Source organism: Gopherus flavomarginatus, chromosome 2, assembly GCF_025201925.1.
Source record: "Gopherus flavomarginatus isolate rGopFla2 chromosome 2, rGopFla2.mat.asm, whole genome shotgun sequence".
Lineage (NCBI taxonomy): Eukaryota > Metazoa > Chordata > Testudines > Testudinidae > Gopherus > Gopherus flavomarginatus.
Window position 1 is genome coordinate 5,885,939 of NC_066618.1, and position 72,089 is coordinate 5,958,027.

Consider the following 72,089-nt stretch of genomic DNA (forward strand, 5'->3'; position numbering starts at 1 on the left):
GATAGGCCGTGAGTGGTAGAAAATAACTATCATAAAGGGAAACAGCATCCATTCCACCCAACCCATCAGGAAGAAAGTTCACAGGGTAAAATACACTTGTCATCCTTCACGGGCTATGAAATGTACTTTCTTTCAAACATTTTTAATGGAGCAAGAGGGCCAGGAAGAGCTCGGAGCTATGTGTGTGCTATTTTCTTCTTATTACCGGCGTCGTCTTTTTTTTTAAAAAAGAAGTATTTGCAGTAAAACTTTTGTTGCTCTTATTCTGTGACTGTTAGGGAGCAGACAGCACAGACAGTACCCAGAAAGAAACAGATCCAAACGCCAAGTCAACTGCTGTGGTTCTCCATACAAAAAGTGGGTTTAGATGAAACTGTACATGCCATAAAGAAGTGGAGACGAGGCATTGGGGTGCTGTAAAGGTAACAAATAATCATAAACCCATAACATTGTTATTCGTGACTTCTGTCCTCTTGTGTTTTTTGAGCAATCAAGGGAAAGCAAAGACTGTATGAAATCATTCTATCCAGACACAGTCCATAAAAGATTTGACATTTTTGGGACGGGAAGGAGCAATATGATGACTGCTAGGAGGTGAGTTTCAATTCTGCAAGTGTTGGGTTCAGAATTTGGCCCCATTGTTCATTGAAGTAATAAAAGAAAACCAAGGACCTTAAAGTTCAGATGGAGTCAATGGAAAATCATAGCATGTTTGTAATTTTCAGGTCGTCTGTATCCTGGAAGTGTTTGGTACCAATAATCCTGGCTTGTTTTTTTCAAAATGGCTTCCTGAGACATTCACGCTGGTGAGACTTTACTCTTTCACGACACTGAAGGACAGCTCAGGCATGAGAACTCTGAAGAACTTGTCCCGTTGTGTGAGAGTTATAATTCTTCAGAGATGGGTGGAAAATATGTGATGCCAACGTGAGAGCGTAAGGGTCTCCCCATATTTTATTAATGCTTTGGTCTAAAAAATAAATGTTGAGCCAGGTCTTTGGTTGGAGAAGTTGTCGCTGTGGCCAGAGGACACCAGCTGAGGATCCAACCCACTGTACTCTCTCTGGAAATGAAACATCTCTGAGGGTTCATCTACACTGCCATAAAATACCCATGGCACTGAGTCTCAGAGCCCGGGTCACCTGGCTGAGGTGGAGGGGCTATAAAATTGCAGTGTAGACATCCAGGTTCATGCTGGAGCCCGGGCTCTGAGACTCTCCCACTGCATGGGGTCTCAGAGCCCAGGCTCCAGTCCAAGCCAGAGTGTCTACATGCAATGGTATAGCTCTGCAGCCTGAGCCCCGCAAGCCCGAGGCAGCTGATCTGGGCCAGCCATGGCTGTGCCGTTGATCTTTCATTGCAGTGTAGATGTACCCAGAGAGACCAGAATGGAATCATGTCCTTTTCTTCCCAAAAGAAGCTTGGACAGATTAGAACCAGTCGGGAAACTGTTTTCCTGTCTCATGAAAATGTTTAGATTTCAAAAACATTTTTCCATCCTGAGTCAGGGCAAAAAGTCAAAATCAGGAAATTTTTTGTGAACTGGGTGGAAAAAAAAAAAGTCAGTTTGGGTCAAAGTTTTTTTTGTTTTGATCGTTTCAAATGTTTTTAATTTAAACCATTTTTCGTTTATTCTTTTATAAACTATAATTAGCATAAACTTCTAAACAAAAAGTTGTTTTAAACTGGCAACTGAAATATTTCATTTAGAAAATGCCAAAACAAAATATTGCCACAATTTTGAAACTTTTTTCAAACATTTAAGTTTTAGTTTGACCTCCTCACATTGCAGGCCACAGAACCTCGCCACCCCCACCTCCATAATAGACCCCTAACCTCTGGCTGACTTACTGAAGTCCTCAAATCATGGTTTAAAGACTTCAAATTACAGAGAATCCACCATTTACACTCGTTTAAACCTGCAAGTGACCTGTGCCCCATGCTGCAGAGAAAGCGAAAAAACCTCAAGGGGTCTGCCAATCTGACGTGGGGGACAATTCCTTCCCGACCCGAAATATGGTGATCAGTTAGACCCTGAGCATGTGGGCAAGACCAGCCAGCCAGAGACCTGGGAATTAATTCTCTGTAGTAACTTGGAGCCCTCCCCAACTGGTGTCCCATCTCCAGCTGTTGGGCATATCTGCTGCTAGCAGTCGCTACATCCTATTGTAGGCTGTCTCATCATACCATCCTCCTCCATAAACTTATCAGGCACAGTTTTGAAGCCAGTCAGGTATTTTGCCCCCACTGCTCACTGTTCTTTACAACCAGAACAGCTAGAAACTTTTTTTTGTATTTAAAGTGAAAGCTATGGCTTGCTCTATACTACAGAGTTAGGTCGACATAAAGCAGTTTATCTTGACCTAATTACATCAGTGTCTACATAACAGCCTTGTCCCGCCGATGTAAGTGCCCTACTATGCCGACATAACAATGCCACCTTCACGAGAGGCATAGGACTTATGTTGGTGTAGTTAGGGCGACGCAGTGTCTGTGTAGACACTTTTCAGAGTGGTAGCCATGTTAGTCTTGTGATAGACCCAGGCCAGTTGGGAACAGCAGAGTAGTAGAAGGCAGATATGCTGGCCACTGGATAAGCAGTTTTCTGTTCCCTGACTGACCAGAGCAGGGGCTGTTCCAGGCTAATGAGAACACCTGACTCCAATTAACTTGCAAAGAGTCAGGTGAGGCTGTTAAGCACCTGACTCTAAGGCCCTTCTGATGCTGTAAAAGGCTCATTCCAGTCAGGCCAAAGAGAGCCAGGGAGCAAGAGGAGAAGTGTGGCTGAAGGGCTGGGTAATGAAGAGCCCTGAAACCAGTGGAAAGGGAGTCCTAAGGTAAGGATGAGGAAGGTGTTAAGAGAGAGAAGCGGGAGAGCTGTGGGGAAGTGGCCCAGGGAAATGTAGTAACTCTGGCAGTGAAAGGTCGGCTGCCAACAGCTGCTGCCAGTAGGGTCCCTGGGCCAGAACCCAGAGTAGAGGGTGGGCCTGGGTCCCCCTCGCCCCCAACCTGCCACTACAGAAACACCTCCTGGGAGGGGAAGGCAGGCCCCTGTCAGGACTGGAGACTCAACTGTTCTTGAATAAACCCATAGGGACAACAGAGACTGTGGGAGTTCTCTCACCAACCTCCTTGCTGGCTTCTGATGAAAAGGGCTCAGTAGACTGTACCTGGCCCTAGAGAGAGAAGAGCTACGTGGAGGGTTGCAGTGAGTCTCTGAAGCTAGCATAAACTGCCTGGAATTGTGGGACCCACCGGGACAAGGTCGGAACTATGCCACAGTCTGTAGCAGCAAAAACAACGAGGACGACTCCTATACGCAAAAGAATAAATGGACACAAATCTGACATCAGGAATCATAACATTAAAAAAAACCAGTAGGAGAGCACTTCAATCTCCCTGGTCACTCAATAACAGACGTAAAAGTGGCAATTCTTCAACAACAAAAACAGAATCCAACATGAAGTTGCAGAACCGGAATACCATCAGATTAGGCCTGAATAAAGACTGGGAGTGTTTGGGTCATTACATAACTTAAACTTAATTTCCCTAATACTAATTTCTCCCTACTGTTACTCACACCTTCTGGTGAACTGTCTGTAATGGGCCACTCCAAGAGTTATTTTTCCTCCCTTGGCATCCTGCTGTTAATTGATTTCTCGTTAGACTGACCTCAGACTTGGTAAAGCAACCCCCATCCTTTCATGTATTTATACCTGCTCCTGTATTTTTCACTTCATGCATCTGATGAAGTGGGCTGTAGCCCATGAAAGCTTATGCCCAAATAAATTTATTAGTCTGTAAGGTGCCACAAGGGCTCCTCCTTGTTTTTGGGTAGACACTGTGTTCCTTATATTGGCTGTTGGCTGGCTTGTCAGTTTCACAGTTCTGCTGGAGCCATACAACTGACATACTGCTGCCCCCTGGGGTCCTGGCTCCCTGCTCCCCACCAGGAGCATGCCAGGCAACAGGACTCTGGGTGCTGATTTCCCCACGAGAGGCAAGAATTCCCTGGTGGTGTTATGCTTATAAGCAGCACACGGAATCTTTTTAAAGGGGATAAGGCAATAAGCCGTGTTTATTGAGTACAATTTAAGCACTGAAATCAGCATATGCTTCCATCCACCCGCCCCAAAAGGTTCTGCAGCTGGATCTTATAGTTACCAGTCCTTAGTACTGCTCGGTCAGATCTGAAACTGCACATGAGGGAGGGGAGCTGGGTCTCTGGCGAACGCGTTGGAAGCTCCGATGTTGATGCAGAACGAACCCAAAGTCCCATGGCAATACATCCTTCTCTTATAGTATTAAGTTCCCATACGAGTCTCTGGACCTTGCTGTGTTACACCGGAGCTGTTCAAGCTTGCTCCAGTCAGCATTATTTGGGTTGTTACTGGGAGTTATCCGCAGCTGTTTCTTATCTCGTCCCTCTGGTTCCACTCTTTATCTTGTCCTTGGGTGTCTGCCTTTGCTTTGGGGTCATCAAACTGCCATCCGGGTGAAAGCTGGCGCCTCTCGCCTCCTCCACTCCCTTCTTGACCATCTGGCCTAGCTGGCTGTCCTGTCTCAGTTAATTCCCCACACATCCTTCACTCACACCAAACAGTAAATAAGGCAATTACAGCCATAAAACGTCTATCCTTCTAAAAACAGTCATTAACAATCTGTAAAGAATAAACTCCGAACAATTTCTTTTGACTAATTCAAGGCTACAATTCCTTTTTACTAATTCAAAGCTAGCAAAAGAAATATAAAGCACAATGGAGTACAATTTTACTTGAGACAATTTCTTTTCATTAGGCTTTTGGCCTACAAAGGCTGCCCCCCCCCCCGCACTTTCAGCTGGGAGTAGGACTCCCGGGGGGGCGAGGGGGAGAGCTGCGAGGAGCTGAGAGCCTTGGTTCTCAGCTCCCCATGCTTCCCCTCTTGAGTTAGTGGAAACGCTCCTGGCGAGGACGCACCCCTCCAACAGAAGAGGGTAGTGTGGACATCAGCCACCTGACATAGTTCGACTTAAGACTGTAGTGTAGACATGCCCTGAGATTCTGGAGGACAAAATTGTAGCTTCCAATAGATGCTGGAACAGCATAACTATTACTGTTATTGGGTGTTTCTGAGCCCGGTCTACTGTCGCAAAATGGTGTCACTGTCAGCAAGATGGCTGCCCGTCTCCAGCATGTCAGCTCAGAATTGGAAGACTTGATTCTGCTCTCACTTAAATTACTTTTCAACTAACGTAAATCCACTGACGTCAATGGATTTGCTTCTGATTTGCACCAGCCTCAAGCAGGAGCAAAATCAGACCAGGTCATTCATCTTATAAAGGAAACACATTTCACGGTTTATTAATCGTGACCAATGTTGCTTATTTTTTGAATTTCTCTACTTCTGGCCTGAGGAAAGTGGATACCGATTTCCTTTATGTTATTCCAGGAGATAACAGAAATGGTTTTAAACTTCATTATGGTGTGTGAGGGAAGAAAATAAAATCAGATAATAAAATTAATATTGGTTATTCAGGTTACAGAATAAGGTGGTAAAAAGTTTGAAGGGTCCCAGGTAAAAGTGAATTTTCTTCTGCAGCTAGCATTAAAAAAAGCAGCAAGCAAATAGGAGCAGTAAATCAGTTTAATTAATGTTTAGGCAAAGTAAGTGTTAAGGGATGATTGTCTTGCAGTTAAGGCGCTGGACTGGGATGTAGGGAATATGGGTTGTAGGCTCGGCTCTGTTACATGCTGTTTATATGACCTTGGGCTAGTCAGTTACAGTGGGGTTTTCAAAGTAGTCTAACATAATTAGGTGCCCAAATTCTATTGTATTTCAGTGGGAGTGGGTGCCTAACTCCCTTAGCTCTTAAATATCCCAGCCCAAAACGCTCTGGAACAGGTGCAGAGAAGGGCTACTAGGATGATCAGGGGAATGGAGAGCCTCCTTTATGAAAGGAGACTAGAAGAACTTGGCTTGTTTAGCTTAGCAAAATGCAGGCTGAGAGGGGATCTCGTTGCTCTCTATAAATACACTGGGGAACGGGAAGAGCCATTGAAGTTAAAGGACAATGCTGGCATGAGGACACCTGGGGATAAACTGGCCAGGAATAAATTTGGGCTGGAAATGAGAAGGTGGTTTGTAATCAGAGGGGTGAAGTTCTGGAACAGCCTCCTATTTATAGATTCCAAGGCCAGAAAGGACCATTGTGATCATCTAGTCTGACCTGCTGTATAACATAGGCCAGAGAATGTCCCCAAAACAATTCCTAGAGCAGAGCTTTTAGAAAAAACATCCAATTTTGATTTAAAAATTGCCAGTGATGGAGAATCCACCATGACCCTTGGTAAATGGTTAATTACCCTCACTGTTAAAAATGTAGGCCTTATTTCCAGCTTCAACTTCCAGCCATTGGATTGTTTTACACCCGTCTCTGCTAGATTGAAGAGCCCATTATTAAATGTTTGTTCCCCGTAGAGATGCTTATAGACTAATCAAGTCACCCCTTAACCTTCTCTTTGTTAAGCTACTCCCAAAAAGGAGTAGTGAGGGCAAGAAACCTAACTGGTTTTCAGATGAGGCTTGATCAGTTTATGACTGAGATTATAGGATGGGGTTGCCTGTAATAGCACAGGACTGTATTCAATGACCCACGAGGCCCCTTCCAGTCCTATGTCCTATATTCCTCTGTGCTTTAGCTCCCTAGCTGTTAAATGAGGTTAATAACTCTGTGTTTTCTATTTATAATGCAAGCCCTTCAGGGCAGGGACTGTCTCTTACGGCATCTTTGTACAGAGCCTTGCTGGCACAAGCTGCCTTAAATGACTGTCAAGAACTCTCTCTAAGTTCGCCCACGTAGAGATGTTGGGCCACTAGCTAAAGACTAACCCCAGTAGAGCCACCATTGTTTTCTGGTCTTCTGATCACCAAAACAGCTTCACTCTGATGGTAACATTTAACACTTGTAGTGCATGAGCCCAGTCATTCAAAGATCTGAAAGTATTTAATAATGACTAATACATTTCCCCACTACTCCTACCATGTGAAATGTTATCCTGTGACAGAGTGTACCCCTGTGGCCACACCTACACACTATTGTAATAATTTTTGTACAAGGCATGTCTTATAAAGTCTCATTGAAAACTTATAATTTGTTGGTGAATAATGTCATGCCTGACTAACCTAATTGCCTTCTGTGAGGAGATAACTGGGTCTGTAGATGAGGGGAAAGCAGTGGATGTTATTCCTTGACTTTAGCAAAGCTTTTGATACGGTCTCCCATGGTATTCTGGCTGGCAAGTTAAAGAAGTATGGGCTGGATGATTGGACTACAAGATGGATAGAAAGCTGGCTAGTTCATTGGGCTCAACGGATAGTAATCAACGGCTCCATGTCTAGTTGGCAGCCAGTTTCAAGTGGAGTGCCCTAAGGGTCGGTCCTGGGGCTGGTTTTGTTCAATATCTTCATTAAATGATCTGGAGGATGGCGTGGATTGCACTCTCAGCAAGTTTGCAGATGACATTAAAGTGGGATGAGTGGTAGATACGCTGGAGGGTAGGGATAGGATACAGAGGGACCTAGACAAATTAGAGGACTGGGCCAAAAGAAACCTGATGAGGTTCTACGAGGACAAGTGGAGAGTCCTGCACTTAGGAAGGAAGAATCCCATGCACTGCTACAGACCGAATGGCTAGGAAACAGTTCTGCAGAAAAAGTCCTAGGGGTTACAGTGGACGAGAAGCTGGATATGAGTCAACAGTGTGCCCTTGTTGCCAAGAAGATTAACAGCATTTTGGGCTGTATAAGTAGGGGCATTGCCAGCAGATTGAGGGATGTAATCGTTCCCCTCTATTGGGCATTGGTGAGGCCTCATATGGAGTACTGTGTCCAGTTTTGGGCCCCACACTACAAGAAGGATGTGGAAAAATTGGAAAGAGTCTTGCGGAGGACAACAAAAATGATTAGGAGGCTGGAGCACATGACTTATGAGGAGAGACTGAGGGAACTGGGATTGTTTAGTCTGCAGAAGAGAAGGGGGGATTTGATAGCTGCTTTCAACTACCTGAAAGGGGGTTCCAAAGAGGATGGATCTAGACTGTTCTCAGTGGTAGCAGATGACAGAACAAGGAGCAATGGTCTCAAGTTGTGGTGGGGGAGGTTTAGGTTGCATATTAGGAAAAACTTTTTCACTAGGAGGGTGGTGAAGCACTGGAATGGGTTCCCTAGGGAGGTGATGGAATCTCCTTCCTTAGAGGTTTTTAAGGTCAGGCTTGACAAAGCCCTGGCTGGGATGATTTAGTTGGGAATTGGTCCTGCTTTGAGTAGGGGGTTGGACTAGATGACTTCCTGAAGTTCCTTCCAACCCTGATATTCTATGATTCTATGATTCTATGAATGTCCTGATAAGATATGTGAGGCAACGCTGTACGTGAAGTTATAAGATTTCCCTGTATGATGTCATTAACATGTTCCAAATCACAGTCATACCCAAGCAGAAGTTGGCAAACAGGTCTGTCCTAAATGAAGGAATGCATGCTTGGCTTAATTTGCTTCTAAGCAGTAAACAGTCATCAAGCAGAAAGGGAAATGAAAGAAACTGAAACGCATGAGTAAAAAGTAGCAGGGAACATCCTTCCCCATAGACTCTTTGTCTCCTGAATCTCAGCAGAAAAGTTTTTCAAGGAGGAAACTGACACTATGAAAAGGAGGGACAAAACCCCCTTGGCACTACCCTCCTCTCTCTACCCATTGATTCACTGCATCCGAAGGGACAAAATAAGCATTTGTTGGACTGGAGAAGAGGTCCAGATGCAAGAAGTTTGGTCACTAAGACTGCTGAAAGTATGTGATGAGTAAACTTTGCTTTGAATTTAACATAATTTGTTATAAAAGGCAGCTAGTGCCTATTTTATTTGTTTTTCTTGTAACCATTTCTGACTTTTTTGCCTCATTACTCGTAGTCATGTAAAATCTCTTTGTAGTTAACAAATTTGTTTTGTTGCTTTATCTATTCCACTGTGCTTAAATTGAAGTATCTGGCAAATTCCATTTGGGGTGTATTTCTAGTTAATGAAATAACAGACTTTATATAAACTTGTTTTGTCCAGGAGAGAGCTGGACATACATTGTTGCGGGGAATCTAAGACTGGGGCTGTGTTGGGGTCGCCCTGCAGTATAATCCAGGCTGGTGAGAGCCAGAGTGTAACCTGTGGCTGGCAGGCTGCAGTTACACACAGATGCTCAGGGTGTGGCTTGACTGCTGGAAGGCTGTTTGTGAGTGGCCCAGGTGGGAGCTACTTCAGCAAGGCATTGTAAAGCACCCAGGATTGCAGGGCAAGGGTGGCAAAGCAGCTCACTAGTCTAGATTGACCTAGGTATTTCACGTACCCCCAGTGAAATGCAGAGAAGTTAGCAACATGTCCCAGGCCACGCTGCAGCCAGCATCTGGAGTCGACAGACCTAGGCTCACAGGGCTCCCGCTACAATGCTGTGTGGTCAATGAGTTTAAGTCGTGCCTCAGGGTCTGAAGACCACCCCTTCCCTAGGCTTCAGAGCCTGAGCTCCAGTGGGAGCTGCAACATCCGCAAAACTACTTTTAGTGCAAGCCTGAGTCCAGGGACCCAGGCTTGGACACTCGCTTGTGTAGATGTACCTACAGGGAGCCAGTATCTGAGGTGCAAATAAAATCCAGGCGTCCTGTTGCCTTAGACTCTGCGTCACCTTCTAGGCTTCCTGTCTCAACATCTTTCAAACCAGACTCAGCAGTGCATTTAAACCCCCACACCCTGCATGCCATTCCCTCTCGGTTTCTCACTCACACACCAAATGCAAAATGAACCATAATTACCTTCCATAAATATCACAGCTCTGCTAATTTATGCCTCATGCCTCATTGTCCTAGGGAAATCTTTTCCTACTTGACTGTGGTCCAGACAAAACTCCACCAGGTCCTAAGCAATGATCTAAGGCATGGTTCCCCTGCTGTTTACAATTACCCGGAGCTCTAATGCAATCAGCATGTCGATGACCTCCTGCTGGCTTTTATTTATTTATTTCAGCATCCTCTCCCTCCTCGCCTTTTGTATTTCCTGGAAGAGCAAAGGATTTCAGAGCTAGTTACACTGCAATGAGCGCAGACCTTACCCGAGTATGCCCGCGAGAGATGCTATTACAAACAAACAAGCAGCCTGCTGTCATTGATGTGACACGGTTCTTTGCTGTCGTGTAACCCTTACAAGCCAGTGCTTAGCACGTGGATGCTTGATGCTGGCTGGCTTCTCGAGGGGGGCTGGGAGTTGGTGCGAGGATGGCAATGAGGCACAGGCACTGACTTTTGTTTTTGCCAGTGGGGGCTTCGGAAGAAGTGTATGTGTTTTGGAGGGGCTCTGCCAGTTTTAGGTGGAGTCTGTTTTCAGCACATTTATACACTTCTTCTATATTCTAGTTATTGAATGTGTGTATCATTGATATCTTATCAATCTGATTGTTATAAAGCAGTGTGACAGTCTACACCTCTAGGGTCAAGGCAGAATGGCCTAGTGGCCAGAGTCTATAGGGCCACCCTTCGGTGCGGGGCAGCGTGGCCTAGCGGCCAGAGTCTATAAAGTTGGAGCACTCACTAAGGGGTGTGGTGGCCCTGGTAGGGGGGTCCATGCCCACCCAACTCCACCAGGCCCCAACCCAGGGCCCTAACAGTGGCATAACAGCTTGCCACTGATGCAGCTGGGTGGTCCTACCTAAACATGCTGAGGTTTCAACCTCCCTGGGTCACTTCCTACCAGCGTCTGTGTTGAGGTCTCTCATGAGATGTTGGGGCCTCCGTGGTCAGCGGGGCCGGTTGCCTCCAATGGCTCCTCCAGTTGCTGGGGTGCAGGCGGATCCAGGGCAGCTCTGATTCCCGGGCCAGTCAGAGGCTGTGGCTGGCCCTCTGCAGAAACTTCCCAAACAGGTCCTTCCCCTGCGGCTTCCAGCCCAGAATGAGCTGGGCTCCCTCCCTTTATACTGCTAGAACATTTGCAGCATGCCCAGTCCTGCCGGGGAGGCAGGACTTCCACTGTCAATAATATTCAAGCAGTAATGAACTACATCATTATATGATAATGAATTAACATCATTGCACTCACCTATAAGCTGTCTTCACTAATGTTCCCGGTTAGAGACATTACATCTCACTGTAGCTTTCTGGATGTCAGCAACATTGTGCTCAGAATTGGATTTACTGTGACCAGTGGTGCCGTGGCTCTGGGCTCACACACTGAAGGGGCCCCGGTGCCTGGACCATGGCCCCTGGCCCCTCTGCTCCACCTGCTCTCTGCCCCGAGGCCCCGTCCTTGCTCATCCTCTTCCCCCAAGGCCCCGCCCACTGCTTCTCCTCTCCACCACATCCCCCTCCCTGTGTGAGCGGCAGGTGGGGCATCAGGGGAAAGAAGCTGAGCAGGGGTGTGGCCTCAGGGCAGAGCACAGGTGGAGCAGAGGTTGGGACCACAGGCCAGGCACCAGGGCCCAGGAAATACTAGTGCAGCCCGGTGGGTGCTGAGCACCCCCTCTTTGGTGCCTATGCAACAAGGGATAGTTTCTGGCAACAGAGAGATGGGACTCTTGCTTGGAGCAAGTCCTGACTCACCTTGATCCTGTCCCCTGTTGCCAGAATCCGTGAAGCCTAGGCCTCCACCAGACCCTCGTAATCTGCATCTCTGTTGCTGGTCTCTCAGCCCATCTATCAGGCCAAGAAATTGCAGAGGGAAGAGGCCTGCTTTGAAGAACATATCCAAGGGGAGAAAGAAAGGGTCTGATGTGGAGTTAGGGGAGGGCATCTGCCTGGGGGTTGGAGTTTCAGATGAGGGCTCTTTTCAGGGAGGGCTGGGGGAGCGGGGAGAAGGGACTTGTTCTATATTAGGGGAGGTAGAAGGATGATCCAGTGGTTTAGATATTAGCCAGAAAACTGGGTTCAATTCCCTGCTCTGCCACAGACTTCCTGTGTTACCTTGGGCAAGTCCATTTGGTCTCTCTGTGCCTCAGTTTCCCATCTGTACACTGGGGTGAATAGCACTTCCCTGCCTCACAGGGGTGTTGTGGGGATAAATATGTAAAAGCTGTTGTGTTGCTCAGATACTGTGGTAATGGCTCGATAATTCCCTTAGACAGGCAGAAGGTGTGACTCCTGCTGAGGCAGGGGTGAGGCTGGCAGAAAGATTGAAGTGTGTACCTGTAATAACCTTAGTCCCAGATTTGGACCTTAGCATCCAAAATATGGGGGTTAGCATGAAAACCTCCAAGCTTAGTTACCAGTTTGGACCTGGTACCTGCTGCCACCACCCAAAAAATTAGAGTGTTTTGGGGCACTCTGGTCCCTCTGAAAAACCTTCCCTGGGGACCCCAAGACCCAAATCCCTTGAGTCTCACAACAAAGGGAAATAATCCTTTTTCCCTTCCCCCCTCCAGGTGCTCCTGGAGAGATACACAGACACCAACTCTGTGAATCCAAACAGAGTGAATCTCCCTCTCTGTTCCCAATCCTGGAAACAAAAAGTACTTTTCTATTCCCCCAGAGGGAATGCAACATCAGGCTAGCAATCCAACACACAGATCTCCCCGATTCCTTCCTCCCACCAATTCCCTGGTGAGTACAGACTCAATTTCCCTGAAGTAAAGAAAAACTCCAACAGGTCTTAAAAGAAAGCTTTATATAAAAAGAAAGAAAAATAAGTACAAATGTTCTCTCTGTATTAAGATGATACAACACAGGGTCAATTGCTTAAAAGAATATTGAATAAACAGCCTTATTCCAAAAGAATACAAATCAAAGCACTCCAGCACTTATATTCATGCAAATACCAAAGAAAAGACACCATATAACTTACTATCTGATCTCTTTGTCCTTACACTTGGAAACAGAAGACTAGAAAGTAGAACTACTTCTCCAAAGCTCAGAGAAAGCAGGCAGGCAGAAAACAAAAGACCTTAGACACTCAATTCCCTCCACCCAAAGTTGAAAAAATCCGGTTTCCTGATTGGTCCTCTGGTCAGGTGCTTCAGGTGAAAGAGACATTAACCCTTAGCTATCTGTTTATGACACGCCCCCCAAATTGCAGACAGTGGGGAAGCTCACTGGCGGCGATTTCCTTCTAGAACTTGAAAATAAACAGATTAATACAACACATACACCTTTACATATACTCCTAAGTATATAACTAACAGACTTCTACATTTTAAGAACACTTTTTAACTACTGAATTCTGGGAAACTCTCACGGGAGAGTGCATCAGCAACTTTATTAGAAGCTCCTGTGATGTGTTGAATTTCAAAATCAAAATCTTGGAGAGCTAAACTCCAACGAAGAAGTTTCTTGTTGTTCCCCTTGGCAGTATGAAGCCACTTTAGTGCAGCATGGTCAGTTTGTAGTTGGAACCGCCGTCCCCAAACATATGGGCGTAGCTTTTCCAGGGCGTACACAATGGCATAGCATTCCTTTTCACTGACTGACCAGTGACTTTCCCTCTCAGACAGTTTCCTGCTGAGAAACACGACAGGATGGAAGTTGTGATCTGTTGCTTCCTGCATGAGCACCGCTCCTATACCACGCTCAGATGCATCTGTGGTTACTAGGAATGGCTTGTCAAAGTCCGGGGCCCTGAGCACAGGGTCAGACATGAGCGTTGCCTTAAGTTGGGTAAAGGCCTTTTGACACTTATCAGTCCACTTAACTGCATTTGGCTGGGTCTTTTTGGTCAGGTCGGTCAGTGGGGCAGCGATTTGGCTGTAGTGTGGTACAAATCGCCTGTAGTATCCGGCCAAGCCTAAGAAGGATTGGACCTGTTTCTTTGACCTTGGGACAGGCCACTTTTGGATAGCATCCACCTTGGCCTGTAGGGGGTTTATGGTTCCTCGACCCACCTGGTGCCCCAGGTAAGTCACTCTGTTTTGGCCTATTTGACACTTTTTGGCCTTAACAGTTAGTCCTGCCTGCCTGATGCGCTCAAAGACCTTTTCCAGGTGTAGTAGGTGTTCGGGCCAGGAGTCTGAAAAAATGGCCACATCATCGAGGTAGGCAACTGCAAATTCTCCCAGTCCAGCTAGTAGACCATCTACCAGCCTCTGGAAGGTGGCGGGTGCATTTCGAAGGCCGAAAGGAAGGACATTGAATTCATACACCCCCGCATGGGTGACGAATGCTGACCTCTCCTTGGCAGGTTCATCTAGCGGTACTTGCCAGTACCCCTTGGTTAAGTCTATTGTAGAGATGAACTGGGCACGTCCCAACTTTTCCAATAGCTCATCGGTACATGGCATTGGATAGTTGTCCGGACGAGTTACAGCATTTAGCTTACGGTAGTCCACGCAAAAGCGTATTTCCCCATCGGGTTTGGGTACCAGAACCACTGGAGATGCCCATGCACTGGTAGATGAGCGGATTATACCCATCTGTAGCATGTTCTGGATCTCCCGTTCTATAGCAGCTTGGGCATGAGGAGACACTCGGTAGGGTGGGGTTCTGATTGGGTGAGCATTACCTGTATCAATGGAGTGGTATGCCCGTTCAGTCCGTCCTGGGGTGGCTGAGAACAATGGGGCGAAGCTAGTGCACAGCTCCTTGATTTGTTGCCGCTGCAGACGTTCCAGGGTGGTTGAGAGGTTCACCTCTTCCACGCCACCGTCTTTTTTCCCGTCGTAGTAGACACCGTCAGGCCACTCAGCATCATCTCCCTGGACTGTAAACTGACAAACCTGTAAGTCTCTGGAATAGAAAGGCTTGAGAGAATTAACATGGTACACTTTAGGCTTTAGTGAGGAATTGGGAAATGCTATGAGGTAGTTTACAGCTCCCAGGCGCTCTTGGACCGTGAATGGCCCTTCCCATGATGCTTCCATCTTATGGGCCTGTTGCGCCTTCAAGACCATAACCTGGTCTCCTACCTTGAAGGAACGTTCTCTGGCATGTCTGTCATACCAGGCCTTTTGCTCTTCTTGAGCATCCTTTAGGTTCTCTCTAGCAAGGGCTAAAGAGTGTCGGAGGGTGCTTTGTAGGTTGCTTACAAAGTCCAGAATGTTAGTTCCTGGAGAAGGCGTAAACCCCTCCCATTGCTGCTTCACCAACTGTGAAAGTAGAACTACTTCTCCCCTTAACCTCGTGAACATACACAAGTTCAAATGGTGAAAACCCTAAACTGGGATGTGGTACAGCCCTGTAGGCAAACAGCAACTGCTGCAACACTAGGTCCCAATTATTGGAGAATTCGTTGATGAATTTTCGTATCATGGCCCCCAAAGTTCCATTGAACCTTTCCCCCAGGCCATTGGTTTGATGGTGGTATGGGGTGGCAACCAAGTGATTCACCCCATGAGTTTCCCACAGTTTTTCCATGGTCCCTGCCAGGAAATTAGACCCTGAATCTGTAAGGATGTCGGAGGGCCAACCTACCCTGGCAAAGATGTCTGTTAGGGCCAGGCACACAGTGTTAGCCCTGGTGTTGCCTAGAGCTACTGCTTCCGGCCATCGGGTAGCAAAGTCCACTAAAGTCAGTACGTACTGCTTTCCTCTGGGCGTCTTTTTTGGGAAAGGGCCCAGAATATCCACAGCTACTCGCTGAAATGGGACCTCAATTATGGGGAGTGGCTGGAGAGGGGCCTTGACCTGGTCTTGAGGCTTTCCCACTCTTTGGCATACCTCACAAGACCGGACATACTTGGCAACATCCTTGCCCATCCCCTCCCAGTGGAAGGACTTCCCCAACCGGTCTTTGGTTCTGTTCACCCCAGCATGGCCACTGGGATGATCATGGGCTAAGCTTAAGAGCTTCTCCCGGTACTTAGTTGGAACCACCAACTGTTTTTGCGGCTGCCATTCTTCCCGGTGTCCACCAGAAAGAATTTCCTTGTATAAAAGTCCTTGGTCTATAACAAACCGGGATCGATTAGAAGAGCTGAGAGGCGGTGGGGTGCTCCAGGCCACCGCCCAAGCTTTCTGAAGGCTGTCATCTGCTTCCTGCTCAGTCTGGAACTGTTCCCTTGAGGCTGGGGTCACCAGTTCTTCCTCAGACTGTGGACTTGGGCTTGGTCCCTCTGGAAGCGATGTAGGTGATGGGGTTGTTTCCGTTGCTGGTGAACCGCTCTCCGCTGGTGCACCTGAGGGTATTTCAGGCTCTGGCTGAGCCTTTTGGGTATGGCTGTCTTTTGCTTCTGCCAGTTTTGGCTCGCTGGCGCCCTCTGGCGTTGAGTTTGAAGATGGGGTTGCACTTGCTGGTGCTGGTTGCTGTTCCAGTTCCGGGCCTGGGACTGGAGATGCTGTGGCTGTTTCAGTGGTAGGCATGGAATCTGGGTCCACTACCTCTGTCTGGGTCTCTGGTAACACAGACGGGGCCTCTGTGGACGGTTCAGGAACAGGAATGGGTCTGGAAGCTTGCCTGGTTTGGCTACGTGTAACCATTCCCACTCCCTTGGCCCGCCTCACCTGGTTGGCCAAGTCTTCCCCCAGTAGCATGGGGATAGGATAATTGTCATAGACTGCAAAAGTCCACATTCCTGACCAGCCTTTGTACTGGACAGGCAGTTGAGCTGTAGGCAAGTCTACAGCTTGTGACATGAAGGGGTAAATTGTAACTTTGGCCTTTGGGTTGATGAATTTGGGGTCAACGAAGGATTGGTGGATAGCTGACACTTGTGCCCCCGTGTCTCTCCACGCAGTAACCTTCTTTCCGCCCACTCTCAAATTTTCCCTTCGCTCCAAGGGTATTTGAGAGGCATCCGGGCCTGGGGATCTTTGGTGTGATGGTGGTGTAATGAATTGCACTCGCATGGTGTTCTTGGGACACTTGGCCTTGATATGTCCCAGTTCATTACACTTAAAGCATCTTCCATCTGATGGGTCACTGGGCCGAGGTGAGTTACTGGAGACTGGTGAGGTTGAAGGGTAGGGTATCTGTGGCTTTACTTGGGTGGTATGTGGGGTCTTTGGCTGTCCTCGGTTGTAGGGTTTATGGTCTGTGTGCCCCCTGGGGTAATCGTTCCCCTTGACAGTAGCTTTCTTGCTTTCTGCCAGTTCCATCCATTTGGCTCCAATCTCCCCCGCCTCAGCGATATTCTTGGGGTTTCCATCTTGTATGTACCGTGTGATGTCTTCAGGAACAGCATCCAAGAACTGCTCCATTTGTATGAGGAGGTTCAGTTCTTCCAAGGTTTGAATGTTGTTTCCTGTTAGCCAGGCCTTATAGTTTTTTGCAATGTAGTAGGCGTGTTTGGGAAATGACACCTCTGGTTTCCACTTTTGGGTTCTGAAGCGCCGACGGGCATGATCTGGGGTTATCCCCATCCTGTATCTGGCCTTGGTTAGAAAAAGTTTATAGTCATTCATTTGGTGCTTAGGCATTTCAGCTGCCACCTCTGCTAAAGGTCCACTGAGCTGTGACCTCAATTCTACCATGTACTGGTCTTCGGGAATGCTGTACCCAAGACAGGCTCTTTCAAAATTTTCCAAGAAAGCCTCGGTGTCATCACCTGCCTTGTAGGTGGGAAATTTTCTGTGCTGTGGAGCAATATTTGGTGCCGGGTTGTTAGGGTTGGCTGGCACAGGCAGCCCAGCTTTTGCCAACTCCAGTTCATGTTTTCTCTGTTTTTCCTTCTCTTCATTCTCTTTTTGTTGTTTTTCCATTTCTCGGTGGTGGGCCGCCTCCTCTTCTTCTTGCTTCCTTCTGTGGGCCAACTCATCTTCTGCTTGTTTCCTTCGGTAGGCCATCTCTTCTTCTTCTAGTTTTCTTTTGTGTGCTGCCTCTTTGATCTGTTCTTCTCTTTCTTTCATCTCCATCTCTTTTTGTTTTATTTCCAGTTGTCGCCTGTGTTCAGCTTCTTTGATTTGTTCTTCGGCGTCAATTTTTGCCTTAGAAGTCATGGTTCCTGTTTTCTTGTGTTGGGGTGCCCTCCGGTGTTTATCTTCTGAACTGCAGGTTCTCTGTTGCCTCCTGAAGTCTGCCTAGCAACAGTGCCTTTAGTTAATTTTCCTTTTCTCTCTCTAGCTAATGTTCAATGAAGGGAAACCAGAAAAACCACTTTATTTGCATGCATATAAGTGCCGGTACTTGCCTCCTAATGGGAGGGCTATTGCATGACAAAAGACCCTTAACATGCAAGCCACAAACTGCGAGAGAGAGCAGAAAAAAAAAATTCTCTCTGGTTCCCTTTTAAAACCAACTGCTTCTCTCTGCTAAAAAGCCCTTAGCAGAGAAAAGAAAAATATAATATTTCTACTGGCTTCTGGGTTCTGTCTATCTCCCACCAGCTGCCACTCATGTAATAACCTTAGTCCCAGATTTGGACCTTAGCGTCCAAAATATGGGGGTTAGCATGAAAACCTCCAAGCTTAGTTACCAGCTTGGACCTGGTACCTGCTGCCACCACCCAAAAAATTAGAGTGTTTTGGGGCACTCTGGTCCCTCTGAAAAACCTTCCCTGGGGACCCCAAGACCCAAATCCCTTGAGTCTCACAACAAAGGGAAATAATCCTTTTTCCCTTCCCCCCTCCAGGTGCTCCTGGAGAGATACACAGACACCAACTCTGTGAATCCAAACAGAGTGAATCTCCCTCTCTGTTCCCAATCCTGGAAACAAAAAGTACTTTTCTATTCCCCCAGAGGGAATGCAACATCAGGCTAGCAATCCAACACACAGATCTCCCCGATTCCTTCCTCCCACCAATTCCCTGGTGAGTACAGACTCAATTTCCCTGAAGTAAAGAAAAACTCCAACAGGTCTTAAAAGAAAGCTTTATATAAAAAGAAAGAAAAATAAGTACAAATGTTCTCTCTGTATTAAGATGATACAACACAGGGTCAATTGCTTAAAAGAATATTGAATAAACAGCCTTATTCCAAAAGAATACAAATCAAAGCACTCCAGCACTTATATTCATGCAAATACCAAAGAAAAGAAACCATATAACTTACTATCTGATCTCTTTGTCCTTACACTTGGAAACAGAAGACTAGAAAGTAGAACTACTTCTCCAAAGCTCAGAGAAAGCAGGCAGGCAGAAAACAAAAGACCTTAGACACTCAATTCCCTCCACCCAAAGTTGAAAAAATCCGGTTTCCTGATTGGTCCTCTGGTCAGGTGCTTCAGGTGAAAGAGACATTAACCCTTAGCTATCTGTTTATGACAGTACCAGATCTAGCCAATGCTTTATCATCGACAGAAAGCGCGTATGCCCTTGCCATGCTCAAAGCAGCATGCAATCTGGGGCTCTCTTGCTGATGACTGATACCCACCCCACAGCAGCTACTAGCGTCTTCTCCTATCTATGACCACATCCCTTTGGGACAGACATGGCCACGCTTGTAGCATATTTAGGTCTGTGTTGGAATTACAAGCTAGTACTTTAAGAAGATGGAGCGGGAGTGGGGAGGAGGAGGGGCTCTGGGTCCTGCTTTCAGGCTAAATGACTCTGTAGCAAAGTGTGTGAGCAGAGTCAATCTGGAAAGAACCATCGTAAAGCAAGGGTGAGTTAGTCCTCACTGCCTTAGGGAGCAGTCTGTTTCCTCTTTCTCTGCTTTTGGGGTCTTATGTGCTAGGGTTCTGGATTCTAAGAAATAAAGTTGTGTTGTTTTGCAACTTTACAGCAAGAGTATTTGTCTTTATCTAATTTTTCTGTTTATGCTGCGAGCATAACGATGCTGATGTTTTTGTAAGCTCCTACCTGGCTTGCTGCAATGCACTCTTTGCAGGGAAGGGAGAAGCGCCTCATTCTGTATCCAGGGATGAGGAGGCAAGCCCTGTAGAAGCTCTATTTGGTACAATGTGCAGAAGCTCCTCCACAGGTGACACATCACTCTGGTGTGCCAGTTGCTACGCTGGCTCTGCGTGGAATACCAGCTTAAAGTATTCATTCACCTTCAGCGCTTTATGTCAGGGGCCACCTCTTCTTCCACAATGAAGACCTGTTTTTTTAACAGGCAGCAGGTTTAAAACAAACAAAAGAAGGATTTCTTCACACAACGCATAGTCAACCTGTGGAACTCTTTGCCAGAGGATGTTGTGAAAGCCAAGACTATAATAAGCTTCAGAAAAGAACTAGATAAGTTCATGGAGGATAGGTCCATCAATGGCTATTAGCCAGGATGGGCTGAGATGGTGTCCCCAGCCTCTGTTTGCCAGAAGCTGGGAATGGGTGACAGTGGATGGATCACTTGATGATTCCTTGTTCTGTTCATTCCCTCTGGGGCACCTGGCATTGGCCACTGTTGGAAGACAGGATACTGGGCTAGATAGACCTTTGGTCTGACCCAGTATGACCGTTCTTATGACCTAGTGCAATGCCCACTTTCCATAGGTAGAATGGAACTACAGGCAGATGGGGGACGTGACTCATGAGAACAATGGATGGAGCTCCTACAGCTATTGCACTCGCTTCCACAGGAGTTAGGAGTGACCATGGTTCTTACTGGCTTCCGGGTGCAAGATGAGCCCTATCTCTGCTACAGCTTTCCCAGAGCAACAGCAACTAGGTTAATAATAATTTTCCCCTCTCCAAAACTCCCCAAGAGCCAACCAAATCATGGAGAGTGGGGATGAGAAGAAAGGCTGGCTGGTGCTAGATGAACTGGAGGTGTATCTGATAAGCAAAGAACATGAGAAGGAACAGGAAGAAGACACGTACTCTGCCTTCATCCCCACAGTCTAACTCACAGAGGAAGTGTATGCTCAGTACTCTAAGGGTTAACACTCTTGAACCTTTATTCCATGCACTGATAGAAGAGGCAAAAGTTGCTTGGCTCGTAACGACACTGAGAAAAGCAGAGGTAACTGCTGCCTGTCTCCCACCTATACTCTAGGCTGCAATGTGAACAGACTCTTGCTTGGCCATCCCCATGTCAGTAGATTCCATATTTGCAGCCCCTTAGAAGATCCCATAAGGACCACCATATGAGACAGTTTCCCCTATTGGCAGATGTATTCCTGGCAGAATTCTGCACCAAAAAATTAAAAATGGTGTGCCAAAAAGTTAAAAATTCTGTACACAATATTTTAAATTTCTGCAAAATTCTACATATTTGTCAAAATAGCACAATATTATCATGCCAGTTTCAATAATTTTGGTAATTTATTTCAAAATACATGTCAGCAATATGTCTGTAATAATACAAACAAAAAAAAATTCAGGAATTTTTTTTTTGACAAATAGATTCTTTACTAGGCATATTAAAACAGAACATTGAGTAATTCATTTAAACTACAATAAAGAAATGTATTTCCTGCACCTCTCAGAAGCAGTGCAAGCCTGGGGGAGTTGGGGTAATGGAGGAGCTGAGGGAGAGGGAAAGAGCCTGGGAGTGAACCAGGAGGGTTGTTGGGTGTGGCTGGGAGAAGTATGTAACAGTATTTTTTTTGGTGGGGAGGGATTGTTAGGGAGTTGGGGACCCTCCCCCATGCATACTCTGACTGACTCTGAATCTCTCCCATTCAGTCAGGCACATCTGCCCCTCTTCCCCATGTGGCCTTGCAGCCCCCTACTGCCGGTCCTCATGTGGCCCTGCAGCACCCCTCCCATTCAGCTCCCGACTCAGTGCTGTCACCGCACTAGCTGCTGAGCTTGCACCCTTGTCTGTCCCCCCACTAGCCCTTCTAAACCCCAGCCTGTGACCGCCCAGCAGCACCATGTCCACACTGCCTGTCCTAACCTGACTTCAGCAGCAGGGTGCTGTGATGATCACAGCCAGCTGCTGACTGTTCTTGTACCACCGTGGCCTCTGGTGTGTGAAAGGCAGAACTGCAGCACTTCTTGGGCAGAATGTGTTTTCTGCGGAAAAAAATTCTGCACTGGACATGAATTCTGCACATGCGCAGTGGTGCAGAATTCCCCCAGGAGTACATGTTGCTCTGAGATAGCCTCCCCTGTCAGACCCTCGCTCTGTGGGGTGAATGCCCACTGTGACATACCCATTTCCTATGTGAGGCGTCCATCCCTTGAGGTGTGCAGTCCCCTCTGTCACAATCAGCCTTCTGACTTGTGCTTCCCCATCTTGATACCTGCTTCCTCCCAGTTTTCAGAGCAGAAGGCTTTGGTTCTCTGCTGCCATGTTTTGGGTGCTCCAGGCAGTTGGTTCTCCCCCTTTTGGGCTGGTGTGACTCCCTGGACGTGTGAAGCGAATCAGGTACTGTATTCATGAAGGGACGACTATCGCAGATGATGAGAGAACCAGGCCCTGTGTTGTGTCTGAGATGTCTAATGTGCTGCATCTCAGGGACTACTCTGGCCTTTCTATTATAATAGGTGTGCGGCCAGACTCTCCTATTGTTTCGTTACTGAGAGAAGCAGGTTGAATCCCCTCCTAGGGCCCTGGGGAGACCTGCAGGGGTGGCAGCCTCTAGCACGTTCCTTCTCTTTCCTATATCTTGACTCACATAGTTTTTAACTGCAGTTGGTGCCTTCGAGAGGATTTCTAACACACACTGTGTATCTGACTGTACTCTCAAGAGGAGCAATCAAAACCATTCCCTTGTATTTCAACAGGCAATTTGTCTGCCTCCAGCTTCTTTTGTACAAGAGCTGCCAATACAGCAAGAGGTTGAGAAAGCCCAGGCCCTATCAAGGGTGAAATACACCCAGCGTATGTGGTGGTGAGTGCGTGGGGACAGTTCCCTGTAATGGAGACCTGGACTTTAAATCTGGGTTTCAGGTGTCTCTAAGCTTTCTAGAAAAAAGTGATTGTGTTGAACTGAACAACCCAAGGTGGAAGCTTTGAAGTCTCTCAGACATGCTTTTCAGAAGTGAGCCTGAGCTAATTTGCCTAAGAGGACCCGGGTGTTTTAAAGGTGGCCTAAAGGCACATTCATCTATCTCCATCCCCAGGGCTTTGCCTCCAAGCTAGACCCTACCTTTTCATTCTTCCTTAATTTCGTTTATAAACTATGCTCACTGCCTTTTCTTTTGAAAGCATCAAGTCTGCCCAAGGCGCTGAGTTTTTCTTTGGGAAGACATGTTGACTGCTAAGTAGATTTCATCCCCACTCCCTTATCCCCAAATTATTTTTAATGGTAATATGTTTGGGCCTGTTGCTTGGAGTTACACTTCTGCAACCAGACTTTCTTCAGCCAGTATAACCTCAGATAAATGTAGCCTCTCTGTGTGGAAAGTGAATTACCCCAGTTAAATCGACAAGAGTGCATTAAAACAACTTTTCAAACAAGAACACATTCTCCAAGTGTGCAGGAGGGATTTCGGGGCATTTCGAGGCATTGTATGGTAGAGAACTAAGTGGCATGACTTTTTTTATTGCCATTTGAGAATAATACTTTCACGGTGTGTATTTAGTGCAGAGGAGTTGCAGGGTTGTAAAAGGATAGCAGGTTTTTTTAAAAAGATCTTTGTTTCAGGAATGTCATTTGTTTTGTACGGGTATTTAATTGCTCTTCGGTACTGTGAGCTCTTCAGCATATCTATTTATTAATAAAATGAAATGAGATCACCAGCACATCCTGTTGAAAGTAACTCCATGTAAATTACCGAACCAATGTGAACTTGCTAAAAATTAGGATCTGCCAAGGAGGGGCTGTTCTTCTGTTGTTAACGATGTAAATTCTCTTTATGTCATTTTAATTAAGACCAGTTGAATTAATCCTAATGAACTCGGCTGTTAATTTTTTTACTCGTTCCCAGATTTTTTATTCACTGGGAATGAACTCTACTAATTAAAGGCACTATGTAAGAGCTAGATATTATCATTATTATTCCAAACACAGTGTGGTATGTCAGAATCATCTAAATCAGTGGTTCTCCCTTTTTTCCATACCACGCTCCTCTGGGCTGTCCCTCTGCGTAGCCAGTAACCTGGCCTATGTTGCAGTAGTGGTATCTGAGCAATGCAGTATTAAAAGCCAATGTAGAAAGCTGCACAAAGAAAGCCATTTGCAGGGCCCAAGAAGTTATTTTATTGGTCCTACCAAACCCAGAAAAATGCTACATGCACCATCGACTGGTACTTCGTCTGTTAATGGACTATTTCAAATAGAGAGCAGCATCTCTCTCTTGTAGAGCACTCCTGTAACCAGCAATGTTATGCAAAACCCCCGTGATGTTCTTGGCTGCTAGGGTGGATTTTCTCCAGTGAGGAGTTGCTGCTTCTCCATCTGAAGAAGCATTCTTTGTTCACTTTAATAAGAATATTTGACCACACCTAGGCAAGAGGGCAGAGGACAGAGAGCAGGGATGGTCCGCTGGTTAAGGGCTTAGCTTAGGAGCTCTGAGTTCTGTGCCAGGGATGTCTTGTTTGACCTTAGGTAAATCACTTAGCCTCTTTGTGCCTCAGTTCTCCATCTGAGATATGGGGATGATAGCACCTCACAGCTGTTTCATTAGCAAAGAACCTGCATTCAACATCACTAAGTAGAGATCGGCCTCCTAGTATCCTGACCCTTCCTGACTCAGTTTACCACTTTGTGGTTCTGCTCTCAAGTTTGTCACCTGCTTTTGATCTCCCAGTCTGCTGACCCATCTGACTCTTGACTCCTGTCCCATGACTGTGGACCCTGGATCTGACCACTAGGTCTGGCTGCCCATGACCCAGCTTTGACACTTTTATACACGTTAAAAAATGTTATTACCTTTTACCCCTTGATTTCTGCATTATGGTGTGTTTTATCATTGTTTTTATTTTGTGCCAATAAGGCTCCTGCTTTCCTGCATTTGTGACCGTAGGTTGAAACTCTCCCTTGCGTAGTGTTCCAGTGCACCACCGAAGACCCTCCTAAGCCCTCTTTTGACGTAACCAGTGCATAGGCTTTGTGCTGGCCTCGCGGCAATGGGAAGGAATTGCTGTTTAGGATGCTGCGCTGGTGGTGGGGTTCTGCACGTGAGTTACTAATGTAAGAACTATAACTCCCTGTTGCGGAAGTGGAGCTGGTCTGTGGCAAACAAATGGATCAGGCTCCCCCTATGTCTCCCCCCACCCCTTTCTTCAAGGACAAACTTCTTTGAAACGAGCTGGAAAACGCAAGTGTTTGCCAAAGCTGCCTGGCTCCTGCACCATCACTTAGCCACTGCGTCACTGGAAGGGACTGCAGACAGAGGCAAAGTTTCTGGAGGAGCAAGGTGCATGTCTTTATTAGGGCTGGCGAAGCAGAGCGGAGAGCTGCACCTAGAAACCAGAAGGCAGGAATGGCACCCTGCTCAAGAAATACTCGGGGTGAAATCTTGGCCCTGTTAACGTCAGTGGGGTTATTGCCAATGATTTCAATGGGGCTTCGTGTGTGGATGGTGCTGGAAGCCACCCCATTCTCTGCTCACTGGGGCAGGAAACAACTTGAATCCTGGTGCTTCTATTCCCTGAGCGCAATGTAAGTGGAGGGGAGGGGGTGTCTTGCAGAAATAAATCCAGGTGCACGCAGAGGTATAAGGTTAATGCTCCTGTATTAGCAGAGCTCCAGGAGGCTGACTCAGGCGCTAAGAGCTCGTGCAGGGGGTCTAATCTCCAGCAGGCCTGGGGTTCTCAGGTTGCAATAGAGTAACTTGAACAGGACATGCAGTTTCAGAGGGAGTCACGGCCACATGGCCATGGCCCAACCTTCTCTCTGCCCCCACTCGCTGCTGCAAGCCTGTGATGATGAGGAGGAGACACACTGCCCCTTGCTACGGGGGGTGGCGGTTCCCAGGGCTCCTAGGCAGAGCTGGTTGGAATGTTTGGTTCAAAATGGTTTTCAACCAAAAATGGCTTTTTTGTTCAAATGGAAAATTCCATGGGAAAGTGTCTAGTTTTGGACATATTTTGGAGGGGTGGGGTTGGGTCAATAAACCAAGCTCTCATCAACGTGTTGGGTTTTGGCAACTGAAAAATTTCAGCCAACACCGCCCCCCCCAATCATTTTTTGGTTTTTCAGCATCTGAAAAATGAAAATTTTCAGCCCAAACCAACAAAAAATGACAGTTTGGGGCCAAATTTTTGACCAACACCCCAAAACGTTTGAAGCAAAATTTCAGTGAAAACAGGAACTTTTTCAGTTGCGTCAAAACATTTCATTGGAATAGAATCCATTTCCCAAACATCTCATCCCCTAGAGGCTTTGTGTGTGCAAAATCCTCCCATCCCAAACCTCTGCACCATGTTATTTGGCATCTACTCGGAGCCATGGGGGGATTAGATGGGCTTACTTAGGTCTCACGTAGGTCAGATGTAACCAGCACCATCTCCCAGATTTCTCAATGCTTAGCTGGAATCAGCACCTGCATGAAGGTCCCAGCAAGTCTGAGGCAATGCTTGTAAGAAGAGGGAAGTGCTTTGAAGAATGTGCATCCTGTATAACAGCCCCTTCTACTGAGGGCTTCTGTCGTCAAATGGTTTAGTCCATTTGCAGACACACGGTCCTGTTGGACTCCTCCGTGCAAATGGATCCCTGAGAGCAGACCTACCCAAAAAATATCTTCCCTCTCTCCATCTATGACTAACTAGAAAACTAGACCTCAGCCTACCAGGCTCAGCCCTGGCCCCAGAGGCCCCTGTCATTGTGACCTTCATGCTTGATTATTGCAGCTCATTAGATCTAGAAGTGGAGGTGCAACAGGTGCAAAATGCAGCAGCCCTTCGGCTAAGTAACTCAGGTCTCCATGCGCACAGGCCTCTGTTCTTGATCTGCGTGACTTCCCCACTGAATGCAGAGTCGAATTCACAGTCTTAGTCTTGATAGTCAGAACCCACCATGGTGTTGCTTGAGTTCCCTGAAAGCCACTTCTCCCTCTGTAACCTCCCATGTCAGGTACATCCTACCACGGCAAGGAAACTGCTCAGTAGCAAGGGGAGGCAAGTGAGGAAGGGGGACAGAACTCTCATGGGAGCCAGATAGGAAGATGACCATGGGTCTCGCTGCATTCAGAGCTAAATGCAGAGCAATTCTACTTTGCATCCTGCTGTAAGCTCTTCTCTCTCTCTTTCACTTCAAGACCTACTCAAAGTTTATGCTGACAAGCAGGAAAGGAGGCGAGAGAATTTTTTTTTGCTTCTTTAATATGTGGAGGTTGCTCATATCTTGTGATGGGGGCCAGCTGGTACTGCGATAGAGATTCCTGCATAGATCTGATGCCCTGCAAGTGGAATCTGCTGGGGATTTATGCTTGGAAAGACAGCATGGCTCATTTCATGAGCTTGGTTACACGCTCTCTCAGATGCATCTCCAGTGTCGAGACATTCCTGCCAGCAGTTTCTGGTCCATTACCCTCTCCCTTTCGCTAGCTCATAGCTCATTTGGCTCACACTGTGGTTGCACCATGGGAACCTTCTCCAGGGCAATAATCTCTCCCTCATCTTTCTTTCATCCTCTTTCCATAACAGAAGCTAGTATTTCTTGGCTGGCTCATGATGAGTCCCCTCTCTTAATTAAACCTGCCAGTGTGAATAGCCTAGCCTCTATCATGTATTTTAATTAGACGTGTGCCAAGCTACCGGGAAAATGAATTAGGGACGAGAGCTCCAGTAATTACCGACTAAATTCACTACAAGAACTGGGGGAAGCCTGTTCTCTGGCGATACTGGATGCAGAAAATTACTTTCAGGGTGCAATTCTCCCCGGGTGGGACCTTGCTCTGTCAGTTTGTTCATTCATGCTAACAGAAGGTGAAGAAGTAGATTTAAAGAATAAATATGGTTTGAGTTTTCTGTATAATAAACAACTAACCAAATGCTGCATAAACTATGAGGAATGGACCCAAATAGGTGATAGGTAAGTGGGTGCTGGGTATTTCACCCCTAGGTGTAGGAATATAGAACTAGATGGGGCCCATTGGATCCATTCTGCTCCTATCGCAGACAATTCCATCGTATAAATGCTGTTCATTGTCAAGCTCCATCTTATAGCTAGTTAGATTATTTATCCCCACAACATCTGTTGGGAGACTGCTCCAGAACCTCATTCCTCTGGTGGCTAGAAACTGAATTCCAGACTAAATTTATTCATGGCCAGTGTATACCCTACTTTAGGTAACCCATCTCCTTGGTATCTAGTGCCCCTTACAGTCTTTAAGGTAGCTATCCTCCCAGCACCCCTATGAGGTAGGGCATTGTTGCTATCCCCATTTCATAGGTGGAGAACTGAGGCACTGTGTTGCAAAGTGACTTGTCCAAGGGCAGATAGGAAATATGTGGTCGGCTACAGAATTGAACTCAGTTCTCCTCAGGCTTCGGTTAGCACCCTACTCACTGGACCTCCTACCACTAGACAGCCTGCTTGAAGAAGGACTAGGTTAGCAGTGACAGCATCGTAATCTAGTATCTTTTTGCTGGCCTGTGGGAAAGAAACGACTGGGTTTCAATCAGGTGCCTGGCGAACAGGAGTCAACGCCTAGAATACTCAAGGAGCTGACTGAAGCCTTGTCTACACTGGCAATTTACAGCGCTACAACTTTCTTGCTCAAGGGTGTGAAAAAAACACCCCCCTGAGCGCAGCAAGTTTTAGCACTATAAAGCGCTAGTGTAGACAGTGCCTCAGCACTGGGAGCTACACCCCTCGTGGAGGTGGTTTTTTTAGAGCGCTGCACCACAACCACACAAGGCACGTTAAAGCGTTGCCATGGCAGCGCTTTAGCATTGCCAGTGTAGACTAGCTCTGAGGAGATAGCTGAGCCATTAGTGATTATCTTCAAAAACTCATGGAAGACGGGACAGATTCCAGAGGACTGGAAAAGGGCAAATCTAGTGCCCGTCTATGAAAAGGGAAATAAGGACAACCCAGGGAATTACAGACCAGTCAGCTTAAATTCAATATCCTGGAAAGAAAATGGAGCAAATAATCAAGCAATCAATTTGCAAACACCTGGAAGATAATAAGGTGATAAGTAACAGTCAACATGGATTTGTCAAGAGCAAATCATATCAAACCAACCTGATAGCTTTCTTTGACAGATAACAAGCCTTGTGGATAGAGGGGAAGCAGTAGATATGGTCTATCTTGACTTTAGTAAAGCTTTTGATAGTGTCTTGCATGACCGTCTCATAAGCAAACTAGGGAAATATAGCCTAGATGGAGCTAATATAAGGTGGGTGCAAAGCTGGTTAGAAAACCATTCCCAGAGAGTAGTTATCCATGGTTCACAGTCAAGCTGGAAGGGCACACCGAGTTGGGTCCTGCAGGGATCACTTCTGGGTTCCGTTCTGTTCAATATCTTCATCAATGGGTTAGATAATGGCATAGAGAGAACACTTAGAAAGTTTGTGGACTATACCAAGCTGGGATGGATTGGAAGTGCTTTGGAGGTTAGGATTAAAATTCAAAAAGATCTGGACAAACTGGAGAACTGGTCTGAAGTAAATTGGATGAAATTCAATAAGGACAAATGCAAAGTGCTCCACTTCGGAAGGAACAACCAATTGCGCACATACAAGAAGGGAAATGACTGCCTAGGAAGTAGTACTATGGAAAGGGATCTGGGGATCATAGTGGATCACAAGCAAAATATGAATCACCAGTGTAACACTGCTGCAAAAAAAGCATCATTCTGGGCTGTATTAGCCAGTGTGTTGTAAGCAAGACACGAGAAGTCATTCTGCTGCTCTACTCCAAGCTAATTAGGCCTGAACTGGAGTATTGTGTCCAGTTCTGGGTGCCACATTTCAGGAAAGATGTGGACAAATTGGAGAAAGTCCAGAGAAGAGCAATAAAAATGATTAAAGCTCTAGAAAACATGACCTATGAGGGAAGATTGAAAAAAAAATGGGTTTGTTTAGTTTGGAGAAGAAAAGACAGTGGGGGAACATGATAGCAGTTTTCTAGTACTTAAAATGTTGTTACAAGGAGGAGGAAGAAAAATTGTTATTTTTAACCTCTGAGGACAGGACAAGAAGCAAAGGGCTTAAATTGCAGCAAGGGCAGTTTAGGTTCGACATTAGGAAAAACTTCCTAGCTGTAGGGTAGTTAAGCACTGGAACAAATTGCCTAGGGAGGCTGTGGAGTCTCCGTCATTGGAGGTTTTTCAAAACAGGGTAGACAAACACCTGTCATGAACGGTCTAGGTGGCTAGGTTCTACACTTCTGATTCTGTGTGGTATAAACCACCACAGTAACTAGCAGTCCCAGCAGAGCAGCCAAGCTGAATGAACTAACCCGACATCCCCTAAAAATGGGCTCCTTGCTGGAGGCCTCACTGTCCTACCTCACCCTGCCTTGGAAAGCAGCAGCGAAGGTGGGTGCTCCAGGCCTGCCTAAAGAGGCTGCATAGAAGTAGCCAATCATAGACTTTAAGGTCATCTAGTCTGACCTCCTGCACAACGCAGGCTACAGAATCTCACCCACCCACTCCTGTATCAAACCTGTGTCTGAGCCATTGAAGTCCTTAAATCATGGTTTAAAGACTTCAAGGTGCAGAGAATCCTCCAGCAAGTGACCCATGCCCCATGCTGCAGAGGAAGGCGAAACCCCCCCAGGGCTTCTGCCAATCTGTCCTGAAGGAAAATTCTTTCCCAACCCCAAATATGGTGATCAGCTAAACCCTGAGCATATGGGCAAGACTCACCAGCCTGATACCCAGGAAAGAATTCTCTGTAGTAACTCAGATCCCACTCTATCTAGTGTCCAATCACAGGCCATTGGGCATATTTACCACTCGTAGTCAAAGATGAATTAATTGCCAAAATTAGTCTATCCTATCATACCATCCCCTCCATAAACTTATCAAGCTTAGTCTTGAAGCCAGATACGTCTTTTGCCCCCACTGCTCCCCTTGGAAGGCTGTTCCAGAACTTCACTCCTCTGATGGTTAGAAACCTTCGTCTAATTTCAAGTCTAAACTTCCTGTTAGCCAGTTTATATCCATTTGTTCTTGTGTCCACATTGGTACTGAGCTTAAATAATTCCTCTCCCTCCCTGGTATTTATTCCTCTGATATATTTATAGAGAGCAATCATATCCCCTCTCAGCCTTCTTTTGGTTAGGCTAAACAAGCCAAGCTCTTTGAGTCTCCTTTCATATGACAGGTTCAAGCAGGCTCAGATCAAAGGAGCTGCAGGAGCTGAGCAGGTCAGTTCTTGACTGGGACCAGAGAAACAAGGAAGGATGCTTCTCACTGAGGGAGAACCAGAGGGTGAGTTTGGCTGTCATTTACTTTCAATGAAGAGGAAGAAGATCAGAGCACTACAGCCATGAGGTTAGGGTGAAGAGAATGGGGCTACATGGGAAAAGGCCTGGGGAATGGCAGCAGCATATAAGACGTGGCTACTTTTTATGGGGACCTAGATACAGCTCAGGTTGGTAAATGAGCAAAGGGTGGGATTTAAAGGGCCCTGGGATCAGGGCCGGCTCTAGCCATTTCTCCGCCCCAAGCATGGCGGCACGCTCCGGGGGGCGCTCTGCCGCTTGCCGGTCCCGCGGCTCCAGTGGATCTCCCGGAGACATGCCTGTGGGATGTCCACCGGAGCCACCTGCCGCCCTCCCAGCAACTGGCAGAGCGCCCCCCGCAGCATGCTGTGCCAAGCACGCGCTTGGCGTGCTGGGGCCTGGAGCCGGCCCTGCCTGGGATGGGGCTGAAGACACTGGTGAGGGCAGACAGTTTTGTTGGGCTTTTGCTACCGCGGAAGGGGTGTGTCCATTTTTGACTGTGTGGTTTGGCTGGAGGGCTGAGCCAGTGCAGACCTGCCTGGTGAGGTCGGTAACCTACAGGGGATGCCAGATGCAGGGAAACACATCTTGTATCACACCCAGCTGCTAGGAGGCACTCAGGAGGGGAGTGCCCTGTCATACACATGTACCAACTGAGAAACATAAGCCAAGGTTTCCATTCATTAATTTAGTAGGTATTAAGTGTAAATAATAATTGTCAGCTCTTCATCAAGAGGTCTCTAAGTAGTTTATAAAGGAGATCAGTGTCATTATCTGTATTTTACAGATAGGGAAGCTGAGGTATAGAGAAGTGAAGGCCACTGGCAAAGGTAGGACTAGAACCCAGAAGTCCTGAGGCCAGGCCAGTGCCCCATCCACTAGCCACTCTATATAGCTTTTCTCTTTACAGAGGTGTAAGTGCATCCTCTCTTAGGTCATCTGTGGGGCTTGACCCTGTGGCTTCAGGTTCTCAGTTAGCAAGTCTCCACCACCTGTCGTTAGTGTTATTGCTTTCCTGAGCCCTTCCCACCAAACACAGATTTACCAGTGTATCTCCGTGCTAACCTGCAATGCCCTGTTGTAAGTGATTGAATCAAAATGTATGAATGGCTACAATGCTTGCAGTTGTGCGTTAGTTCTGCGACAACTCAATGTGTTATGCATCTAACACATCAGCAGGCTCTCTTGTATAATTAGCTAATATGCATCACCCTCTTTAGAAATCTGAATAAAAGTGTGTATTAAGATTTGGCAGTTAATCCATCAGGTGGTAGATCACTGCATTTCTCTGTGTTTATAGCTGCAGCTGTTATCAAATGCTTAGCTCTGCAGTCTCTTATCTCCCTGTTGTTATGTAACACGTGTTCCCAACAACTTCAGTCAGTTTAGCAGGCTCATCACTGACTTTGTGGGATGTAAAATGCAGAAAATGAGAAAGTGGTAAAGGCTGTGTCACACGAAGGAGAAACAAAACATAAGGAGAATAGCTTGTTAGTAGAGTGCCAGCCCTCCTGAAGGGGACCAAATCACTGGTCACTGACCCACTACTGAAAGGCAGCCACCTCTGGGGTGGGATGTAGTGGCTGCCTAATAATGCCCAATGGTTAAGGGCAGAAAAGGTGAGGGGGTTGAGGGTAGTATATTGTGTCTAATTACAATTGCAGGGAGAATTGAGGTAATTACACAATTTACAATCTTAGCTGACATACAAGAATATTTAATAGATCTCTTGTTCCTCAAGCATATTGGGGCCAATTCTAGCCAATGTTCAGCATCTAGATTCACAGATTTTTAAGGCCAGCAGGGACCATTATGGTCATGTGGTCTGACCCCTGCATAACACAGGCCAGAGAACCTCTCCCAGTGATTTCTGCAGCAAGCCCATAACTTCTGTCTGAGCTATCACATGTCTTTTAGGAAGACCATCCAATCTTGATTTAAAGACTTCAAGTGATGGAGAATCAACCTTGTCCCTATGTAATTTGTTTCAATGGTTAATTACCTTCACTGTTAAAAATTTGCACTCAGTTGCTTGTCCAGCTTCAGCTTTCAGCCCTTAGGTGTCATTCTGCCTTTTCTGCTAGATTAAAGAGCCATCTGCTATCAGAAATCTCCTCCCTCTGCAAGTATTTATAGACTATGGTCAAATGACTGCTTATTCTTGTCTTGGATAAATTAAATAGAGAGATCCTTAAGTCTCTCACTATTATGCAGGTTTCCCTGACCTTGAATCTTTCTTGTAACTCTTTACTGAACCCTCTCCAATTTTTCAGCATCTTTTTTTGAATTGTGGGCACCAGACCTGGGCACAGTACTCCAGTAATGGTCTCATTAATGCCGTCTATAGAGGTAATGCCGCCTCACTACTGCTGCGCGATATTCCCCTGCTTCTACATCCAAGCTTTATGTTTGCCTTCTTAGCTACAGCATCGTACTGGGAATGCATGTTCAACTGGTTATCTGCCATAACACCTAAGTCCTTTTCAGTGTTACTGCATTCCAGGCTACAGTCCTCCATCCTCTAAGGATGGGTTACAGTCTTGGTTTCTCGGTGTATGCCCTTGCATTTGGTTATATTAAAATGCACGTTGTTCAAATGAGCCCAGCTTTCCAAGCGATCCAGTTTGGCCTGCATAACTGACCTGTCCCCATAATCCCACCAATGTTTGTGTTGTCTGCAAATGTTATCAGTAGTGACTTTATATCTTCTTCCAGATCAGTGATAGGGATATTGAACGGCAGTGAGCCAAGATTACTGCAGAGCTCCACTAGAAACGCCCATCCATCAGGTCAGTTCCCCATTTTAAATGATCTTTTGTGGCCTGAGAGACATGGTGGGTGAGGTAATATCTTTTTATTGGACCAACTTCTGTTGGTGAGAGAGACACTTACACAGAGCTCTTCTTCAGGTCAAGGCTGTTAGTTAACCAGTATTTAATCCATTTCATATGGGCTGAATTGGCTTTATAAAGTGCTAATTTTTTTAATCCAAATGTCTAAGTATGTTATGTCAACGGTTACCTTTATTAACCAAATGTGATCTCTCAAAAAAACAATATCAAGTTCATCTGATGACCTATTTTCCATGAAACCATGTGGATTGGTGTTAATTATGCTACCTTCATTTTAAGTCTTTACTGACTGCACCCCATGTTAGCTTTTCCATTACCTTATCCAGGATCAATGTTAGACTAACTGGCCCATAGTTACCAGGGTTGCCATGTTTGCCCTCTTAAAATATTTGTACAACACTTACTCTTTTTCATTCCTCTGGAACTTCCCCAGTGTTCCCAGAGTTGTTGAGGATCAACATGAACATTTCCCAGAGTTCCTTGGTCATTTCCTTCAACTCCCCTGGCTGTAAGTTGGTTCATGGAAGTGGTTTAAAGGCAGGAGGGAGCTCCCAAAGTGGGGGAGCAAAATTGAAATCCAAAGGGGCAGGCATAGCAGGCGCTCTAAGTGTTTTAGAGACACGAAGCTCAACCAATGAGCATGGGAAATAGAGAGGCAGCTGAGATCAGAGTGTACAAACACACAGCTAGACACAGTCCCTACCTTGAAGAGCTTGCAATCTACATAGTCAAGACAGACAAAAGATGGTAGGGGAAGGAAAGACCCAGGAACATGCTCAAGGTCACCCAGCAGATCAGTGGCAGAGCCCGGTCTCCTGACTCCTAGTTTAGTGCTCTAGCCACTAGTGTTGCTGCCTTCCAGGCTGTCCTGGAAGTTCCTGCTATGGGCTGAAAATAGCTGCCTGCCAACTGTACTAAATACTTCATATGAATAAGGGAATTTAGCCAATGAGCTATAGAGGGGTATCTTCACACACTGGTTAGGTACTTACCCATACTTAGCAAACTTGGCCTTAGTCCCAGAAGCCAGGAGGGACAAATAAAGACTGGTGTGGCTGGTGATCAACAGCTGGGGTTTTATGACTACAATATAATAAGGTTTGAGGCAAGTGAAGCATTAGCACTAAATATTGACGTATATTTTAAAAAGAGGCTTAGAAAGATCTGCGATGGCTCCAATACAAGTTATGAACCTGATACAAAAATTACTAGGTAGGTTTTTATGGCTTGTGTTAGGCTAGATGATCTAGGGTCCCCACTAGGGTCCCTCCTAGTGTTAGAATTTATGAATGCGTGAAGGCGATGTTCATTAGGAGAATCAATTTGTCAAAGAGAACAACAATCTAGTGTGACGCTGGGAGAGATTAATGGTTTAGCAGAATGGGCACCATGCTGGGGGCTCAATGGTGTCATCCTTGAGTCCCAGTTCTGGTACCCTATGCATGTCAAGCAATACCTTGCTCTGCAAGTATCCTGTTGAAATCAAAGAGTGAGTTAGGGTTGAACACTGTGGACCAATATGGATTGAAATGTTCCCCCCACCTCACTAGAAACAAGGTTGTTTTTTAAAAACACTTTCTTTCAGTGTTGCAAACCCAAACACAACAGTTTTTGTTGGTGTGGGACAACTTGGAAGTGAAATTGACTAGAAACCTACCTCTAGTTTCATTGTCCATGTGAAGGGGAGTGTAAAAAGATAATTAACTAGGTAAATGGTGAAAGCAAAATCATATTAAAAATATATATACATTTCTGATGCAATATTGCCAATTACAAAAATGAAAAATTGAGTCTAACACCAAAAATCATGAGATTGGCTTAAAAATTATATATGTGGGGTTCTTTCATTTGCCTTCTGAGTGTTGGAAGGGACCGCAGGAGGTCATCTAGTCCAAGCAGGACCAATCCCTAGCTAAATCCCAAAATAGCCCCCTGAAGGATTGAACTCACAACTCTGGGTTTAGCAGGCCAATGCTCAAACCATGGAGCTATCCCTTCCCCAGTTTTCAAGCTTTTTTTGTGACCAGGAAATCAAGAAAATTTTCACAGGTAAATATGATGTACTCACATAATCATGTTTTTTCAAGGGCTAGGGCTTTAAATAAACCTTACCAAGTGTCAACAGGCTTGTGACAAAAGCTAAGGAGTTGGCAATATTGCCTGTAATTTATCATTATTTGCATTGCAGTAGTGCCCAGGCAGGATCCATGTCCAATTGTGCTAGGTGCTGTACAAATGAATGGGGAGGGCAGACTCTTCCCAGAAGAGTGCACAATCTACTTAAAGACACAACTTAAGGAGCTGGCATTGTAAGGATATGTGTACTGTTTTCTAAATCTGAATCAGGAAGCCAGGCAGGAGGGACTGTGGAATGTTTAAGCTTGAAGTTCTGCATTGAAGAGAGAGAGAGTAGCTTTGGGGAGAACCCAAATGATGACGTGGAGGCCAAGACTATAACAGGGTTCAGAAAGGAACTAGATAAGTTCATGGAGGATAGGTCCATCAATGGTTATTAGCCAGGATGGGCAGGGAGGGTGTCCCCAGCCTCTGTTTGCCAGAAGCTGGGAATGGGCGACAGGGGATGGATCACTTGATGATTCCCTGTTCTGTTCATTCCCTCGGGGGCACCTGGTACTGGCCACTGTTGGAAGACAGGATACTGGGCTAGATGGGCTATTGGCCCATTATTAAATATCTGTTCCCCCAGTACAACCATTCTTATGAGATCACTGATTTTCTTCTAATAAGTTCTTTGTTCAGTCTAAGGGTACGTCTACACTACCTGCTGGATCAGTGGGTAGTGATCGATCTATTGGGGATCTAGTGTAGATGCGATAAAACCGATCCCCGATCGCTCTGCCGTCGACTCCGGAACTCCACCACGGTGAGAGGTGGAAGCGGAGTCGACGGGGAAGCAGCAGCGGTCCACTCGCCGCCATCCTTATGGCCAAGTAAATCGACCTAAGATACGCTGACTTCAGCTACACTATTCGCACAGCTGAAGTTGCGTATCTTAGGTTGACTCGCCCCCCAGTGTAGATCTAGCCTAAGAAGAAAATGACGCTATGTCTGTGATGTTTCCCCAGCAAGGGTGAATAATAATGGCAGAGAAGATGTGGCAGCACAGACCTGGGCTCAGGTCAACAACCCAAGTACATATGCAGGGTTCCCAGCAGAATTGTACTGGGATGGCTAGCCCTTTTGAAGCATGTACAGCCATGTCTTCACAGCTATTGTTACCCGTGTTAGATAGCATAAAGCTCCACATGCTAGTGCTGCAATTACAGCTTCGTTTGTGGTGCAGATGAACCATTCACTCTTTTGACTCAGCTGGAATAAAAGAAAAAGACTCCAATGACTTCGCATTTGGTAGCCCGCGGAACGGCTGAGTAGAAAGAAAGATTTACTGGAGCCAAAGACACAGTGAAACTTGAGAGAGCAACAAACCAAACGTCAGCTCATCAATGTGGGTAACAAAGCTGAAAATACGACACAGGTCATTTGCTTTCACTGCCGCAGGAGCTAAGACTGCCTAAGATACCGTTCTGAAACGGCACGATGAACATTTCAGTCTGTGCTTCATGCCTGAGCACGCTTCAACTATGCCGTAGTGGGAACCATTGTGACTTTGATATTGGCCAGAGACTAGCTAGTCACTGGGGTTCTAAGCCAGGAACGTTCAGATGATGACTGAGCTAACCCTGGAACAGATGTTAACAAAAAACAAACAAAGCTTTAAACTATTTGATTGAGGATTAGAACAGTAACGGGATTTTCCATCCCATGAAAAATCCTGAGATCTTTAACATTTGGAATTTTTTCTGGGGTAGCTGCCTGGATTCCCAGTTATGTAGCTGGCAGCCAAGAAACTGATCAGGTGGGGAACCAGCTTCTCAGCTTCCCAGGTACCCCTGTGGTAGCTCACAAGATGAACTGCTGAGGTGTTTTGGGAACCTTAAACGTGAGCTGCCTAGGACTAGGGCTTGTGTCACGTTTCCCTTGAGTCTGGGAGCTGGAGCTCCTAGGACTTCTGACTTCTGGGTTCCCATTGGCCAGGAGCTGGTAGAAACAAGGTCAGTTTTGAGTCCTGTTTGGCTTCTGTCAAAATCAGCACGTTCCAATGGAACATCTCAATGCTGACAAACTGGCATTTTCCGATGGAAAGGTCACTCCTCATCTCAGTGAATCTGGCTTCACGTGGTACGTGGGTGACCACAACCCTCCTAAGGACCATCAACTTCACCATAGAGTCTGCCAGGATGGACAAGCCCTGAAGTTCTAATGCATAAAAAGGAGCTGAAAACAGCTTAAATGAACAAGAGGAAAAATGGACTTCTGAAGTACGTATAAAGAAGCAAAGAAATAGGGAGAAGTGCCCAATATTTCCACCTAGTTGCAAGTCACCTGTAAGCTGGACTGCATTGTTATCAATATCAAGCCTCTTAAATTCTCTTTCAGCTGCAGTCCTATAATAAAAAAATAGCAAGGCTGGACTATGCCATTGTATTTCCTGCTGGAAGTTTCTCCTGTGCACTAGGGAAGTAGTTATTCCTATCTAGAACCATGAAATATCTCATTTCTTCAACCTGTTAGCGTCAGGATCGAAACACTGAGTGCATTATCTGTGCTGCAGCTGCTAGCAAGGTTTTCGAGGACTAATCCCTCCTTCAGCTCAACATTTAATACCTGGGGGGCCTGGCATGCTTTAGTTGTTTCATCACTTCTGTTTATTTTTTAGTAAATAAAATCAACCCTTGGTATATTGTCCCCGTTCCCTGCAGAAGGGTGGAGCTCTCTTGGCCTAAGGAGGGAAATGGAGTAGCCCACAGCTGAGCTGAGAGAAAGAAAGAAAGCTTTCTGCTCCGGGACTGGAATGTGAAATATGTTCATTGAATTTACAGCAAGCAGCATTATTTAATTTTCCATCTTCTCCATGGAATTAGCATGAGCAAATATTAAAAGTTGCACTTTGCAATTTGTGACAAAGGGCAGGAAAACCCACAGCAAATCCCCAACGATCGGTTCCAAGAGCTGTGGATGCCACTTGTCTCAAGAAGCAATGAGCAATGGCACTGGAGAAACAAGGTCCATGCTACAGCCTATATAAGCGTCTATAGCTTTGAGCCCACCAACACTAGCTGCCATTGAGATTTGGGGCCAGTCAGACAAATATGTTCTTACGGGGGTATATTACAATAGCATCCAGAGGCCCCAGCCACGACTGGGGATAGAGCTGGGCAGGAATTTTTTTTCCTGTCCTGTGAAAGTTTTCATGCTTTCACAAAAATGTTCTTTCCTGCATCAGGCTGAAACCAAGACCCTCTGAGATGAAAAACCAGAGCAAGAGACTTACCTGCCCCAGAATAGCCAATAGCCCAGTAGTTAGAACATGCCTTTAGGAAAGTAGAAGATCAAAGTTCAGACCAGAAACCTGAATGTAGGTCTCCCACATCATAGATGAGTGCCCAAACTCTCAGGTTACTGGCGATTTCCGGGAGAGTGAGGGTCTCTTTCTGTGATTTTTGACCAAAAATTCCAACCTGGACCCAAGAAACTTTACTTGTCAAAACTGGTTCCTGTGAAAAGTTTCAGTTTTGACAAATCATCATTTTCCAACGAAAAAACATTTAGATGAAAAATTCTGACCAACTTTAATTGGGGCTCCATTCCATTAGGTGCTGTGGAAACACAGTTCCTGTCTTGAAGAGCTTGCAGTCTAGATAGATGGGATGGACAAAGGGTGAGAGAGAGAGAAGAGTCACAGGAGGGGGAAAGTGTCTTAGCCAAGGCCACACATAGGTCATTAGCAAAGCCTGGAGTAGAACACTGTTCTCATGACTCCCTATCCAATGCTCTGACCCCACTGGCTCCCATTGACTGAAATTCACAGGATCAGGCCCTAGACCGCTCGAGTACCAACCCAGTGACTAAATCACAACTAAAACTGGGTGAAATTTTTCAGATGAAACTTTTTTTTTTCAGTGAAAAATGCAGACACCAAAATATTTCATGAATTTGTCATTTCCCCAAACTGTTCATTTAGGAGGGACGTTTGTTAAAATTGAATGAAAAGCTTTGATATTTTTTGGTTTGAAATTACTTTTTTTGGTTTTAGTTTAATTTATCCTCCCTCAAAAGTTAAAAAATAGTCAAAATTAAAACAAAACATTTCAGTTTTATCAAAATAAAACATTTCCTTTGGCCTGAAACAAAACTTTTTTCAATTGGATGAAAATTTTCATTTTTGGTCCAACTCAAAACAAATTTGCATCTTTTTGCTTTTCAAAATTGCCACCAAACTGCAAAATCTGGTATTTGCTTGGCTCTAGTCACACCACCATCTTCGCATGCAAATACATTAAAGAACTACAGAGTATTATTTCATTGGCTGTGAGCGAGAGCCACTGGTGGCTATTGATGTAACAAACTGTCGTCAACTGTAGCAGCAATTCTTTTGGAGAATGATTTTCACTATTCAGATTCCAAGGCCAGATTGTGCTAATCTAGTCGGACTTCCTGGATAACACAGGCCAGAGAACTGCCCCAAAATAATTCCTAGAGCAGATCTTGTAGAAAAACGTCCAATCTTGGGTTAAAAATAGTCAATGATGGAGAATCCACCACAAGCCTGGGTACATTGTTCCAATGGTTAATTACTCTCACTGTTACAAATTTATGCCTTATTTCCAGGCTGAATTTGTCTAGCTTCAACTTCCAACCATTGGATCGTGTTAGACTTTCTTTGCTGGATTGAAGAATATTTGTTCCCCATGTAGATACTTATAGACTGTAAGTTCCTCTTTGTTAAACTAAGTAGATTGAGCCCTTTGAGTCTATCACTATAAGGAATGTTTTCTTATCCTTTAATCATTCTCCTGGCTCTTCTCAGAACCAACTCCATTTTATCAAGTATCAGAGGGGTAGCCGTGTTAGTCTGGATCTGTAAAAGCAGCAAAGAATCCTGTGGCACCTTATAGACTAACAGACGTTTTGGAGCATGAGCTTTTGTGGGTGAATACCCACTTCTTCAGATGCATGCACCCACGAAAGCTCATGCTCCAAAACGTCTGTTAGTTTATAAGGTGCCACAGGATTCTTTGCTGCTTCCATTTTATCAGGAATCCAGTTTAGCAGGACCCTGATAATCATGGATGGAGCGATGAGTGGATGGATATATATAGTTTTAGTATCTTTTTAATGGGTCACAAAACTTCCCATTATATGAATGACTTTGCAAGTCTGGAGTGCAATGTCCTCTGAGGTATCATCAAAAGTTTTGTCTGATGGTTAATTCCAGCAGCCAATTCAGCAATAAAGCAGACATATCTCTCTCTCAATTGCTTTGCTTTGCCCTTCTGTCTCTCAGGAATGCCAGCATCTCTTTGATATTTCCTCTCACTATCTGATTCATCTGATGGTTTTCCTATAAATATGCCTTTTTGTGTTTTTGCAACCAGAGCATTCAAACTAATACTCTTGGCAGCTGCTCAGACCTGGACTATAAATGAGATAAGGTGCCTGAAATATATTTGGTAGGCATGAAAATCAGCTAGTGTGTCTCGCTAGGTAAAGAGGGGATAGGAATGTAACTCCTTCATGGCCTGAAAGTTGCTGACCAGAACATGGGAGAAATTGCTCTGAGCCACAGAGAAGGCTGCAAAGATACATGGAAATGTCTTCCCAGACATGTTTCCAGATCCCAAGAGCTTCAGATGTATTTGGCAGCGTCTCCTCCCTGGGCACATCCTGCCCCCAATCACCTCCTTTCTACCCTCTGTGTTCTGTTTGGAATATCAGGTTTCTCCTCTGCCACTTCCAGAGAGGGACTCTTTCCCTTCTCTCTCCCTCCATGTTGCTGTTGTGCTGCCGACCTGACTCCTTCCTGCCCTGATTTTCATAGATTCCAGGGCCAGACGGGGCGGTTGTGGTTACCTAGCGTGACCTCCTGCAGAGCACAAGCCAGAGAACTTCCGTCATACACTTCCAGCTGGAACGTGATCGTATATTTTAGAAAAAAAATCAGTTTCCTTCTTCCTCACCTCACAATTTTCCGCTCTCATCTGCAGCTTCCATGTTGACATCCCAGCAGACCCCTAAGCCTGCCTCCCCTTTGTCTCACCTTCAGACCTGGATCTGTTTGCCCAGTCATCAAAATGGAGGCCTCCTCCATCTTGACTAGGGTGGCCAGACAGCAAGTGTGAATAACTGTGACGGGGGTGGGGAAGAAACAGGCGCCTATATAAGACAAAAAGCTGAATATTGGAACCGTTCCTATAACATCAGGACATCTGGTCACTCTATTCTTGACTTCACTAAACACTGCTCCCCAGGGCCAGATTAAGACCTTTAGAGGTCTTAAGCACTGAAAAGATGGTGGTGCCCCCCCATATGTAATTCAAAATAAAAACTATACTATACCGTAAAATAAAATGTTATTTTTCAAAATGACACAAAACTTACATATAGGCTGAAATTAAAATAGCTTCTTTCTAGATTTTCTGATTGCAAAATTCTGGATAAGTTCATCAAAGCTGACTCAACAAAGCATGTCCACTTCCATACACAATAGGGAAAGTGAATCAGGTCTGTCCTGACACATTGTTCTCTGAAGGTTTTTTATTCTTTTCAGCTCAGAAAAAGAGCGTTCTGCGGAGCAGTTAGTAATTATCAATGTTAGAAAAATACGTAGTGCGATCTCTACATATGGAAATACACATTGTATTCTGTCTTTCAATATTGTGTCATGAAGATCGATGTGACTGAATTTCATTTTTCCTGTTTCATTAAACTTTGTGTGCATATAACAGTGGAACTGCCGTACTTCTCCACAGAGATTCATGTTCAAGTCAACAGGGTATGAGTCAACTAGCTTTTGGGAGTCCTGTGAATATTGTTCGTCAGATAAGTCCATATCGTTTAGAAAAGAAAATCTACTTGATGCTTCTTTGTACTCTTCACCTCTCCTCTTCATAGGAGCTTCAAGTGTATCAATTATAGCGTAGTAAGTAAATATGCAAAATTTGTCTCTAGGATTCAGTGCTGTTTCTGATGCACTGCTCTCATTATATGTAGGTTTATATGTAAAAAGTTTGCAGACAAAACAGTACACAGACCCTGTTGATGGTGAATACAGTAGCCATTCTCGAGTGTATTTCTCACCACTGGCTTTCATGAAGAAAAATATTTTTTGTGGGCAATATCTTGTTTGTTTGCCATTGGTAAAAGTCTGGCATGATTTCTCAAATGGCCCAGTGTGGTGTTGACTGTCATTTGGTCCACAATCTAGCCAGTAAGTTACATCATTGGCACTGAAATCAACTCACATACCAGGATCTTTTCTCCTATTATTTACAGCATGAGGAGGTTCAGTCTCTGACACATCCACACCTTCTAGAACAATGTCTGTTTTACCACCAGGAGTAGGATGATCAGTTACAGTCTCTGATTTCCTTGCATTATTTCGATCTACGTTAAGAGAATGCCCCTCTGGTTTAGGTTGGGATAAGTAATAAAAAGAGAACAGAAAAATGGGGGAAGAGTGTGTAGTGGAGTGTAAGGAAGTCTAACGACTCCTTCAATGCTTTTTTTGAAATATCAAATAAAAAAAAAATCTCATTTTTTTTTGGTGTCCGCTGCTTTGCTGGTGCCCTAAGCATGTGCTTAGTCTGCCTATTGGATAATCCAGCCCTGCTGCTACCTCTCTCTGACCATCAAAATCATCAATTCTCCCCTGCCCGCCCATAAGCTCCAGTCCATCAATGTCCACATGACTTCTCTTCCTCTCTGAGCAGAGGCAGCTCTAGGTATTTTGTGGCCCCAAGCACGGCAGGCAGGCTGCCTTCGGCGGCTTGCCTGCGGGAGGTCCCCGGTCCTGCGGATTTGGCGACATGCCTGCGGGAGATCCGCTGAAACTGCGGGACCAGTGGACCCTCCGCAGGTATGCCGCCAAAAGCAACCTGCCTGCCGCCCTCGCGGCGACCGGCAGAGTGCCCCCCGTGGCTTGCCGTCCCAGTCACGCGCTTGGTGTGCTGGTGCCTGGAGCCGCCCCTGTCTCTGAGTCTCCTCTGCTGACTCATTTATTGGAGTACTTCACTCCACTCCCATCTCTTTTTGCCCTTCCCTCCCATGACAAAATCTACCTCCTTACTCCCCCAATTTTGGATCCTGGTCTCATGATTCTGGGCTCCTCTGGTGGAAGTTCCATACTATGCAGACTTCCTTTGCTGCGTGCTTGGGCCTGTCCTCTTTCAGCTTTGCAATATTCCCACGCCAGACAGTATGGCTCTTCCACTCTCTTTCAGGGCTGCCCAGAGGATTCAGGGGGCCTGGGGCAAAGCAATTTCAGGGGCCCCTTCCATAAAAAAAGTTGCAGTACTATAGAATACTATATTCTCATGGGGGCCCCTGTGGGGCCCGGGGCAAATTGCCCCACTTGCGGCCCTGGGAATAATAAACATTTAAAATCCTTCCGCAATTTGGCACAAACCCAGTTTTGAGAAAACTTCTTTTCAAGTCACCTTTACAAGATATCACTGGTTCTCAGCATCAGTTAGTGCTAAAAGGCACTAAAGCTCATTAAAAGAGTTGGACAAATATTTTCCGTCAAAACTTTTTTTGGATTGAAAACTAGGGGTTTTTAAAAAGCAGAAAAAATCATGGACAATGTCTGCTTTCCTTCAAAATTTGTTGTGGTTTTTTTAAATGAAAAGCTGAAATTAGTCTGCCAAAACCTGAACATGGCTTGGGGTTTCAGAAGTGTGTGGCCAAATATTTGCTGCTTGCTGTGTTTGATTGTTTAAAGAAAAAATAAAAAAATTCGGCTTAAAAAAATCTAAAACTTTTGAACCACCTCAGCTTGTGACCAAACGCCTAAGCCCATCCAGTCAGAGATTTTTCCAGGTTTCTGATACTCTGCTAGCTTCCTTGACTCATATCTGTCTCCATAACTTTAGGTTCATTTAGGTTAGAACATAAGAACAGCCATACTGGGTCAGACCAAAGGTCCATCCAGCCCAGTATCCTGTCTACCGACAATGGCCAAGAGATCTCTCTCCTGTCATCCATCTCCACTCTCAGACAAACAGAGACTAGGGACACCATTCCTTACCCATCCTGGCTAATAGCCATCAATGGACTTAACCTCTATGAATTTATCTGTTTCCTAGAGACTGGCTCCATGGGGTCCCTCACAAACTGGAGACGGTTCCTGTGGATTTGTCTTTAGTATAGCTTATGTACATACTCCACAAACTGAGCATTTGAGCTTGTTCCAGAATCTGGGATGAACCTATGTTGTGAAAACCGAAATGCTCAAAATAGTGCATGCATGTGAATGGACACAGGGTGCTAAAGTCAGGACCCCTCACGGAGTCATGAGGTTATTACTGGGGGTCGCAAGCTGTCAGCATCCTCCTCAAATCCTGCTTTGCCTCCAGCATTTATAATAGTGTTAAATATATTAAAAAGTGTTTTTAATTTATCGGGGGGGGGGTCTCACTCAAGAGGTTTGCTATGTGAAAGGGGTCACCAGTACAAAAGTTTGAGAACCACTGAATTAACCCTTCTGGAGACCCAGGGAATGCAGGGGAGGGGAGTCTCTCTTGGCAGGGTTGGGAAGGAGGTGGGTGGTGTAGGATATTGCTCTTCTCATGTGATCCCTCCCCCACGGCTCTATCACTGTTAATCTAAAGTAGCTAATTTTAAATGAAGCTACCCTCCCCTGACATGAATCTCCCTATGGCACTGAAATTAAATGTAGACTATAATTTGGCATTTGAGAAGTGAAAGGGATGGTAGCCCTAAGGGAAAAGATAACAGCTTGGCTCTTTGTGTTAAATAACTGTCTTCAAGTCTCAAACTGCTGAATGAGCTTTAGGGTAGGGAAGGCTGTGCCTCCTCAAACAGCCTGCCCCTGCCCCCTATTCGACCCCCACCCACTTTCTCCTTCAAAATTTTTTCCAAGAGCTTGCATACTACAGATGTCAAACTAACAGGCCTATAGTTACTCGGATCACCTTTTTTCCCCTTTCTTAAAAATAGGAACTATGTTAGCAATTCTCCAGTCATATGGTACAACCTCTTAGTTTAATGATTCATTAAAAATTCTTGCTAATGGGCTTGCAATTTCATGTGCCAGGTCCTTTAATATTCTTGGATGAAGATTATCTGGGCCCCCTGATTTAGTCCCATCAAGCTGTTTGAGTTTGGCTTCTACCTTGGATGTGGTAATATCTACCTCCATATCCTCATTCCCATTTGTCATCCTACCATTATCCTTAAGCTCCTTATTAAAGACTGAGACAAAGTATTTGTTTAGATATTGGGCCATGCCTAGATTATCCTTAACCTCTATTCCATCCTCAGTGTTTAGTGGTCCCACTTCTTCTTTCTTTGTTTTCTTCTTATTTATATGGCTATAGAACCTTTTACTATTGGTTTTAATTCCCTTCGCAAGGTCCAACTCTACTTGGCTTTTGGCCTTTCTCACTTTATCCCTACATGTTCTGACCTCAATAAGGTAGCTTTCCTTGCTAATCTCTCCCATCTTCCACTCCTTGTAGGCTTTCTGCTTTTTCTTAATCACCTCTCTGAGATGCTTGCTCATCCAGCTTGGTCTACAATTCCTGCCTATGAATTTTTTCCCCTTTCTTGGGATGCAGGCTTCTGATAGTTTCTGCAACTTTGACTTGATGTAATTCCAGGCCTCCTCCACCTTTAGATCCACAAGTTCTTCAGTCCAATCCACTTCCCTAACTAATTTCCTTAATTCTTTAAAGTTAGCCCTTTTGAAATCAAGAACCCTAGTCCCAGATCTATTTTTGTTTATCCTTCCATCTAGTTTGAACTGAATTAGCTCATGATCACTCAAACCAAGGTTGTCCCTTACAACCATTTCTTCTATGAGGTCCTCACTACTCACCAAAACCAAATAAAAAATGGCATCCCCTCTTGTTGGTTCTTCAACTACTTGGTGAAGGAATCCGTCAGCTATCGCATCCAGGAAAATCTGACACCTATTATTATTACTAGCACTTGTCCTCCAGTCTATATCTGGGAAGTTAAAGTCTCCCATGATCACACAAGTCCCATTAGTGTTTACTTCATTAAAAACATTAAAGAGGTCTCTATCCACATCCAAATCAGATCCCGGCGGTCTGTAGCACACCCCAAGCACTATCTCAGGGGAGGCTCTAGTAGCTTTCTTTCCCAATGTGATTTTTGCCCAGACAGACTCTGTCTTATCCATTCCATCACTTCTTATTTCTTTACAGTTAACCTCATCATTGATATACAATGCTACTCCACCACCTTTGCCTTTATTTCTGTCTTTCCTAAACAGCACATAGCCTTCAATACCTGTACTCCAGTCACAACTACTATTCCACCATGTTTCTGTTATCCCTATAATATCCGGTTTCACTTCCTGCACCAGTAGCTCTAGTTCCTCCATTTTGTTACCTAGGCTCCTGCCATTAGTGTACAGACATCTTAATTTTTGCTGTTTAGCTTCACTGACATTCTTTACCCGATTAGGCCCAGACATTCTACCACCAGTATCACCTATTAGACTGGTATGTACACTACCCTTCCTCCATATGTCTATTCTCATACCCGCAGCTGTATCCTTTCTTACTTTGTTTTCTTCCCTTTCAATGTTAAATTCCAGCGTGGAGATTACATGGACATCTCCCAGCCATCTCCCCCAAATTCCTAGTTTAAAGCTCTCTTAATCAGTTGTGCCAGCCTCCATCCTAGAAGTCTATTTCCCTCCTTACTCAGGTGAAGTCCATCCCGAGAGAACAGTCCTCTGTCCATGAATGCTTCCCAGTGGCCATACATCCCAAAGCTCTCCTTATAGCACCACTGCCTGAGCCATCTGTTGATCACCATAATCTTGTCACACCTTTGTTTCCCTTGTTTAGGAACAGACAGAATCCCAAGAAGATCACCTGAGCCTCGATATCCTTAAGTATCTTCCCCAGCCTGGCATAGTCTCCTTTGATATGTTTCAGCGAGAATCTAGCTGTATCATTTGTTCCCACAAGAAGGGCAGTCAGCGGATTCTTTCCCGTTCCCATCAGGATCCTTTTCAGCCTCAGGTCCACATGCCGTATCTTAGCACCTTGCAGACAGCACACCCTTCTGTTCTCTGGATCAGCTCTAGTTACAGGCCTGTCTATTCTTCTCAGTAAGGAGTCCCCAATCACGTAGACCTGCCTTTTCCTGGTGACAGTGTGATTCTCCGGTCTATCCCCTGCACCCACTGGCTGCAAGTCCTCTCGATTCCTATTCACCCTTGCAATCCTCCGCAACCCTTCCCGTATCCTCCTGGGGCTCATATTTGGTGTTGTCTCCATTGACTCTTCCTCTCTTCCTATAGGACTAGCTGCTCTTCTCTTGTTCCTTGCCCTCTCACCTTCAGCGACCACTTGCTGTGCCCCTTTTTCATTTTCAAAGTCCACAAACCTGTTCCTGAGCTCTATTTCTCCTTCACTGGCCCGTCTTTTCCTCTGCCTGGTTCTCTTGGTCACATGCTTCCACCGTCCACTTTCCTCACCCAGCAGTCTCCCCTCTGAATTCTTTGGTCCTGCTTCCATCTGCGAGTCTTTCCCCTTCAGCCTCCTCATGTCTTTATCATCTGCTCGAACCCTCTTCTAAACTCAACCAGAGTTTCCACCTGCATCTCCAGTCCTTGGATCTTTTCTTCCATCAGCGCTATCAGGCAGCACTTCATGCAGATGAAACTCTTTTCAGGTACCCCCTCCAGGATCATGTACATGCCGCAGCTTCCACATCCAGTCATCCTCATTGTGTCTTTCACTGCTGCCTCTGTATCGGACATAGCCTTCCCACCTAAAACCTGTTAGTCCAGGAAACACAAACCAAACCACCACCACCCACAGCAAAACAAACCCCCAACGGGCACCCACTCCCTTCACTAGCCTGTCTATTCCTCTGCTTAGCTCTCTTAGTCTCCCCTACAAACTCCCACTGAAACTCCCCTGTTTACAGCTCTTTTTGCTGGCTCCTGTGCTGCTGCAGCTGTCTATGATGTGGGGATGTGATAATTCCAGGGCTGGTGCAACCATTTAGGCGCCCTAGGTGGTCGCCTAGGGCACTAGGATTTGGGAGGCGGCATTCTCTTTGGCTGCAACCATAGCGGTGGGATCTTCGGCCGCCCCGGTTGCCGCCAGCATTTAGGCGGAGGGAGCTGGGGCAGGAGACCGTGGGGAGGGCCGCCTGCAGCTAGTAATGGGGAGGAGGCGGCATGCAGGGAAACTCCCCGCCCCAGCTCACCCCTGCCCCGCCTCCCCCCCAAGCACACTGTGGCTGCTTCACTTCTCCCGCCTCCCAGGCTTGCGACACCAATCAGCTTAAGCACTGCAAGCCTGGGAGGCAGAGGAAGTGAAACAGCGACGGCGTGCTCTAGGTGGAGGCGAAGCAGGGGTGAGCTTGGGGGGGGAGGCTCAGGGCGGAAGGTGGGAAGCTGCCATGGGGGGGCACCTCAGGGTGGAGAGGGGGAGCTGCCACAGGGAGGGGGCTCAGGGACAGGGGAGGGCACAAGGTGGAAGTTTCGCCTAGGGCGCAAAACATCCTTGCACTGGCCCTGGATAATTCCCCTCTATTCAGCACTGGTGAGGCCTCATCTGGAGTGCTATGTCCAGTTTGGGGCCCCACACTACAAGAAGGACGTGGAAAAATTGCAGAGTCCAGCAGAAGGCAACAAAAAGTTATTAGCCATGAACATGTGACTTATGAGGAGAGGCTGAGGTAACTGGGATTGCTTAGTCTGCAGAAAAGAAGAATGAGGGGGGATTTAACAGCTGCTTTCAACTCCCTGAAAGAAGGTTCCAAAGAGGATGGATCTAGACTGTTCTCAGTGGTAGCAGATGACAGAACAAGGAGTAATGGTCTCAAGTTGCAGTGGAGGAGGTTTAAGTTGGATATTAGGAAAAACTTTTTCACTAGGAGGGTAGTGACGCATTGGAATGGGTTCCCTAGGGAGGTGATGGAATCTCCTTCCTTAGAGGTTTTTAAGGTCAGGCTTGACAAAGCCCTGGCTGGGATGATTTAGTTGGGGATTGGTCCTGCTTTGAGCAGGGGGTTGCACTAGATGACCTCCTGAGGTCTCTTCCAACCCTGATAGTCTATGATTCGATGATAATTTGGTGGGCTCAAAATATAGAGTTTTAAGGCCAAAAGGGACCATTAGATCATCTAGTCTGACCTGTATAATTAAAGTCATGGGGCTTCCCTATACTTAAAGCTCTGCTCTACTGCTGTAGCACTTAGTGAAGACGCTGTGTCGAAGGGAGAGCTTTTCCCAGCGGTGTACATACGCCACCTGCCCGAGAGGCGATAGCTGTGTCAGCAGGAGAAACTCTCCTGTTGACATAGCGCTGTCTACAACGGGGGTTACGTCGGTATCACTACTTCGCTCAAGGGTGTGAATTTTACACTCCTGAATGACATAGTTATACCGATATAAGTTTGTAGTGTAGACCCAGGCATGCCTGTATTGAGCCCAATCTGACTAAAGCGTCTCCTGGAAAGGCATCCAGTCTCGATCTGAAGACTTCAAGAGATGAAAAATCTGCCACTCCGCTTGGAAGTGTGTTCCAGTGGTGAATCATTCACACCGTTAAAAAGCTGTGCCTTATTTCTAATTTGAATGTGTCTGGATTCAGCTTCCAGTCATCGGTTCGTGTTCTGCCTTTCTCTGTGAGATTAAAAAGCACTTTGGTACCCGGTATTGTTGCACTGTAAAGGTATTTGTACACTATAATGAGTGACACTGTAAGCAGTGTGTGGGCCAATCTCAACAAACCACCACTATGACACCAGTTGGTCCCTCTGTTGGTAGTCTCAGCAGAAAGTCCAGTGGAACAGAGACTGTATGGGACCCCTATGAACCAGCACTGAAGCTATCGGTGGGGCAGCTTGCATGGTGGTGATCTCAGGGCTGTAAGGACCTTACTCTCCAACGCTATCAGTCTGGCACTTTTTCATCAGCTCAAAATGCACTTAAAATTAATCAAAAGGGTAATGAGTGGAATGATGCAGGAATGCAAGTCTTTAATAGTGCATCATTCCCTCGCCAGCTTTCATTTATCACAGCCACACATGCGGCAGCAAATCTTCCATCTGCTATGTACTGTGATTACAATATATTTCATAGACCTGGGTTTTGGGAATGGCTTGGAGTCTGGCTTGTATGCAAATGACTTGCCGTTCTGTTCGGTGAGATGAAACTGCAGGGCTCTCCCATTAGCGTATCATTAGCATTACAGATGTCAGCCTAGCTCATCTGTCTTATTAGTGACCCAATGCATGAACGCTCTAGTGGATAGAAGCACTGGATGAGAGCTAGTCGTGGGTTCCACTCATTTCTGTCACAGATCTGGTTGGGATTTTTTTTTTTTCAGTGAAACATTTTTTTGGTCAGAAAAATGCCAATTTATCAAGCTTGAAACTTTTCCTGGGAGTCTGTTTTGACAAATTTCTTGACTCTAAAAAGCTTTTGAAAAACTCACGTTTTTGAAATTGTTGCGAAGTTCTGCTTCCACATTTTTTAAACAAAAAGTTCCATTTTTTGGTTCAAAATGACTTTTTGTTTCAAAACGTAAGCTGATTGTAGTAACAACTGTAAATGATCAAAATTGGATTGAAACGTTGAGGTTATTGAAATGAAACATTTGGATGTAACTGCTTCAGATGCATGTGTGTTGAGCTGAGGCCTCCCTTTTTAAGATGTGCTTTCAGTATGTTCAGTATGTTCTTCAGATGCATCTGAAGAAGTGGGTTTTTTTATCCACGAAGGCCTAGGCCCAAATAAATCTGTTAGTCCTTAAGGTGCCACCAGACTCCTTGCAGTTTTTGTGGATACAGACTAAAACGGCTACCTCCTGATACTTGGATTTAACCTATTTTTTTCCTTTTGGTTTGGTTTTCAGTTTAAGAAAATGTTTAAGATTTTTACTTCTTGTTCCAATTTGAGAGTGGAACATTTCTGAATAACAATTTTTTTGCAGGTTGGGAAAACTTTCTTTGTATATTAAAGAGACAAGGTGGATAAGCTCATATTCTATGATTCTATATCTTTTTTATCGGACCAACTTTAGCATTCAAAGTGAAGTGGCCTGTTTACACCTCTGCAGTCATAGGACAAAAAGGGGGGTTAGTGGGTTACAGACTGTTGTAATAAGCCATAAATCCAGTGTCTGTGTTCAGTCCAGGATTTTTAGTCTAACAAAGTTATAAACTTAAGCTCCCAAAGTTATAAATTTAAGCTTTTGAAGGTGCTGTGCAGGTTTCTTTTGAGGATATGGACTGAGAGGCCAGATATAGTGTTCTCCCTGTGCAAAGTGTACACTTGAGAGATGATTTTTGCCTTTTATCGTTTTCCTGTGTGAGTTCATTTGAGAGTGTAATGCTTGTCTGGTTTGTTGTTATTGGGGCATTTAGTGCTCGGGATGAGGTGCACCGCATGTTCTGCTAGTGCATTTGTAGGACCCATGAATTTTGAAATGTGTGTGGATAAATGCAAAGTCTTCTTCTTCGACTATCCCTCGATGCGAGGATGTCGTCTGCCAAGGGGGTTCATTGGTGAGTTTTTAAGTGGCTGAGGAGCCCAATTCATGCCCTGCAGATTTTCCCACAGAAGTGACAGGTGTGACCTTGGAGGAGACAGAGTTGTTGGCTGGACCGTTGTGTCCTTTCTTTCCTCCTTTGTTGCTTCTCTATCTCATGAGCACGTCTGTTCTCCTCAAAGTGGGCTGTGGCTTGGTGTATGGTGTGACACCACTGTGTTCTGTTCCACGCTGAGGCATCCCAGTGTGTTGGGTTGATGCCTCCCTTTTTAAGATGTACTTTCAGTATGTTCTTGAAGCCCTTCTGCTGCCCTCCACGAGCATCTGTAGTTCTGACAGGGTCTGGTGCCACTTTGAGTTGGTGGGTCTTGGTCTAGGGGGAGCTTGCTTCTGATGATGAACTTGGAGAGGTTGGAGTTTGTTTGATGGCCAGAAAAGGGGGTTCTGGAAAGATTTCTTTCAGGGTGGGGTCCCCATTAATTATCGATTGTAGTTGTTTAATAATGCCCCATATGGGTTCCAGTGTAGGGTGGTAGGTGACAACTAGAGGTTTGAGGTCAGAGAGGGTTTTATGTCTATATTGAAGCAGGTTCTCTGAGCGTTCTGTATTTGGGGAAAGTCAGATTATATAGTCTCATTGTATAGTGGTGATAACATACTTTCCATTCTGCTAGAATCTCTGGAGGATGTTAAACAGAAGCTGCTAAAGTTAGATATTTTTAGATCAGCAGGTCAAGATAAGTTGCCTCCAAGAGTTTTAAAAGAGCTGGCTCATGAGCTTGCTGGACCATTAACACTGATTTTCAGTAAGTCTTGGAGCACTGGGGAAGTTATGTGCCAATTTTTAAAAAGAGTCTATGGGCTGACCTAAATAATTATAGGCCTCGTCAGCCTTACATCGATCCTGGGCAAGATCATGGAGCAGCTGATACAGGACTTGATTAACAAAGAACTAAAGGAGGGTAATGTAATTAATGCAAATCAACATGGGTTTATGGAAAATAGACCTCGTCAAACTAAGTTGATGCCTGTTTTTGATGAAATTACAACTTTGGTTGATAAGGGCAACAGTGTTGGATGTGATATTATTAGACTTCTGTAAGGCATTTGACTTGGTACTGCACAACATTTTGATTAAAAAACCAGAATGATATAAAATTAACATGACACACATTAAATAGATTAAAAAACTGGCTAACTGATAGGTCTCAAAACATAACTGCAAATAGGGAATCATCATGGAGCAGGTCCGTTTCCAGTGGGGTCCCACCCTAAGCTATTTAATATTTCTATTAATGACCTGGAAGAAAACAAACTCATCACTGATAAAGTTTGCAGCTGTGACAAAAATTGTGGGAGTAGTAAATACTGAAGAGGACAGGTGATTGAATCAGAGAGATGTGGATTGCTTAATAAATGGCACAATCAAATAATATGCATTTTAATATGGCTAAATGTAATTGATTATATCTGGCCCCATAGCTGTGTCACCTGGGAGCAGGTAACACTGTCACACGCAAACCAGCGCCAGACGGAGACCTTGGCACAAAACTAGACAAGGCTGTTAAAAGCTGCATTGTCCTTTCATTGTAAGCGATGCCGTTTTACTAGGGACTGTGAAACTTGGCCTGAAAACTGCCTGTTTGCTTTACCTGCCCCAAGCGCCAGTGTCTACTAGCTTGGGGAAAGGCAGGGATTCGGTGCTGGGCCGGGGTGTAAGGGAGACTACAGAATACGTGCAGAGCTTGTTTATGTACTCATGGGATGGAGACGTGAGGCTGAAAGGAAGGATGGCCTTGTGGTTTATGCACCAGCTTGGCACTTCCACTCTTCCATGTGCGAGAAGGTCCCTGTGTGACACTGAGAAAGTTTCACGGGCGGCCTGGATTCTCTGGTCTGCTCAATCCACTTTGCATTGCAAGTCTGAGCTGCAACTTATTATTAGGCCGGTGTAGCAGATTGTCTGGTTACGATCCAACCTTTTGTGAATAATCAGGGCAGCGCGACTCGTTTTCACAGGAAGTATGGCCTGACGTGCTACGCAGCGTTTAAATAATGCAGAATAGGGTGAAATCGGAACCAGAGGGACGTTGCGGAGATTTGAAATGAGCTGGGGACTTACCAGGGGGAGAGAACAGCAGGGCTGCTCTGGGAAGTGGGAGCTGCATTAGCAGAAAAGACTTTCAGAGAATAGTAAATTATTTGAAAGATCAGATACTTGCAGCATGAAGGTCCTTGCCAACACATGGGCCATCAGAAGGTTACCTGAGGAATACATACATTGGAAAAGGCAGAATGGTTTAATGAATAGAGCACAATCCTGCAACTTAAGACATCTGAATTCTGTTCCTGGCTTTGCCATGGACCTGCTGTATGGCCATGTGCAAGTCCCTTCTCCTCCCGTCTTTATCTTGTCTGTTCAGACAGGGAATTCTTCGGGGCAGGGAGCATTTTTCACTGTGTTTACACAGTGCCTAATACAAAGAGCCTCTGATCTCAGTTCCCTCCCCGCCCCCCCAGGCACGGTTGTAATAAAAATAATAAATCTGAGTTGCAGTTGGCTAGGGACTGAGGTTTTAAAAAATGAATGGGAATCGGACGTCCAAATCCTCTAGGTTTTGCTCCATGTGCAGCCACAATGAGAGACGTGAACAAGATGTTCGGAGCTATAAGGGATGGGCCGATGAGTAATACAAAGACTATTCTAATGTGGTTGTGTAAATCAATGGTGCGGCCTGCGCGGGAAAGCTGTGCCAAGTACTAGTCACCCTGTCTCAAAAGGGAAGGCATTGAAGATCTCAGCCTGGCTGTGTAAAGCTAGGGGAGGGAAGTGGTTAAAAATATTAACAGTAAATAGCCATCTTTAATTGCCTCATGGAGATGAATCAGAGAAGCTCACACTTTGTACTATTGTGCCAGCACAATAAAGAAAGGATATATAGCCAGGTAAACTCTACATCAAGTGGAGCTATAAAGTACTTTTAATACAAATGTATAGCCTTGAATATAATAAACCTCATGGGAGGAACTTAAAGGCTTAGAATTTCTAGCTTTTTATTCTCATGTTATAAGTCTACCAAAGTCTTTTGAAATGCGGGATCTTTCTTTCTTTCTTCTAAAACATCTGAAATTTAGCAGGTCGATAGTTAGGGGATTTTGCAAATAAATAGTGTGTTCCTTTAGGTGTTGAAATGTGTCTCCTGGGAATGCAGAGGAGTGCGATTTAACTGACACCCAGTGTTAAAAGCCGGGTCCGCTGCTGTCTCTAAAAGTGTTAGGTCTTGTGGCTGGAGACCTATCGTGTTTTGCAGAAATTACTATCTGTAATAAACAGTCCTGTAGAGGAAGAAAAATAAGTGAACTAGAAAAACAAGAATTCCGGTGGCACTTTAAAGACTAACAGATTTATTTGGGCATAAGCTTTCATGGGTAAAAACACCACTTCTTCAGATGCATGGAGTGAACATTACAGATACAGGCAAAAATATACTGACACATGAAGAGAAGGGAGTTACCTTGCAAGTGGAGAACCAGTGTTGACAAGGCCAATTCAGTCAGGGTGGATGTGGTCCAGTCCCGGTAATTGATGAAGAGGTGTCAATACCAAGAGACGGGCTACTAGGATGATCCGAGGAATGGAAAACCCGTCATATGAAAGGGGACTCAAAGAGCTTGGCTTGTTTAGTCTAGCCAAAAGAAGGCTGAGGGGGGTGTAACCGGGCACAACTCACCCCTGCAGCGCCTCCTGCTGGTTGCTTCGGGAATTAGCTCAGGTTCTCACCTGGAGCGCCCTCTGCAGGCCGGTGATCCGCCTTGTTTCCTGCTACAGGCCCCATGTCCCTCCCTGGACCCCAGTGCCCCTTTTACATGGGGTTCTGCCCCCTGGCAGCAACCCCTTTTCCTTAGGGGTTTCCCCTCCCTGGGAACCCCCCACCCTCTATCCCCACTTTGCTTCAGTGTAGGCTACTGCCAGTCATTGTCTAGCCCCACACCCTGGGGCAGACTGCAGTATCAGCCACTCATCATCAGCAAAAGGGTTTGGACCTGCTGCCTTGGCCTACCCCTGGGTTGCACCCTGCAACCCCAGTACCTCCTGGCCTAATCCTAGGCCGCAGCCTGGAGCTTTCCAGGCAGGAGCTCCCCAGCTCCACTGCCTTTCCCCAGCCCTGCTCCACACTAGGTACCTTGTCTGGTTTCTCAGCAGCCAGGCCCTTCTCCCTCTACAAGCAGAAGGAGACTGTCTGCCCTTGGCTTCCCTGGCCTTCTTATTAGGCCCTGTCGCTCAGTTTGGGGCGTGGCCCCCAGCTGCAGTCACTTCCCCAATCAGCCCAGCCTAAAAGGGCTGCTTTCTCCAGCCCCAGCCCTTATCCAGGGCTGTTTTAACCCTTTCAGGGCAGGAGCAGGGATCCACCCTGCTACAGGGGGATATGCTTGCTCTTTATAAATATATCAGAGGGATTAATATTAGGGGGGGAGAGGAATTATTTAAGCTTAGTACCAATGTAGATACAAGAATGAATGGGTATAAACTGGACACTAGGAAGTTTAGACTTGAAATTAGACAAAGGTTTCTAACCATTAGAGGAGTGAAGTTCTGGAACAGCCTTCCAAGGGGAGTAGTGGGGGCAAAAGACATATCTGGCTTTAAGACTAAGCTTGATAAGTTTATGGAAGGGATGGTATGATGGGAGAGCCTAATTTTGGCAATTGATCTTTGATAATCGCCAGATAAGTATGCCCAGTGGTCGGTGATGGGATGTTGGATGGGATGGGATCTGAGTTACTGCAGAGAATTCTTTCCTGAGTGCTGGCTGGTGAGTCTTGCCCACATGCTCAGGGTTTAGCTGATCGCCATATTTGGGGTCGGGAAGGAATTTTCCTCCGGGGCAGATTGGCAGAGGCCCTGGAGGTTTTTCATCTTCCTCTGCAGCGTGGGGCATGGGTCACTTGCTGGTGGATTCTCTGCAGCTTGAGGTCTTCAAACCACAATTTGAAGACTTCAATAACTCAGGCATAGGTTAGGGGTTTGTTACAGAAGTGGATGGGTAGGGTTCTGTGGCCTGCTTTGTGCAGGGGGTCGGACTAGATGATCACATTGGTCCCTTCTGACCCTAGAATCTATAAAAAAAAAATAAATTAAAAAAATGCTTTTGTAGTGAGTCAGCCACTCCCAGTCCCTATTCAAGCCCCAATTATTGGTGTTAAATTTGCAAACGAATGTAGCTCTGCAGTTTCCCTTTGAAGTCTGGTTTTGAAGTTTTTGTTGTTGAAGAATGGCTACTTTTAAATCTGTTATTGAATGTACAGAGAGATGAAGTGTTCTCCTCCTGGTTTTTGTATGTTACCATTCCTGATGTCTGATTTGTGTCCATTTATTCTTTTACCGAGTGACTGTCCCATTTGGCCAATGTACATAGCAGAGAGGCATTGCTGGCACACGATGGCGTATATCACATTGGTAGATGTGCAGGTGAATGAGCCCCTGATGGTGTGGCTGATGTGGTTAGGTCCTATGATGGTGTTGTTAGAGTAGATATGGGGACAGAGTAGGCAACGGGGTTTGTTACAGGGATTGGTTCCTGGGTTAGTGTTTGTGTGGTGTGGTGTGGTGTGTAGTTGCTGGTGAGTATTTGCTTCAGGTTGGGGGGCTGTCTGTAGGCGAGGACTGGCCTGCCTCCCAAGGTCTGTGAGAGTGAGGGATTGTTTTCCAGGATAGGTTTTAAATTGCTGATGATGCTCTGGAGGGGTTTTAGTTGGGGGCTGTAGGTGACGCTAGTTGCGTTCTGTTACTTTCTTTGTTGGGCCTGTCCTTAGTAGGAGAATTCTGGGTATTCTTCTGGCTCTGTCAATCTGTTTCTTCACTTCAGCAGGTGGGTACTGTAGCTTTAAGAACGCTTGATAGAGATCTTATAGGTGTTTGTCTCTGTCTGAGGGATTGGAGCAAGTGTGGATGTATCTTAGGGCTTGGCTGTAGACAATGGATCATGTGATGTATCCTGAAGGCATGTAGGTAAGTAAGTAAGAACTAGATCCATCAGTTTATCGGGACAGGCTTGCTGGCCTGGGACTAGCAGCTCTGGTGCATCAGAGACTGCCGGATGATATATTGTTTTCCATACTCAGAACAACCCTGTATTTTCGGTCTGCATGACTTTTATTTACACTGGATAACAACATTGGAATCTCCAGACTGGATCAGACCTGAGGCCCATCTAGTCCAGTGCTCTGTCTCTGATAGTGACCAGCACCAGCTGCTTCAGAAGAAGGTGTAAGAACCCTGCCTCTCTCATTAAGTTTCAGTTTGAGCTGTCAGAGTTAGAGATTGGCTTGATCCCCTGAAGCTTCCAAAATATTTATCATTAATTATGTTAACTCTGGATACTCTTGATAACCAGACAACATAATCAGCAATAATAAAAATTAAGGCCTTCCTGAGAGAACACTGTATGTGCGTGTGTCTCCTCTGGGACAATGAACTTTAAGGGGGGCCAGATCCTCAGCTTCTATAACTTGGTGTAGTTCTGTTGTCTTCAATAGGGTGATGCCAGCTGATGTAAGCAGAGGAGCTAATTTGCTATGTCTGTAAATAGAGGCCACTGAGGATGTAAAAGGGCGGTGCACTGAAATCAAATCCCTGGCACCCTCCAGTTTAGCACTTTACATGACACCGGTCAGTTGGCTTGGGTGAGCTCTTACCCCATAGGAACTCAGACTCTCTTGCTTTGTGTGCTGAAGCAACTCAAGCAGCATTGCAGGTCGGAGCGTGTGCAGCTAAACCCACTGGTGTACTGACATTACACTTTTTGCTGCAATATCTGTGTGCCCGTTAAACATCATGTTCTCTCGGTGGGCAGTCTATATAGAGTTGTTTTACGCTGGTGTAGTAGAGTACATCACAGAGGAGCTGTATGTTGGTAAGTTGCCAGGTGATTCAAACTGGTGCAAGCCTCACTTTGTACTAGTGCTGTGTTGTCTATGTGAGACGTTTGCATCACTGGCGAAGGAGTAGCACGTCTAGTTGCAGAGATTTGAGAGATGCTAGTTTTAGTCGTGGCTTTGACACTGACCAGCCATGTGAACTTGGATGAGTGCTTTGCCCGCCTCGTGCCTCAGTTTCCCCTCCTACCTTTTGTCCTTTGAGAATGTAAGGTCTCTGGGGCAGAGACTGTCTCTTGTTCTGCTTGTGACAGTGCCTAGCACAATGGCACCCTGATCTAAGTTGGGTCTTTGAGGTGCAACTGTAATACAAATGATATAATGATACGTGTGGTTACACGGGTGTGAATTGCCTAGTCTAGACAAATACTAAATACAGGCTGTCTCTCTAATATGCTTCCCCTGCCCCCGCACTGGAAGAGAGTTTATCGTATGTATTATTGCGGCGTTATCGCTATGGGAAAGCAATAGCAAGGAGAGGGCTCTGGTTTTGTGTCCTGACAGTGGCGAGGTGCGTAGGAGGGAATTCCAGAGCTGTGGGCCAGGCCCCTGAGAATGCAGTGTCTTCCCCCCCCTGCAGTCTCCTTCTTGCTGACCACTCCCAAGTCACCAAGGAGCTCAGGAGATGGTCTGGACATGGAAGGAGAGATGTTAGGACCCAGTATCCCAGTCTGTTGAAGACTCTGAAGATCAAGACTGGGACCTTAACTCCGAGCTGGTTTGTGATGGCAAATGATCAAGGCAGCTGTGTGATGGGCCCTGCGTCCCCTGTTTTGTTCAGCGGTTTTGCTGCTGTGCTTTGCCCCAGCTGGAGATTTTAGTGTCTGTGGTTTCATTCCCAGATGTGATAACAGAGCTTGGAGGTCACAAATGCGTCATTCATTGCAGCAGAATCCTCCTCTGTTTGAATGGAAAGTGGGCAGGGCTGCAGCAAACTCCGGTGCAGAGGCTTGATTATTAAGGTCCTGATCCTGCTCCCCCACACACAAATGGCCAAACCCCCACTGACTTTAATAGAAGCAGGACTAGGCTCCAAGGTACCATAGGATGGAGCTGAATTTCAGTATGAGTCACAACAGGCTAGAGCAGGGGTAGGCGACCTATGGCAAGTGTGCCGAAGGCGGCACGCGAGCTGATTTTCAGTGGCACACACTTAGGGTGACCAGATGTCCTGATTTTATAGGGACAGTCTCGATATTTGGGGCTTTTTCTTATATAGGCTCCTATTACCCCACCATCTCGATTTTTCACACTTTCTGTCTGGTCACCCTATACTCACACTGCCCTGGTCCTGGCTACCGCTCTGAGGGGCTCTGCATTTTAATTTAATTTTAAATGAAGCTTCTTAAACATCTTAAAAGCCATATTTACTTTACATGAAACAATAGTTTAGTGGTATATTATAGACTTATAGAAAGAGACCTTCTAAAAATATTAAAAGAATTACTAGCACGCGAAACCTTAAATTAGAATGAATAAATGAAGACTCGGTCCACCACTTCTGAAAGGTTGTCGACCTCTGGGCTAGAGGATCTTTTCCCTCTCTAAATCTGATGATGCTCCAGTCCCCAGAGCAGTCAGTTCATCGCTTTCACCAGCAAAAAATTTGCTGCAATTTATTTCATCTGAAATTGACAGCGAACTGAATTTAGCTCCCCAGCTGGCAGACACGCTCTTTGCTGCATTGACATTCCTGTGTAATTAGCTCTCTTTGTGCACTAGAAAATCATGAGGATGAACATTTGCATCCATTGTCTGGCTAAATAGGTATGACAACAAATGTCCCACTAAATCCTGTAATTATCGAGTGAGAGAACTTAATCTCCAAGGATAAGATTTCCCAAGCTCAATGCTCTCCTTTTGCTAATGATCCAGGGCCGTGCTCTTTTTCTCCTGAATTTTTAAGCCAGATCCTGCAAGGTGCTCTGAGCAGACTCATGCAGAATTCCATTAATTTCATTGCAACGCTGGACATGCCCAACGGTCTGCCTGAGAAGTTTGCATGATTAGGCCATTAGGTACTTTGGATCTCTTGCAAGATTTAATAATTCTGGATTTTGGCTGGTCTGGAAATACTCCCAGGTTTGCCTTTCTGGCAACGTTTTGGGTCCAGCCAGATGCCAGAAATGCAGAGGCACCTCAGCATTGTTTCAAACCTAAGTTAGTTGGAACTGAACCCTTTTCAGACTGCAAACTCATTCTGTCAGCAAAGGTTGAGCAGAGAAAAAAAGCTGCATGCACCAGGTGCATGGTTTAAGGGTCAACTCCTGTTCTTATCTTCACCGGTGTAAATCCAGAGTAACTCTGTGGCACTACCCTGTGTTTTATACTGGTGCAACAAAGAGCAGACTCAGTACTGACAGACATTTGTCCACTATCACAAATTCATGTCATCCTGTTTTTGTGACATTTACACAGCAGCATTTTAAGGAAGGCTTCCCCCACTTTGTTACAAGGACACTGCAAATCAGTTATAATGATTGCTAAAGTAAGTGCATCTCTCTATATGCACTTCTAACATGCCCCTAATCAGAGGATGTACGTGCTGTTATGTGAATAAAAGCATGTCTACGCGGAGACACTCAGGAAAGTTAATCCAAATTAAGTAAAAGTGAATTTAAAGTGGATTGATTAAACTGCATTAAACCCTGGTGTGGCTACAGGTCTTCAGAATTAAAGTGGCCTTAATTTGATTTTGCATACTTCAATTTAGCAGTGAATTAAGCTAAACAAAATTAAAGCCACTTTAATTCTGAATAAGAGCAGTCACACAGGGATTTAGCTATTCCTCATTAAAAATTAATTTGGATTAATTTTCCTGAGTTTCTCTGTATAAACAAGCCCTAAGAATTAGAGCAAGTTCTCCACCCCATAGGACCAAAATAGCTCCACTTTCCCTTGTTCTAGCCATGGGTTCCTGATTTCCAGATAATGTTACTAGGTTCTTATCCTAGTCTAGTATTTGGAGACTGTCTCTGTGAAATGATGAGTTTTGTATTGTAACCGGAACATAACATTTCATTCGCTCCCATCTTGTGGAGATGGTGGATTTGTTGCTTCGTTTAACCAAGTCCCTGAGAGTGAAAGAATAGAGCTGCTCTTTGTGTATGAGAATCACAATAACAACAGCATCACAGCAGTTTTTCCATCTGGTCTCTAAGGACTTGGTCCAAAACCCATTAAAGTCATCCATGGGAGTCTTTCCATGGCTTTCGATGTTCTTTGGATCAAGTCCTAACTCATGCACGTCGGTATAAATTTAAATCACATCCATGAAACATTAGCTTTAAAGTAGCAGCTAAAGGAATATAGAAAGTTTCGTTTGAAACATGGGCAAAACCAAGCCTGAGTGTGAATCTTTGCCAGGAAATGCTTGCTGAGCTCAAACCTAGTCACGCTTCAGGGCAAAAGGATGTAGAATTGAGAAGATGGCCGCATTCATCATGGGGGCCGCGAGTCTCAGAGGCTGGGTCAATCGACTCAGGCTCGTGGGGCTCAGGCAACAGGTTAAAAATAGCAATGTAGATGTATGGGCTTGAGCCTGGGCTTCAGGACCCTCTCCCCTTGCTGGGTTTCAGCCTGTGCCCAAACGTCTACACTGCAGTTTTACAGCTCCTCAGCCCAAGCGCTGCAAGCCTGAGTCAACCGCCATGGGCCAGCTGCTGGTGTTTTATTGCAGTGTAGACAGACACTCCAGGCTCTTCCAGTAGCATGACACTGATGTAATGGAGTGATGAATCAGGCCCCTATTTTTAATCTAAAATAAAGTCACTGAATCCAAATCCTCAGCTGGTGTCAGTCATCACCACTCCAGTGAATTCAATGGAGCCATGTCTGTTTGCACCAGCTGAAGGGCTGGCCCACTGGATTTAGTGGTTGAAGGTTAGCTAGGGTTAACCATTCCTTGAAAGCTGTCTCCTCAAGCATTCTAGTGAGTAAAGAATTTTAACAAGCATTCACCTCTAAAGTTTACTTGACTGTTAAAAAGCATTTGAATGTGTGGACTACATGTCCTACATTTTGGCCAAACCAACGTATCCTTTGGCTCGGTCACTAAAAAGTTCTCTAGCTGTGCCCCTGCTGTGGGCATGTTTGAAAAGAGGCATTGAAAATTTAGAGAGGCGGAAGCAGGGAACATAAAATCGTGCGAGGCTTATGACATCGGAGGAGTTAGAATTTCCTGTATATCTATCTATGATCCTTATCGGGGCCTCATTACTGTAGTGTCTGAGCACCTTGCAGTCTTTTTTGTATTTATCCTCACGCACATGCCAGGAGAAAGGTCAGAGCTATTATCCACACTGTAGAAATGGGGAACTGAGACAGAGAGACTCGGGTGACCCACTATTAAGCCTGTGGCAGAGGATGGACTTCAACTGGGGGTCTCCCAAGTTAGTCCCCAACTGCTGGACCATCCTTCTTTGCCTAGGAAGCTACTGCTTTATGTGGGCATGAAAGCATACTCCAAAGACGCAACACAGAAGAGGTGATAAAGTATGTTCCCATCCAACGCCGAGGTTAATACAAGGGTTGCCAGGTGTCTGGTTTTTGACTGGAACACCCAGTCGAAAAGGGACCCTGGCAGCTCCAGTTGGGTGGTTAAAAGTCCGGTCGGCGGCACAGCAGGGGGCCGGGGCTAAGGCAGGCTCCCTGCCTGACCTGACTCCGTTTGGCTCCCGGATGTGACTGCCAGGTCCTTGCGGCCTCTAGGCCCATTGGTTGGGAACCGCGACCAATGGGAGCTGCAGGGGTGGCGCCTGTGGGTGTGAGGGCAGTGCATGGAGCCTCCCTGGCCTCCGCCTAGGGCTGCAAGGACCTGGAGGTCGCTTCCTGGGAGCCATGGTAAGTGCTGCTGGGACCCCAAACTCTCTCCCGCATCCCAACTCCCTGCCCCAGCCCAGAGTCCCCCCAATCCCCAGCTCAGAGCCCTCTCCCACACCCTGAACCCCTCATTTCTGGCTCCACCTGGAGATCACACCCCCAGCCCAAAGCCCATGCCCCTCTGCACCTCAACCCACTGCCTAAGCCTTCACCCCCCTCCTGCACCCCAACCCCCTACCCCTGCTCAATGAAAGTGAGTGAGGGTGGGGGAAAATGAGTGATGGAGGGAAGGGGGTTGGAGCAAGTGGTGGCAGGGCCTCGGAGAAGGGGTGGAGCATGGGCGGGGCCTTGGGGTGAGGGGCAAGGGTGTTCGGTTTTGTGCCATTAGAAAGTTGGCAACCCTAGTTAATACAATGAACTGGTGATTGTGGAAAAGCGACATTTTGCTTTGATATTCGGGGAAACCTTTGCACAGAGTCAGTGGGGATGAAGGTAATACCCACAGGTCCTTTCTGTTTAATGACCTGATCCCAAAAGGAATTGAGCACCCAGCTCCCATTGATGTTAAGGAGTGCTTAGTAGCCTTGAAAATCAGGCTACCCATGGAGGCCAAAATATAGATTTAGACCCCAAAGCTGTAAAGAGAGCCAAGCAGACGACCCCTCCCCACTGGCTACAGGCATCTATTTACATGGTTGTCTAGGGGCTTAGTGCCTAAATCTAAATCTGTATTTAGGCATCTAAATAAAAAATGGTGTTAAGGCCTAATTTTTCCAAAGTGACTAATGGTTTTCAAGGCCTGGCTTTCAGATGCCAACCTAAGACTCCTTCCAGGGGCCTAGTTACATGAAGTGCTGAGCACCCAGCCTCTGAAAATCAGGCCCCTTTTGAGGGGCTCAGGTCGGGCGCCCCCAATACCTCAGCTACTTTGGAAAAGGTCGGGGGAGATTTTGGGAATGTGATTCAATGGGCTGTAGGCTGGGCCGGCTCTAGTCATGTCGCCGCCCCAAGCACGGCGGCACGCAAAGGGGGGCGCTCTGCCACTCGCCGGTCCCGCGGCTCCAGTGGACCTCCCGCAGGTGTGCCTGTGGATGCTCCACCGGAGCTGCGGGACCAGCGGACCCTCCACAGGCACTCCTGCGGGAGGTCCACCGGAGCCATCTGCCGCCCTCCTGGCAACTGGCAGAGCGCTCCCCGCGGCATGCCACCCCAAGCACGCGCTTGGCGCACTGAGGCCTGGAGTCGGCCCTGGCTGTAGGCCCAACTCTCATTTGCACCTTTGAAAATCTCCACCTTTGGAGTCTAATTTTTGACATAACTACCAGGACTGAAAACTGCGTGGTGTTCAAGAGCAGGAATATAACCATAATTTCTAGTTCCTACGCCACTGTCTAGATGGCTCAAAGTGCTTATGGCCATTAAAGCTCAGCACTCAGATGCACTCCCGGCCCATTTAAGCTGTCTGGCACATAATAAAACCTGGGAATTAAAAAAAGAAAGTCTCCTAATAACAGGCAAGTCTGTGGTTTTTAGCTCTGCTTGAGACTCCGCCAGACATGAGCTGATGCAGTTGTTAGAATTTATTGCCCTGTGGCACACGCACCCAGGCATTTAATCTGCTCCTGAGCAGCTCCAGTGCGAACCTCCAGGCAATGCAATGGCCCAAAGAGTTCTGCTGTGAGGTGGGAGTCCTTTGCTAGAGTTGCTGGGGCTTTTACGTTCATTGCGTGTTGTCTGCAGAAAGCACAGATATGCCAACGCCAGAGGCACCTGGTGAAGGTGATGGTAAGGCTCACAGGAGATGTGACAGGAGAGTAGAGAGAACCTGTGCATGGATTGTGGGTGAGACGAACGCAAAGGCCGCCAGTTCCTACTGATGAGTTGTTTGGATCATTTCTAGGCCCTGCAGCTGTGTGTAAAGGAAGCTGGAGAGCCAGGGGAGTTCCTGGTGGCACCCTGAGATGAGTGACAATTACAGCCCTGTGTAAATCATGGTTTAAAAAAAAATCACAGCAGCATCATGGCTAAGTGTTGGAATTTCATCGGATAGACACCGCAGCTGAGGTCCCAGGAACGTAGGCCTGGATCTGCTGTCTGGGCACAAGCATGTGTGTGAGGGGGCCCTGCACTGGCAGGGGACTGAGATGAGACTGGGCTCTCTTTCCACGATACCCTCTTTGGGGTATGTAACCGTGTGGACTCACCCCCACGGCGCCTCCTGCTGGTTGCTTTGGGGAATTAGCTCGATTCCAGCTACAGAGCGTCCTCTGCAGGCCGGTGATCCACCTGTCCTCCACTGGCCCCAGACCCCTCCCTGGACCTCGGTGCTCCTTTAACTGGGTCTCCCCTCTCCCAGGGGAACCCCACCCCACAATCCCCACTTTGCCTCAGTATTGGCTACTGCCCAGTCATTGTCTAGCCCCCCACGCCCTGGGGCAGACTGCAGTATCAGCCACTCATCATAGGTTTGGCCTGCCTGCCTTTACCCACCCTCCGGCTGCCCCTCTGCAAGCCCAGTACCTTGCAGGCCTAGAATTAGGCCCTGCAGCCTGGGGAGTTGCTGGCCTAGGGCTTCCCAGCTCCTAAGGCTTTTCCCCTAGCTCTGCCTTCCCAGGCCTGTTTCCCTCTCCAGTCAGAGAGAGACTCCTTCTGCTTCTGGCTCCCCTGGCCTTCTTATACAGCCTGTGGCTCAGTTTGGGGCGTGGACCCCAGCTGCAGCCACTCCCGCCATCAGCCCAGGCTTCTGGCTCCAGCTACGGCCCCTTGCCAGGGCTGTTTTAACCCCTTCTCTCCCGGAACAGAAATCCACCCTGCTACAGGGTAGGTCCCCCTTTTCCCTCCTTCCTCCAATGGGGGTCTTCTGTTAGGCAACCTACCTAAAATATTGAATAGAGTAGATTTCAGACACCAGTTGTGCATGAAATATCTCTGAAATCCTTTCTGCAAAGATCAAGAAATCCTTCTATTACTAAGATTTTTAAATTACAGATCTCAAATCTTCAAATTCCTGAACATTTGAAAATAAGTAGAACCATCGTAATCCCAAAGTGGCATGATCCTAATGAGCTCTTAATCCTCTCCTCCTGAAGACTGATTACCATTAAGCCATTCTCATTGAAGATCTATTTTAAACTTCTTGAAGGCCATTTGACATGCTCAGTTCGGATTTGCAAAAGAGAGAAGGGATTCATAGCTTTGCCCAGTCGTGAAGAAAATATTTCAATTTTAAATAATCTGATCCAGGGGAGCCAAGCATAAGGGTGATGAAGTTGATGTAACCTTTGTTGATTTAGGCAAGGCTTTTGGTTCTATTGGGCATGGTCAAATTATTTACAGTTTAAAAAAGATTTAGTATCAATGCATGCATGCATCCGACAAAGTGGGTATTCACCCATGAAAGCTCATGCTCCAATACATCTGTTAGTCTATAAGGTGCCACCTGACTCTTTGCTGCTTTTACAGTATCAATAAAGAATTTATTGAAATTAAGGATTTATATAATAATTGTTCCACAACGATTCAGGTTGGCGAAGATTCCACTGAGCCAATACCAATCCATAGTGGGGTTAAGCAAGGAGATCCTTTATCCACAATGTTATTTAATACAGCCATGGGTCTTTTCTTGTCCAAATTGGAAAAAAGAAGAAAGTCATTTTGTGGTTAGAGGTAGGAAAATCACTGCTTTAGACTTTGCAGGCAATATTGTATTAATTAGTAACTGCCACACAGGGAATTTTGAACAAATTCTGTCCATGTACCAGCCTTAAAGTGACTATCAAAAAGACAAGGGACTTTATATCCTGCCAAAGTACAAAACACATGAAGTTAATCCCAAAGACAACTGGAAAATAGGTCTAGAGCCTAAAGATTATATTGAACCTGGACAATTCGAGAAGTATTTGCTGCCCTAGCCCTAGACTACACTACGAGTTTAGGTCGAATTTAGCAGTGTTAGATCAATTTAACCCTGCACCCATCCATATGACGAAGCCATTTTTGTTGACTTAAAGGGGGCTTAAAATTGATTTCTGTACTCCTCCCTGATGAGGGGATTAGTGCTGAAATTGACATCGCTGGGACGAATTTTGGAGTAGTGTGGATGCAATTTGATGGTATTGGCCTCTGGGAGCTATCCCAGAGTGCTCCATTTTGACTGCTCTGGACAGCACTCTCAACTCAGATTCACTGGTCAGGAAAAGCCTCGTGAACTTTTGAATTTCACTTCCTGTTTGGCCAGCATGGCAAACTAATCAGCACAGCCATAGCTGACCATGCAGAGCTCATCAGCAGAGGTGACCATGGAGTCCCAGAATCGCAAAACAGCTCCAGCATGGACCGAATGGGAGGTACTGGATCTGATCGCTGTATGGGGAGACGAATCCGTGCTATCAGAACTCCGTTCCCAAAGACAAAATGCCCTAATATTTGAAAAAAATCTCCAAGGGCATGAAGGACAGAGGCTATAACAGGGACCCGCAGCAGTGCTGTATGAAACTTAAGGAGCTCAGGCAAGCCTACCAAAAAACCAAAGAGGCAAACAGCCTCTTCAGGTCAGACCCCCAGACGTGCCACTTCTATCATGAGCTACTTGCAATTCTAGGGGGTGCCCCTACAACTACCCCACTCCTGTACATGGACTCCTGCAAGGGATTCTCATGCAGCAGGGATGAGGATTTTGGGGATGAGGAGGAGGAGGAGGAGGAGCAGGTCGAAGATAGCTCACAGCAGGCAAGTGGAGAAACCATTCTCCTCAACAGCCAGGAACTGTTAATCACTCTGGAGACATTACCCTCCCAACTATGCCAACCTGGGCTCCTGGACCTTGAAGGCAGAGAAGGGACCTCTGGTGAGTGTACCTTTGTAAATATAATACATGGTTTAAAAGCAAGCGTGTTTAATAATTAATTTTTCTCTGAAAACTTGGCATGTATTCGCGGCCAGTAAAGCTACTGGAATGCAGTCAAGCAACATCCGTTCTTTATCTCTCTGTGTTATCCTCAGGAGAGTGATATCATTCATGGTCACCTGGTTGAAATAGGGGAATTTTATTAAGGTGATATTTAGGGGCAGCCATTCCTTCTGGGCTGTGTGGCTAGCTGTGGCTGAAAAGAAATCATCCCCGCTGTTAGCCATGTGGTGTGGGGAGGGATGAAGTGATCATACCAGAAAATTGGGTGTGAGGGGGGCTTTAGCTGGTTTTGTGCTGCACATTAACCCAAAAACTGCAGCCCCTCCTCTTAACTGGCCAACCCATTTTAAGTGCTCAACACAACTCTCTGTTTTTTTCCTCCTGCAGCTGCAAATGTTTCAATGCTCCCCTATCATCTCCATCCCAGAGGCTAGCGCAGATAAGAAGGCGAAAAAAACTCACTTGCGATGAAATATTCTCTGAGCTCATGCAGTCCTCCCGCACCGAAAGAGCCCAACAGAATGTGTGGAGGCAAACAATGTGAGTCCAGGAAAGCACAAAATGAATGCGAGGACTGGAGGGACGCGCAAGAGGATAGATGGCTGGAGCAAGAGGAGAGGTGGCTGCAGCGTGATGAGAGGAGGCAGGATGCAATGCTGAGGCTACTGGAGGATCAAACTGATATGCTCCAGTGTATGGTTGAGGTGCAGGAAAGGCAGCAGGAGCACAAACTGCCACTGCAGCCCCTGTGTAACCAACCGCCTTCCTCCCCAAGTTCCATAGCCTCCTCACCCAGACGCCCAAGAATGTTGGGGAGGGGAAAGGAGGGCTTCAGGGCACCCAACCACTCCACCCCAGAGGACTGCCCAAGCAACAGAAACCTGGCATTCAATAAGTTTGGAAGTGTGGTGTGGCCTTGTTCTTCCCCCTTTCCCTCCTCCCCTCCTCCATCATGCCACCCGGTGCTTCCCTCCTCCACCACCCCTCCCGGGCTACCTTGGCAGTTATCCCCCTATTTGTGTGACGAATTAACAAGGAATGCATAAATTTGAAACAACGACGACTTTATTGCCTCTGCAAGTGGTGATCAAAGTGGGGAGGGGAGGGCGGTTGGCTTACAGGGATGTACAGTGAACCAAGGGGGTGGGTTTTCATCAAAGAGAAACAAACAGAACTTTCACACTGTAGCCTGGCCAGTCATGGAACCGGTTTTGAAAGCTCCTCTGATGTGCAGCGTGCCCTGCTGCACTCTTCTAACCACCCTGGTGTTGGGCTGCATGTAATCAGCCACCAGGCGATTTACCTCGACGTCCCACCTCACCATAAACGTCTCCTTCTTACTCTCACAGAGACTGTGGAGCACACAGCAAGCAGTAATAACGATGGGAATATTGGTTTAGCTGAGGTCTAACCAAGTCTGTAAACTGCATCAGTGCACTTTTAAACGTCCAAATGCACATTCTACCACCATTCTGCACTTGCTGAGCCTATAGTTGAACAGCTCCTGACTAGTGTCCAAACTGCCTGTGTACGGCTTCATGAGCTATGGCATTAAGGGGTAGGCTGTGCCCTCAAGGATAACTATAGGCATTTCGACATCCCCAACAGTTATTGTCTAGTCTGGAAAGTAAGTCCCTTGCTGCAGCCGTTCAGACAGACCAGAGTTCCTGAAGACGCGAGCATCATGTACCTTTCCTGGCCATCCCACATTGATGTTGGTACAACGTCCCTTGTGATCCATCAGTGCTTGCAGCACCATTGAAAAGTATCCCTTGAGGTTTATGTACTGGCTGCCTTGGTACTCCGGTCCCAAGATAGGGATATGTGTTCTGTCTATCGCCACACTACAGTTACAGAACCCCATTGCAGCAAAGGCATCCACTATGACCTGCACATTTCCCAGAGTCACTACCCTTGATATCACCAGCTCTTTGATTGCATTGGCTATTTGGATCACAGCAGCCCCCACAGTAGGTTTTCCCATTCCAAATTGATTCCAGACTGACCGGTAGGTGTCTGGCTTTGCAAGCTTCCACAGGGCTATCGCCACTCACTTGTGAACTGTGAGGGCTGCTCTCATCTTGGTATTCTTGTGCTTCAGGGCAAGGGAAAGCAAGTCACAAAGTTCCATGAAAGTACCATTACATGTGCAAAATTTTGCATTCACTGGGAATCATCCCAGACCAGCAACACTATGTGGTCCCACCAGTCTGTGCTTGTTTCCAGGGCCCAGAATCGGCGTTCAATGGCTAGAACCTGCCCCATTACCACCATGATGTCCAAATTGCCAGGGCCTGTGCTTTGAGAGAAGTCTATGTCCAAGTCCTCATCACTCTTGTCACAGCGCTGCTGTTGCCTTCCCGCCTGCTTTTGCAGGTTCTGATGCTGCATATACTGTAGGATAATGCACGAGGTGTTTACAGTGCTCATAACTGCTGCGGTGATCTGAGCAGGCTCCATGCTTGCCATGGTATGGTGTCTGCAGGAGACCAGAGTGGCAGCAGAAGCATGACAATGGTTTGCAGTCCTATTGCGCTATCTGCTGCCAGCAGCACCCAGGACAAAACAGCAGTGGCTGAGCTGAGTGGGCTGCATGCTTGCTGTGGTATAGCGTCTGCGTGGAAAAAAGGGGTGAAACGATTGTCTGCCATTGCTCTCATGTACCCCAAACCACCCGTGACAACGTTTTTGCCCATCAGGCAGTGGGAGCTCAACCCAGAATTCCAATGGGTGGCAGAGACTGCAGGAACTGTGGGATAGCCACCCACAGTGCAACGCTCCAAAAGTCGACGCTAGCCTCGGTTCTGTGGACACACTCCGCTGACTTAATGCGCTTAGTGACGATACACACAATTAACTGTATAAAATCGCTTCCTAAAAAATCGACTTCTATAAATTTGACCTAATTTCGTAGTGTAGACATACCCTTAGAAAGGAATCATG